The sequence below is a fragment of the Mytilus trossulus genome, unplaced genomic scaffold, assembly GCF_036588685.1.
Source record: "Mytilus trossulus isolate FHL-02 unplaced genomic scaffold, PNRI_Mtr1.1.1.hap1 h1tg000024l__unscaffolded, whole genome shotgun sequence".
Taxonomy (NCBI): domain Eukaryota; kingdom Metazoa; phylum Mollusca; class Bivalvia; order Mytilida; family Mytilidae; genus Mytilus; species Mytilus trossulus.
This window is the reverse complement of record NW_026963290.1, coordinates 4507279-4570184: the sequence shown is the minus strand read 5'-3', so window position 1 is coordinate 4570184 and position 62906 is coordinate 4507279. Positions and strand designations below refer to the sequence as shown.

The 62906-nt window shown below is 31.7% G+C and overlaps 4 protein-coding genes across 6 annotated transcripts; 2 read left to right on the top strand and 2 right to left on the bottom strand.

The window, feature by feature from the left end:
- The first annotated feature begins 2251 nt into the window (after window positions 1–2251).
- Window positions 2252–17348, top strand: LOC134698896 (UDP-N-acetylglucosamine--dolichyl-phosphate N-acetylglucosaminephosphotransferase-like). Of its 2 annotated transcripts, XM_063560575.1 has the most exons (9): window positions 2252–2470; window positions 5983–6106; window positions 7498–7711; window positions 8226–8372; window positions 11929–11955; window positions 12804–12888; window positions 15016–15204; window positions 15953–16196; window positions 17217–17348. In XM_063560575.1, the coding sequence occupies exons 1-9, from the start codon at window positions 2313–2315 to the stop codon at window positions 17277–17279; spliced, it is 1251 nt and encodes a 416-aa protein (XP_063416645.1). In that variant the 5' UTR covers window positions 2252–2312; the 3' UTR covers window positions 17280–17348. The 2 variants fall into 2 exon arrangements, with proteins under 2 accessions (XP_063416645.1, XP_063416646.1); XM_063560576.1 differs by lacking the exon at window positions 11929–11955.
- A 5082-nt stretch (window positions 17349–22430) lies between these two features.
- Window positions 22431–46441, bottom strand: LOC134698906 (activating signal cointegrator 1 complex subunit 2-like). 2 transcript variants are annotated; one of them, XM_063560584.1, is made up of 17 exons: window positions 46327–46441; window positions 43672–43827; window positions 42341–42399; window positions 36546–36657; window positions 35539–35736; window positions 34781–35013; window positions 33891–33965; window positions 32433–32540; window positions 31588–31653; window positions 30644–30718; window positions 29481–29679; window positions 28195–28302; window positions 27269–27372; window positions 26735–26848; window positions 25612–25812; window positions 23877–23952; window positions 22431–22820 (listed from the first exon to the last, which is right to left on the bottom strand). In XM_063560584.1, exons 1-17 carry the CDS (start codon window positions 46402–46404, stop codon window positions 22530–22532), a joined length of 2253 nt encoding a protein of 750 aa, XP_063416654.1. In that variant the 5' UTR covers window positions 46405–46441; the 3' UTR covers window positions 22431–22529. The 2 variants fall into 2 exon arrangements, with proteins under 2 accessions (XP_063416654.1, XP_063416655.1); XM_063560585.1 differs by lacking the exons at window positions 36546–36657; window positions 42341–42399; window positions 43672–43827; window positions 46327–46441 and adding an exon at window positions 36493–36518.
- LOC134698968 (uncharacterized) lies at window positions 38483–41687 on the bottom strand. Its single transcript, XM_063560653.1, has 3 exons — window positions 41203–41687; window positions 40458–41002; window positions 38483–38760 (listed from the first exon to the last, which is right to left on the bottom strand). The coding sequence occupies exons 1-2, from the start codon at window positions 41659–41661 to the stop codon at window positions 40466–40468; spliced, it is 996 nt and encodes a 331-aa protein (XP_063416723.1). The 5' UTR covers window positions 41662–41687; the 3' UTR covers window positions 38483–38760; window positions 40458–40465.
- Window positions 46442–46661: 220 nt separating the features above from the next.
- LOC134699111 (BUD13 homolog) lies at window positions 46662–59302 on the top strand. The gene is made up of 6 exons (XM_063560802.1): window positions 46662–46785; window positions 49259–49446; window positions 50770–51392; window positions 52363–52517; window positions 55818–55999; window positions 57560–59302. Exons 1-6 carry the CDS (start codon window positions 46673–46675, stop codon window positions 57733–57735), a joined length of 1437 nt encoding a protein of 478 aa, XP_063416872.1. The 5' UTR covers window positions 46662–46672; the 3' UTR covers window positions 57736–59302.
- The last annotated feature ends 3604 nt before the right edge of the window (window positions 59303–62906 follow it).

Below are 62906 nucleotides of genomic sequence, written 5' to 3'. Positions count from 1 at the left end.
GACATATAATAGAACAATAACATAATGACATATAATAGAACAATAACATAATGCCGGGATCTTTAAAAGTACAGAAACACGTTATAAGAAACAAGGAAACCTAAAAAGTCGCATGTTCACACCAACAAAAATGAAAGATATCACATAAAATAGACTAAACAATAAAATCATTATTTATAATTGAACAAAGGCAAATAAAAGAGCAATTTAACACGTTGCTAAGATTATAAAAAACGTCAGTACGCAGAATCTATACATCAAGACCATCATGTAAGGCTTAGCTGACACAGCTAAGTCAAAATGACTAATTTGAGTGACACTGATGAATCCTAAATAAATTAGGACGACAGCAGTGTATCGATGTTCAAAGCAGTGAGACTGGCTGTTCGGCGTCGAAACGGTTAGTGTCACATCTTGTAATCTATGTACAACAACCTAACTATACACCGTACATAAGGATTAAGGAGTTGTGTGGTCAGCTAAACACAGTACACAACGCTTCTTTATGGATAAAATATCGAAAAATAACATATGTATGAAAGATTTCAATGCCAATTGTTGAAACAGCTACACCTATTACACACACATTGACCTTATATCAGAAAAAGAGTTGCAATGAATATAGAATTATATCAGATGAGACGAGGACCAACTTCTTTGACAAGTATTTGCACATGCTTTTACAATGTTTAAGTAATCACTCTTGTTTTGGGAAAATAATGAGACATCTCTAATCATCAACCTACGACCAAATCGACTATTTGATTGTTAAGAATAATCTTAAACTGCACAAGAATCCGTCAATGTTTGTCTGGAATATGACTGGTCAAAAAGGACATCTTTATAGTCATCCATTTTTTTTTTAAACCAAATCATTTCTTAAAACAGCAATTATATTTAGATTTAAGAACACATTGATATTATGTGAACAAAACAAAGATTTTCGTTACCGTGTAAGATCAAAATCACTCACGACCGCTTGGTTAGTACCTTTATCCGCTGTACGATGATACACAGTGAGGTTGTAACGTTCTTATATAATTGTACTGCTACACTACTGTTTCCACCGTGTATCATTGTACAGCGGATATAGGTACTACCAAGTGGTAGTGAGTTATTTTGATCTAACACGGTAATGAAAATCTTTGTTTTGTTCACATAATATCAATGTGTACTTTAATCTAAATATAATTGCTGTTTTAAGAAATGATTTGGTTTTAAAAAAAAAATTGGATGACTATAAAGATGTCCTTTTTGACCAGTCATATTCCAGACAAACATTGACGGATTCTTGTGCAGTTTATAAAGATTATTCTTAACAATCAAATAGTTGGGGTTAAGCCTGATTTGTTTAAAAAAATTGAGATAAAGGAAAGTATAAAAAAACCTGTAACGAACAGAGCGCCCTTTTACAGTCATACCTACTGGGCGTACTAGTATCTTAATTTTCTTTAAAATCAAAAACTTGGCTTATTTATAAATGTCACCCAACATAACAAAAACCTGCTATATTCGACGGCAAATTGAATTTTTATTTTTTTGATCTCTTGTAAGATATCTCCAGAAGAGGTATAGATTCATTTTTTGAACTTTTCACTAGCAGAAGACATTCAGGGGATGTTCAGAAGAGACCAATAAAACGCCCCTAGTCCGTACATTTCACTCCGCCAATGTTGGTTAAATTCATTTTAATGATAAACGTTGCATTACTTCAACAAAAATAGTGGAAAAACATCGTTACAACACAATGATACATTTAACATTGAAAAGGGAGAATGATCAATTCCATAAGAGAGATTCTTGGCTAAAAGTACCTTTTACTAACCGTTGCAAAACAAACCCACTATTAAAAGGGGAATAACTAATTTAAACAACCGATGTCTGTTAGGGTAAGATATAGCAGGAATTGAGATTTACAGAATGTTTTTTATTCGTTAAAAGAGTCAACTATTTATTAAACATGTTTAAACAAATGTAAGGTTGAATATTGCAAACATGATGTACGGTCTTCTCGATTTGTCACGTACATCAAAAGTAGTTTAATTAAAAAGTTATTTTCTTTTTGCAATTTTATATTAGAGTGTAAAAGCTTTGACAGAAGCACATTTTTATGTACATATATCTCTGAGTGTACTAAATTTAAAATTTACGAAAATCGATAATTTGTTACCAAAAGTTTTCCCCGCATTGGTTTGATTTTTATAAAAATTTCGGAAATAATCCGTTTTTGATCTAGATATTAGAAAAACTGTCATGGTGGACACGTAATTCGCCGGCAAGGTTTCATCAGAAATATTAGCGAATTTACCAAGATGGACACAACAGACTTTCATTTTAATCTCCTTGTCAATGCAGCACTGTCTGTTCTTGGATTCCTGATATGTTACAAAGTGATTCCACCGTTTGGGGAAATGTTTATACAAGCACATCTGTTTGGTATAGACCAGAGTAAAACAACCAAAGCAAAAGTGTATGTTATAGTTTAATAGTCCCTTGGTTGATAAATTAATCAACTTAAAATTACGAAAGCACATACTTTACTCCAGTCCTCAAACAAATAAAAGGAATGAGTGCAAGAAAAAGTCGCTGATCTTCCTGTGGGCATGGTGCCATTGGTGGGAATCTGGGTCCATTTGCCCAAAAACACTCTTCCATTCAGATTCTCTGCCTTTCACTTTCACATCCTATATGTTCGGAGTTCCCACTCATAGTCTGATGCAGCCTGTCTATTGATTTACTGTAAGTGCAGTGGTCTCGTTAGCCCAAAATAGAAGGGTGCCCTCATCTGCGCCCTTCTGCCCTGAGGCCGTTTTCCGAAAAACCCTTGTGCCGTTTTGGTAAAATTGCCTTTTGTTTCATCGATTTTTTATCAGAAGTTAAAAAAAAAATTACATATATATATATATGACACCTGGTGATTGCCCCCAGGTAACCAGGTTAATCATGTCATTACAATCGAATATTGTGGATAAGACTTCAAAGGTGTTTATTACTATAGGTAATTTAATTAAGACAATATACTTTTTTGTCATAAATATGATGAATGTGTCCGCTTTTTATTTTTTGATCTCCAAGTCATTATTGAAGAGTGTATGCATGAAGACTTTCATGAATTTAGAATTGAATTGAAGTAATCAAAATAAAACTATGCCTTCACAGAAACATTGTCCATCTCAACTTGTGAGCGACAAGCAGTCGTAACCATGCTGGAAATTAATTATGCAGTGACTTCCCCTGAAAAAGCTTAATACTAAATTGTGCTCCTAAAATATTATCTAGCACTAAAAATAGGAAAAAATAACCAAATGAATACAAAATTATATAAGAATGAAACCTTAATGATATTAACTGTCTTTGAACATACAAAAAAATTAAATTGCATTTTATTTTTGATATTAAATCATACCTTTGGCAATCCATGTTTTATAATTATTCAAGAAAGAAATATGATAATGTTATATGGTTGGATGGTGCCATGCTATCAACTTACACTAGTGGAAGTGTACAGTTAAACTCTCATCACAAACCAACTTGATGAAGCTACACTAAATAATATATTGCTAAACACAATGAAAAAAGGTTTAGAGGGCCAAGCTATAGATGAAAATTTTGAAATACAACTACTCTGTCATGTACATGTGTGGTAAACTATGAGATGTTTAGTTTATGTTCTTTTTTTTGAAAGGAGAGGGGGTGGGGGAGAATAGTAAGTTTATTTTGCCTCTTTTGGTTAATAGTATGAATGTGTATTGCCATGTTTTATGAACATGTCGTATGAATGACTTTTCTTATGCAAATTTTATAGAATAAATAATCAAAACAACAACTTATGCATCTTTATTAACAATATATACAGTAGAAAAATATGTGAACTCGTGATACACGCAGGGATGTAGACAAAAGAAATGAGCATGCCTTCTCCTATCATAAAAAAAGTGCCCTGCCCTCCACTAGCACCCTGCCCCTTTTGAATTCTAGCTAGACATACAATGTAGCTACACATATTTTTTCAATGTAAATGTTTCAAAGATCAAAGCTCTTCCATGTCTTCCTTGGCCAATCTTCAATGTTTTTAAGCTAAATACATGCAGAATTTGCATTAAAGCATAAAATAAAGTGCTCCAACTTAGACCAACTTATATTATTTACTTGAGTGCCTATCTTTATACCTTGGTCTCTATCAATACGACAATAGACCACTTTCAAGTTTGTCCTTCAACTAAAAAATACCTCGGCAATTATGTGTGCCTTTATGACGACATTTACCAGATAGAGAGGATCGACTGTATCCCTGCACTATCAACATTTATCAAGCGTCTTAGTGATCATAATTGTGCAGGATAAACTAGAAATATTTTTTGTTTTGTAAGTACTTAATCACAATTCCCTAATGATAGCAGTGCTGATTATCAGTTATGAGAATTTAGTTTGCCGAATAAATTGTGCAGGTTAAATTAGAAATAATGTTTCTTCTGTAGGTACTTGCAATTGAATCACAATTCCCTAATGACAGCAGTACTGATCATTGCTGATTGTCAATTTATTATGATAATTCAATTTGCTGAATAATGCGTGTAATATAGTATCATAAAGTTTTCTGTCCACTAGCTCAACATGGGAACAGAATTGACGAGGCCCCTAAATGCACAAATGATTTTCACTAAAACCAATGTTTTTGACAGAATTCATCAAACTCAAAAGTTATCTATTCTTCCTAAACTATCTCACAATGTGATCTGAAAATATTTAATACACCTGTAGCATGTTTAATACATCTGTAGTTTGAGGTTAAAACAGATTGAAGAGTATGTTAATTGACACATTTTGCATGCTATAAAAATAAGAAACTTGGTATGATTGCCAATGAGACATAATCATAATAACATTTGGAACAGCGACCAAATACATGTACATGTAATGTAGATGTTAACAAATATAGATCAGCACGAATCGATCACTTGACAGACTTCAACAATAAGCAAATAGCATACCACATACATACATTGTTTGTCAGTTTGTAGTACAACTGTATTGAGTTTTAAAAGCCCCAGAAATTACACCCTTAAAAAAATTACATGTTACAACTGTTAATCATGGTAAAAAGGAATCGATATATATTTCATTTACATTTTACATTTTTAGTAAATAAGCTTTTAAATTTTAGAGAAATATTCAATCCTTCATTAGTTTTAATATAAATACAGCAATCATTTTGCAAGAAAGATTCTACATTTATACAACACAAAATGTACCAATTTTACATACCTTTGGACAATGTTTTTGTTTATTTCTCAGCACTTGAGAGTGAAACGATAAGTGTTAATTTATTAGATTTGACCATCATGGTCATAATTCTTTAATTTAATGTTTCATAATTTTGTTTATCAAGATAATTATTTTTATGATAAATGTAAGTTTACCATTTTATTTTAGGGTATAGAATTTACAGACTTTTTTTTTATGATTGAGTTAAGTCGTTAAGTCTGCTAATTGATATTTTATCGTATGTTTTTATATGTTGTGATGTTATGCTATTGTTTCAGAAAAAGGGAGAAGGTTTGGGCCCATTAAAACGTTTAATCCCGCTGCAAATGTTTGCACCTGTCCTAAGTCAGGAATCTGATGTACAGTAGTTGTCGTTTGTTTATGTAATATATACGTGTTTCTCGTTTCTCGTTTTGTTTATATAGATTAGACCGTTGGTTTTCCCGTTTGAATGGTTTTACACTAGTAATTTTGGGGCCCTTTATAGCTTGTTGTTCGGTGTGAGCCAAGGCTCCGTGTTGAAGGCCGTACTTTGACCTATAATGGTTTAATTTTTAAATTGTTATTTGGATGGAGAGTTGTCTCATTGGCACTCACACCACATCTTCCTATATCTATTTATAACCATGATTTATATAACATGTACATGTGATAAACTACTTTTCACTGTCTTAATGAATATATCTGAATTTCATGATTGTCACATTTATTTTTCAGCCCTGAAGCTTTAGGTGTAATTTGTGGAGCCATTTTCCTGATAATTATGTTCCTTTTTATACCAGTTCCCTTCTACAAACATCTTTACTACACAGAAAATTACAAGAGTTTTCCTCATAATGAGGTAAGATTGATATAGTTTTCAGGTTTTAATGAAAAATTAAAGATACTTTTTTTACGAATGTATTATCAGAAAACATGCATGTAGAATGTCAGACATTTCTATAAAATGACTGGTCAAATACATGTACATAAATTAACGTCTAAAGAAACTAATGTAATGGTACAATTTGTCTACAAGAACAAATAACAAACAGTAAAATGAAGTTAGTTCAATGGCCTTTTTTTTTTATCAATTGTTTATTTATTTATTACTTTTTAAGTTTATAAACCAAAATTTATATGAAAACAAGAATGTGTCCATAGTACACGGATGCCCCACTCGCACTATCATTTTCTATGTTCACTAGACCCAGAAATTGGGGTCAAAACTTTAATTTTGATAAGATTAGAAAGATCATATCATAGGAAACATGTGTACTAAGTTTCAAGTTGATTGGACTTTAACTTCATCAAAAACTACCTTGACCAAAAACTTTAACCTGAACTTCACACTATCATTTTCTATGTTCAGTGGACCAAAAAATTGGGGTCAAAACTAAAATTTGGCATTAAAATTAGAAAGATCATATCATGGGGAACATGTGTACTAAGTTTCAAGTTGATTGGACTTCAACTTCTTTAAAAACTACCTTGACCAAAAACTTTAACCTGAAGCGAAAGGACGCATGGACGCACAGACAGATGAACGGAGGCACAGACCAGAAAACATAATACCCCTCTACTATCGTAGGTGGGGCATAAAAACTGAAGTTTACAAAGCCATGTTATAAATTTTGAATTTATATTAGGGTCATGTTTAGTGATCATATGGTCAGTTATTGTACAGAGAAATAAGTTAATCTAGTAACAGTATCCTAAAATTTATAAACCACATTCATTTCAGTCTAAGTGAAGAGAAAAACAACTGTATTGAAATAAGTCTTTCATTGATTGCTATTTTCTCTATGTATATTTAGTCAAACTGTCTGTGTCACAGTGGTATATACATATGTATACATGACAACAAATGGAAGTTTTTAACGACCTTGACTGGCTATATATACAGCCCTTGCACGGTCGGTGTATACATGTAGTATACACCCTCTCTATATATACCAAAAATTTAAAGAAACAAAACATGTGTTATATCAATGGTAGAAGTGAATGGCATGATCCCTTGTTTCTTTAATTGTGAAAGGAAATCAAGGGAGACAAACTGTATTTCTAATAGAATTACTGATGTGTGTGATATTTATTTACATGTAACACCATATTATAGTTCAATTATCATTGATGATTCTGACAGTTGTAAATATAACTAATTTGTATCTTGACTTTTTAATTCCGGCATACATTGTTCATTAACATTTTACATATGTTTTATGTAAATCATCTATATTTTTTTTGTTTCAGTATATAGAATACATAGCAGCACTATTATCAATATGCTGTATGATATTCCTGGGTTTTGCTGATGATGTGTTAAACCTGAAGTGGCGACATAAAGTCATGTTACCAACCATTGCTTCACTACCTTTATTGATGGTCTACTTTGTCAACGTTGGATCTACTACAATTGTGGTACCAAAACCTTTCAGGATGTACCTAGGACATGATGTTGATTTGAGTAAGAGCTTATCAATAGGAAAATATCTTTAGAGGCAGGAATTAGGACATTACATTATTACACTAATAAGGGTAGAGGTTAATTACACAAAGATAAGTTAACACATTTGCTTTTCTTTACATATCTTAATTATGAAATTATTAGATATTTGAAAATATACTTTGAAATATAGCAACTTTACAACATGATAAAATGAGAGTATTTTTTTTAAAATTAGGTGATGTGGTATAATCGCCTCATGATGAGGCACAAGACTGCAAATGAAATTAAATTAATGATGTGGATTTAAGCTGCAATAGATAAATCAACAGCCTTCGTTCAACAAAAAATCAAAACCCATACCAGTAAAGTTTTAGCTTTCAAATTTAATTACAAGAAGCAAAACCCATCCTACTAAATGTTAAGCTTTCAATTTTTTTTTGCATTGTTTACCATATTGTCAATTTATATTCTATATGTAAAGGACTCAACACCAAAAGAAAATGTACATATATATGTTGTGTTTATTTTTCAGGTATCTTGTATTATGTTTATATGGGTATGTTAGCTGTATTCTGTACCAATGCTATAAATATACTGGCTGGAGTGAATGGTCTGGAAGCTGGACAATCATTTGTTATTGCTGTTTCTGTTGTTATATTCAACATCCTAGAATTGTCAGGTAAAGTATTATGTAAGATGGCAGTGATTGTAGCAGTAACATTCCTTTCAGTTTTATTTTTAAAAGGTGGTACCTAACACTACAGGGAGATAACTCTGTAAAATCAGCTAATCATTTTAATTACATTGTGTTGTTAAAGGGATATTAAGCTTCTCAATGATCAAAATGAGTGTTTGTTAAACTAATATATAACCAGTGTAATTTTTCTGATAAAACGGTTGGTTAAAAAAAAAAAAAATTGTCAAAGGGTCAAAGTAAATACTTTGTCAAAATTTTAAGAAAATTAAATGAGCCAAATTAATTTTAGTTCAAGTGTTGGGTACCACCTTAAATATTTTTTTTATTGTAAAATTGTCTGTGAAGAGTGATTACACGAAATAGGACTGTAGGTTCCTTTAATTTTTTGAGAATTTGAGAAAAATTAAATATTCAGTATCATTTTCATGTTTAAAAATGTAAAAATAGGCTTAACTTGCTAATTTTTATAATATCCGTTTTTATACCTTTCAAGAAATGGAAAAAATGCTTAATTTCACTTTGTAATTGTTTTCTGCAATATGACACAAAGCTTGGGATAAATGGTCAAAAATTTTGGGGCTTGAACGACATCCAAAAGTTAAACGGACATAAAAATAATACATTTTTTCCCATTTTATGCAGAAAAGAGGCCACTGACTTGGTACAATTGGACAATTTTTGAACGCGTCAGATATGTCGAACTTGCAAAGCCAGGAATTTCTTCCAAATTTCAAAATAACATCAATAGCGTCATCTATTCTAACATAAGACATTGAGCAATCCTGTTTGTCAATAAGATCATTAATACTTAGATGTTTATCATCATTATGTGGTGAAGATAAGTCCAATATTAAACGCTTTTTACCAGAATATTTCCCTTCTGCAATACCAATTGGGCTTACCCTATATTTTTGAAAAGGGGGATCCTTAAAAGGCCCATACAAGAAACCTTTAAAAACTTCTTTCTCTATCAAATCAGAAACCACATCTGGTTGTGTCCTAGCAGATAAACTATTCCTACATTCTTTTGTAGGTAAATCTGTTGTAGATACCATAGTATCAAATCCTATCTCTAAGCCATTGCATAAATAGTTAACAAATTTTTTGTCAGGATGAGAAATTAATTCTTTTGCAAGTTTAATAACATAATTGGAGTAGTAGCCAGATATGGGAAATCATGTAGTCATTGACCTTGCTTATTTGTTGTTATTTTCTCAAACTTTTGTGAAGAGTTTACTGTATGTGGCTTAGATTGTACTTCAGTCCTACCTTGAGAGGGGAAAACTTTTTGACAAGATAATAGGGTATGACCAGCGACTTTACATCTGCTACAGATATGTGAAAAATGACAAAAACTCCTAGTACAACCCCTACTGGTATTAAAATTATTGCAAACCTCCCGCCCAGAATGATAAATTTTCTTTCTACCTAACTTATCAGTAGTGTCTACCTGCCTTGATACTTTATCTGGGTAGTCTTGATATGTCATGGAGGTTTGCATAGGACAAAAAGCAGTAGTGTGATCAACCAAATTACAAATTTTGCAAACATTTACATTCCCACCAGCAACTATTAATGAAAGAAGATCCCTATCTCTTTTGCTCCAGTCAACCTTAATCCTTCTCTCCCTTAAAAGAGCTGCTGATTTTGCAGAAAACAATTTATGGTAATCATAAAATCTGTCACCATAAAAATTACTAATATCTATAATCTCATCTTCATAAGCATCTAGCTCTGCTCTACGGTCAGGGTAAACGGATGACATGACCCTCTTAAACTTGCCAAATGCCTTAATGAATTCTTGAATTGTGAGTTTTCTATTAAGACGGGGATCTGGCTTCCCAGAAATATTTAACTCTAACCCATTAGCTGCAACAGAGTGAATTTGGGGAGTTTCATAGTTTGGGATAAGAAGAGATGCCAAATTAACATCCTTACCGTCAATGATTTGCTTTTGAATAGAAGGAGATATAATGTCCACATTAGAATATTCATCCGAACGCACTCCACATGAAACATTTCCAACTTGTGGTCCTGAGATGAAAGATGCATGCTCTTGTGTATTTCCATTTAAAACGGTATTATTTCCTCTGTTAGACGTTTCACTCCTATTCCCAATCCCTGCATGGTTGTACCACTGTTGAAGGTTGAATTCGCGATCTCTACCTGTGTCATGAGTACAATTGTCTCTGTAAATTAGCTGTTTGAAGGTCTCTTGAAGTCCTTCAAAACACTGAGCTATGTTCCTGTCTGTTCCACCATTCTCATTTTCACCATTTGTAACACTGCTTCTGTGTTGAGGCACTGATTCTGCTAAGTTAATTGGAAGAGTGCTCTCTGGTGAGGAATCTGCGTTAATCTCATCACTAATGGTGTCTGTCTGTTGTGTCTCTAAAGATGTTACTCCATCAAAACAATTCTCTAAATAAAGTTGTTTTAACACTTGTTTTGACATACCAGAAGGTGTTCTTATTCCCTTTTTGTTAAGTTCTTCTTTTAGTTTGTTTATTGTCCAGTTAGAAGGGTTATTAGAATCCCATTGGGTCTCATACGGAGAACTCCTAGTTTTCCTTCGAACACCTTTTCCTCTGCCAGACATTTTGTTGTCAGTTATTCCAAAATAATGTTTTATTTTTTCAGGTTATATAGTTTGAATTATATTTAGTTGTTTAAAAACTGTAATATAGCTTTTGTAAAGTAATCCAAACACTGAAAGTTCAAGTTTTTAGCTAAAACACTATTAGCACTATTAGCTAAGATTATTCTATAACTACTTAATCTGCATTTAGATAAATGAATACTCAAGGCAGCATACACAGGTTTTTAATACACAACTTGTTAATGGGATACTCCTTAGTGGGAGGAGTTAAAACTGCACCCAGATTAATGTATCAAGAAACAAAGGACAAAGGAAGCCAAATGCCACAAGTGGTCACTAATTAACAAGACATGTATATTTGTATTGGAACTGATGAAATTAGACCTCCTGCTAAGAACATGTGATAAACTTCATATCTAACTGATTGACATATGATAATAAATCTGTTTCATCTCAACAGCAAAGAAAATACACATCCTGGGAAAATCCTAAAATAATGACTACTGAGTAATTAAAATCAAATTATGTATAAACATAACTTATATAACATATAAGCACCTATTTCTGCACTGTAACTGTACTTTGACTAAACCAAATGTATTAAACTTGTAAACAATGTTTTATTACTACCAAACACAAATCAAGTTTAAATTTAGGTGGTGTCACTTTCACTGTTAAAGTGTTCTGTAAATTTAGAATTTATCAGAAGTTTTTATTAATGTGAATAATGCTACCCTTTGAGTATCGTAATAAGAACTTGCATTCTTATATATGATACATATATTATCTCATTATCTGTATGAAACTATTCCAAAAAATTTAATAACTAAATTTACATTTGTTTACTCTTTGAAAATTTCTACAATAAATGCATGCTGATTTTTTTGAATTTACAGTTATTAAATTGAATAATTCTAAAAAATTACTTGTTCTTTACAGTTGATAATAAAAATGAATTAGTAAAAAGTAAGATGGTGTAATTTTTATATGGTATTATAATATGGTTTTGGGCTTTGCTAGAATAGTACATTGTACCTTGTAATTTAATACCTTGGTTTAGACTAGCCTATTTATAAAAAAATGTCAAATTTACAGATGCAAAGAATTTTGATTGATATTTTGTCACTCTATTGCTTTTAGTCGCAAAAGAGGGATCTAGAATTCTAGACATTTGCAATTATCTAAAAATTACAAATCAGATTAAATATGATACTTGTGCTCCAATGGAGGAGAAGGGTGTAGGTGGGTTGTATACTTATTAACCTCTGTCTGTCCATCCTTAATTGCATTTACAAATACTAGTTTCCTGAAAAATCCAAGATTCATGCAAGCTATTTGTTGTATTTTTATATGCATTGCTCATCAACTTCCTGTTTACCATATTCTTACACCTAAATTAAAATCCATCCATAACTCTCAGTCACAATGTACGCAGAAACTTAAAAAGTGGGAGCTTCTTAAAATATGGTACATGTGTAATGCTTCATGTGAACATGCTACTGTATGACACTTATTCACATCCATTGCTCATCATACCTACAATGTTTAGTAGAAGTATCATTGGTGAATAAAAATTAAAGAACATCTTGTTTTTTTACAGGAATGTCTAAGTATACGTAATCAGCTAAAATGCTTTCAATTTGACTACAGAAAACATGTTTTTGTAGGTCCATGTATATTCAAAAGAATCCTCGGTGTTGCATAGTTTCACAAAATGCAAAATAATCACATACCTGTATGTATAATATTAAAATTTAATATTACTGTACTACATTATAATGCTTATTCCAACATTTACAATGATGTAATTTCAGGATGTTGTACAGAGGCACATGTTTTTAGTTTATATTTTATGATGCCATTTATAGGAGTGTGTTTAGCTTTGCTCATTCATAACTGGTAGGTAATTTCTTAATATGTAAAACTAGTTATCTACCTTCCTTAATGATACTGATTTTTAAATGACTGCAAAAATTAACTGCTGTATAATGGTGTTGTGACTTCATCATTGTTGTCCTCATATAAAATTGAGAATGGAAATGGGGAATGTGTCAAAGAGACAACAACCCGACCAAATAAAAAAACAACAGCAGAAGGTCACCAACAGGTCTTCAATGTAGCGAGAAATTCCAGCACCTGGAGGCGTCCTTCAGCTGGCCCCTAAAAAAATATATACTAGTTCAGTGATAATGAACGCCATACTAATTTCCAAATTGTACACAAGAAACTAAAATTAAAATAATACAAGACTGACAAAGGCCAGAAGCTCCTGACTTGGGACAGGCGCAAAAAACGGCAGGGGTTAAACATGTTTGTGAGATCTCAACCCTTCCCCTATACCTCTAACCAATGTAGAAAAGTAAATGCATAACAATACGCACATTTAAATTCAGTTCAAGAGAATTCCGAGTCTGATGTCAGAAGATGTAACAAAAAAAAACAAAAAAAATGACAATAATACATAAATAACAACAGACTACTAGCAGTTAACTGACATGCCAGCTCCAGACTTCAATTAAAATGACTGAAAGATTATGATTTCATATTTGGTTCCAGACAATAACTTGAGTATAAGTGTATGGATCTCTATGAAATTGTACAACAAAGTACTCCCCAGATATTTCATAAAGCATCCTGGTAAAAAAGCAAATTTGAAATACCATCCTGCTTCAAAAAATTATAGCATCACATCAATAACACCATCTATAGGAAAATCAATTCTTTTAGCATCACGTTCAGAAATATAGCATCACATTATCATGATGCTAAAAGGTCCAGGGGAGAACACTGAGTTCCATACCAATTTTATACCAAAAAGGGTGGTTTGGAACAGTTTGCTTTTGGTTCTGTTTTGGTATAAAATTCAAACATGTTTCTGGTTTGCAGACAATAGCTTAAGTATTAGTGAATGAATTTGTATGAAATTGTACCACAAGAATCCATACCACAAATGGAAGATTGGATAGAATTTGGGGGATATGGGCATACTGGCTTATAAATACAGGGTAAAACAAGCAGTTTTAAAACTTTGTTTTATTATTTGGTATGTTGCTATAGTAGAAACATTTAGGCATTGCCGTGTTAATCAGAGTATGTTTCATGCTTCAGAAATATATTTCAGAAGAAGATAGTAAATAACAAAAACTCGTCAAAGATGTTCACCAGGCTCACGTTAAGTCATTAGTTTAAAAAAGGAAAAAGGAAAAAAGTATAAAGTTGAAAAGCATTGAGAACCAACAATTCTGAAAGGTTTTGCCAAACATTAATATTTGTCAGAATTGTGAGACAAGTGAATTCTCATTAGTAATGACAGCACAACCTTAGAATGGGCAGTCAATTAAGACAGAAGACTTGAAAAAAATAATTCATGGGGGCTTGAATTTTATCGTGATTTTACCACAGTTGGGCCCTTTATGACAAATATTTTACCGTTAGCAATAGCGAGGGGTAAAATATTGGCATAAAGGGACAACCCTTGGTAAAATCGTGATATATTCAAGCCCCCATGAATTATTTTGATTCTTATAGGACAAATACAGCAGTTATTTTGGATCCAGTGCTTTAGGTGGAGGCAAATATTTAACGTTCCAATACATAAAGGTATTATCAAATTGGCGTAAAACAACGGAGCAAACTGAATTAGTGACATTTTACCATAACATATTTAGATAGTTTTGGATGAATTTAAATGATACATGTACTTTACCATTTGTCTTGCATGTATAAAAAAAATGGCATATATCACATTTATACCACATTTAAGCATCGTTTGTTTAAGTTTCCTTGTTGTGATGATTTTTGGTACACAAGCATGTATTTTCCCATAAAATGTATTCTTACGTCATCGTTCTATGAAGTCAAGCACCTCATTCATAAAAAAGCATATGACATTAATTAATTCATATTTTACCACGGGTGTGTACTCAAACATTTGAAGGACGTCATGTTAGAATCTAATTTTAATCTCCCTTGTGATTATTTTTCCAATTGAATTATTTACATTTATAACATTTTATTTTATCACAGGTATCCATCTCGTGTGTTTGTTGGAGATACATTCTGTTATTTCTCAGGGATGACATTTGCTGTTGTAGCTATACTAGGACATTTTAGTAAAACTATGTTACTGTTTTTTATACCACAAGTTGTCAACTTTGTGTATTCAGTTCCACAATTATTTAAATTTGTTCCATGTCCACGTCATAGATTACCAAGGTAGGTTTATTTACCAAATACCAATATAAAGAATTGAAAAAATTCTGATACTTTGTTTGAAAGTACTGTGAATTTTAGTGAGGTTAAATTCAAGATACAATGTAGTATGCAAAAATGGAATGCGAAACTAAGGTGCAATCAAAATTCATAAGCTGAAGAAATACAAATAAAATCAAACAAACAAACAAACAAACAAACTATCAATTAAAAATACCACAAAACACTTCACAGAAATCATAAGAGAAAAATTAACTCCATCAGGAACCAGGGGTCCCTGTTTGAAGTCCATGCTCCTGACGGCTAAGCATTTTGTGTTCAACCAATGACACTCCTTGTATTGTTCAATGCAAATAATGCTCAATAAAAGGATGATAGTTCACATTCAATAAAGAAGAAAATGGTGCAGTTCAATGGATACATTTAAAGATATTCATCTGGTTTATATTTATTTAAAATATCATACTTATTTTCCTTATCTCCGAAATGTTCAAGATTCATTTCATTATGACATTAAGAATTTTGATCAAGATTTTAAAAACTCTTAAGGTTGAAAGTTTGAGCCTTGGGTTGGTGTGTTTGACTTTGATCTTAAATTAACCAAGATTTTCCTGCCTAAGTTACTACTAAAAAGTTGCCCATTGTTCTGAGATTCATAATTTTGTATTGATCGTTACATTATATTATATACTAGATATCATTTTGTATGATAAAAATATAAGAATGAAAAAATTCTTCTTTTTCATTTCAGATATAATAGTAAAACAGACAAAGTGGAAATGAGTTGCACAAAATACAAATATAGTCAATTAAACATTATTGGAAAGTTATGTGTGACAATATTTCGATTATTACGAGTGTTAGATGTAAAGGATAATGTAGGGGAAGATGGACAATACACAGAGTGTAACAATATGACATTAATAAATCTTATATTGAAGTTTACTGGTCCATTACATGAGAGAACTCTAGTTATCATACTTATGGCAATACAGGTAAAAAACATTCTTTTAGAATTTTCTTGTCACTTAAAATTGAGAATGCAAATGGGGAATATTTCAAAGAGACAACAACATCACCGAAGAGCCCCTAAATAAAATTGTGTAATAGTTCAATGAAAATGAACATCACTCTAAACTCCAAAACATATAAATGAACTAAAATTAAAAAAACATACCAAGACTTTAAACAAATATTTGCTTATTTTCAATTTTTTCATTTTTTTTTTCCTTTGATCATTTCATATACCAATTCCTATTAAGAAAAAGCTGTTGATAGATCAATTCAAGGTTGTACAAAACACCTTGACTAAAATTACCTTCTATAAGAAAACTGACAATCCTAGTCAATTAAGAATGGAGTGGAGTGCACCCCCACGAGCAGGGTCAAACTCAAAACCTCAGTGTTGACTGGCTAGTGATTACAGTAGTAACTACTTAGATCACTCGGCCACCCCTTCCTTAACAATAGGATATGATCAAAATGTGCAGCTAATTATTAAACCCCCGCTTTAAAAAAGGGGGGGGGGTATACTGTTTTACCTCTGTCTGTCAGTCCGTCAGTCAGTCAGTCCGTCCCATGAATATTTTTCGTCGCATTTTTCTCAGGAACTACAATACAAGGATTTCTGAAATTTGGTTTTAGGATTTATATAAGTCAGCTATACCGTGTGATGCATTTTCAGATTCATCACTCGACAACTTCCTGTTTACCGCATACTTGCATATTTTTACACTATTAATATTATCCACGGGGTATCATCAGTGAGCAGTAGCTCGCAGTTTCACTTGTTTTTACAGATTTTTCTCCCTGTAATGTTATATTCTTCATTTAACTATACAAGAACCAAACAAACCAATAAAGGAATAAAGATGTGATTTTTAAGACATTTAAATTATTTTCCTTGGTGTAAATTGTTTAAAATTGGATTAGAATGGTTAAAACTTCCACAACCAAAAATGTCCTCCAAATTGCCTTTCTTGTTTGAATATAACAATTATATTTTATACTTGCAGGTCTTATGTAGTGGAGTAGCATTTTTCATCAGATATCATCTAGCCAAGTTATTCTATGATTAACAGAGAAAACTATAAACACAACATATGTACAGCTGAGGATTGCTTGGTCAAAACTTTCCATTATTTTTTTAGCTGTTTAAGGTGGTACCCAACACTTTCACTAAAATTAATTTGGCACGTTAAATTTTCATAAAATTTTGTCAAAGTACTTACTTCGATCCTTGTACAAAAATATAAAAGTTTCAAAAACCGTTTTGTCAGAAAAATTACACTGGTTATATAGCAGTTTGACAAACACCAATTTTGATCATTGAGAAGCTTGATATCCTTTTTACAACACAAAGTAATTAAAACGTTTAGCTGACTTTACAGAGTTATCTCCCTGTAGTGTTAGGTACCACCTTAAATATGATTTAATAATACTTTATATTAATTCAACTTGGGTAAATGAGAAATTTCATGAATTTTACTTTCTATAGTCTTTGCTATACTATACTATGAAAATTTTGTGTTCTATTTTTTTAATTAATCATGTAAATTATTTAAGTTCTGATGAAATGTTTGATGTATATCTGTATATTTTTGCCAGGAATATGGAAAAATGTGAAAATGAATGTTTGAATTTTAACTTGTTGAATTGTTATATAAACTACTGTATATTAAGAAAATGGGGATTATTAGATATTCGACTTAAATGTGAGTTTGGTCGTTGCATTTTAGAAAATACTACAAACAAATAATGTTATCTTAAATTTAAATGCAATCTTTAATTTTTTATGACACCTATATCTCGTTTCAACTTTTGCAAAAATGAATAGAATATTTCTGAATTAACTAATTTTTTGCATTTATTCTGACAGTTTTATATGCATACAGCCATTTACAAATTAGGTTGCTTTTAAAATTAGTTAGATGACTATCAGATTAACCCTTAAGTCCATCTGAAAACTAACCCAACTTTGAATAATACATACAAACTGACTTATAAAGCCTTCAACCTATACCAATTGGCAGTGTTCTCCCAGGAAATTTTGGATAGCATCATATTTGGCATAAAAAAAAAATTAAAAAATTTCAATGTAATTTGTCGCGTCATGGCAATGCTCTATTTCCATTATGAGATATGGGTATATTGTTTATTACAAAATTGAATTGGTATTCAGGAACTGGAATTTGTTCTATATGGGATACAATACTTACTCTTCATAAAATGTTGAGTATGTTTGATTTCTTGTCTTGAAGTTATTTGCTCTTGTTTTTGTTTTTTTGTAAGTTGACCTGGAACGATCCTGTGATACAAATCCATTTTATATATCCAAGAAATAGACATTTTGGAGATTTTTTTTTTTTTACTGATCACAAACTACCTTTGACTAATAATTATTCATATTATGTAACATATTATAGAAATATGGAAATTGCATTTATTTTCAAATTTTAATATTTTATTTGTGAAAACTGTATTATATGTTATATAATACACTGAAATCAAGTCACAATTATTCAAATTATTTAAACACCTTTAAACTTTATTATCATAATGATATTTAAGCTATTAATATAAAAAAAAAATCAATCTTGTGTGGGTAAATTATTTCAATGTTTTTCTTTGCTTGAATTTTTCTGTTAACAAGGTTCATGTTTCAAAAAAACTCTGATGAATTTGCACAGAAGTGACCTGCTCAAAGCATATAATAAATCAAATATCTTTTAAAATCAAATATTTTTTTCTATGCTCAAATTTCTGTTATATGTTATTTTGTTATAGGTTCCCCGAAAATACTATAACAATTGATCTTTTGCAATATGTATATATTCTATACAGTTAGGGAGGACAACAAAAGTTCAACGAAGGATAAAAAACTTAATTCACATAGTTTTTTCAATGACCCTCCCACCCCCCTCTTAACTTAATTTGGGAAAAATTGATTGACCCATATAGATATATGTAAAAATCAATGCCCTATAACCACATTTTGCAGCAGTTCCCCCCCCCCCCCCCCCCATACTATTTGAATTAAGTTTTTTATCTTACATTGATCTTTTGATGTTGTCCTTAATAGCTCAACTAAGATTTGTATGGTTTGAGTTTAAACATTGTTAATAAGCCTAGTCATCTTTTCTGTATCCATCCTTCGAGGGATCAGACAAGGCTGTTATTGGTGCATTTCGTCTAAATTGATTGGTTATGAATGTTTATTTTGTGTATCATTTTGACAAAATGTGTTAAGTTTTCATTGGTGCACTTCTACTTTTATATGATAACAAGCTTTAAGTTATATATAACTTTTATTTTATATACTGTGTAAGGGACCACATCAAAAGTTTTTATGCCCCCACCTACGATAGTAGAGGGGCATTATGTTTTCAGGTCTGTGGCTCCATTCGTCCGTCCGTTTGTCCTGCTTCAGGATAAAGTTTTTGGTCAAGTTAGTTTTTGATGAAGCTGAAGTCCAATCAATTTGACACTCAGTACACTTGTTGCTGATGATATAATCTTTATAATTTTAAAGCCAAATTAGATTTTTGACCCCACCCAATTTCACAGTCCACTACACATACAAAGTGAAAGTGGGAGTTACAGATTTCAGTTTTTGGTCAAGGTAGTTTTTGATGAAATTGAAGTTCATCAACTTGAAACTTAGTACATATGTTCCCTATAGTATAATCTTTCTAATTTAAATTCCAAATTAGATTTTTTATCTAATTTTATGGGCAATTGAACATAGTGTGAGTGGGGCATCCGTTTACTTTGGACACATTCTTGTTTTATCTTACATTGATCTTTTGATGTCGTCCCTTAGTTTTTCTTCTTATAAAACCAATCAATCAAGAATTATTGAACCTGTATAAACTATTTTATGAGGTGCAAATTATATGCCTTTTGTACACAAGATTCATTAAGGTTTTATTATGTTTTTAATGAATGCAGGAAATACTTCAGGTCAAGGCAAACGTTTACAAGAAAGGGCTATTACTAGAGTTGTGATTTAAGTTTATTGTATAAGGCCTCTGTATTATATATTAAGATTGAAATCCAGATTTTGTAAAATGTTTCGTCACAAAGAGGGGGTAACTCATTTAGGAATTCTTATCTTTTCTACAGATGTTTATTACATATTTTGTTATAAATAGCTTTGTTATGTTTTACTTCAATAAAGATAAACATGAATGTATAATGTTTTATTTGTGTGTTAAATTAGTTATCACATTGGTAGGTCATGTATTTAGTTTTGCCTTAAGAGGTTGAAGATTCCATACATTTGTGGTGAAAACCAAGGAGTTGGAATTTTGTATTTGCTGCTTCTCACCAAAAAAATGGAACTTGGAAATTTGAGGAACTACGGCTGCTTTACATTCATTTAGAATAATGTGTCAAGTCAAGGGGCAAGTTGTCTTAATGAATTGTTAAATTGTAAACTGCATGTATACATGATGTTAGAAATTCCTCAGTGCACCAGTCTAGTACAAGGCAGGGTTATTATCTTATCATGACTACATTAAGTGTCCTCATATGGATGGATTTAGGATTTGAAACTGGGCATTAAACACCAATTCATCCATACAGTTAAAAATTGTATGTCACTTTGACTTATTCTAGACTGAACAAATCTATGTTAAATGCCCCACTCAAACACCAAATATCAATTTTATATGCCCTCAGAACCCTACTCTCAAGCATTTGCTCTAATTGCTCTTGTATTAATTTAGATGTTGGATGATGTGTAGTTGTTTAAATATGTTTGCAAATCCTGTCAGTTTGAAGCAGATACAGCCTGTAGATTGAAGTATCCGCTATATGCAATAAATTTGAATGAGGAAGGTCATGTCTTCAAACCCTGGCTGGTTCAAACCAAAGACTTACAATTAAATATTTGCTGCTCACCCACTAAGATCACAAAGTCTTGGGTAGGGTATCAGGTCTTTCTGGGAATTGTAACTTTGTGAACTAACACATTAAACTGCCTCCTCAGCTTGTCAGTCTACTACAAAGCATGTTTATATATTCATATCACAATAATTTAATTTTGGATGTAACGGATCTTCTGATTGGCTGACATTATTTTGTTATGAGCCCATAGACATAATTTAGTCTTGTGGCTGTGACGTCATCAACGTTTTTTCATGGTTTTCTACGGTTTTAAATGGAATTTAGAAAATTAAATTATAAGAAATGACTGTAATATTTTTTCTGTCTATTCGAAATAACATAAAAAATGTGGTGCACACTGTTAAATAACACGCTACGCGGTTATTCAGTGTGCACCAAATTTTTTATGTTATTTCTTCATAGACAGAAAAAATATTACAGTCATTCCTTAATTATTATGTTCTCTTCCTAAATATGCCTTTAGTTTGTCCTGTATGTTACACTCAACAAGAATACATCAATCAATCCTAAAAAGTGTGTGCTAAATTTAGCAGCAGCAAATAATTATTTTCAAGAGTGGCTTGACTAGGGTTCAAACTCATGACCTCAAGCTCTGAAGACCAGCATGCTACCATATATATGCACGAGAGAGATGTTAAAATAAAAAGATGTGGTATTATTGCTGATGAAACAACTCTCCACAAGAGACCAAATGATGCAGAAATTAACAACCATAGGTCACTGTATGACCTTCAACAATAAGTAAAACACATAATGCATAGTCAGCTATAAAAAGCCTTATAATAACAAACTTCAAACAAGAGAACTAACTACTGGTATTATATTAGTTTATCAATGAGATAATTAGAGAATTGTTAGTGTTAGAGGTCGATAGTCAAGTCAACCTGTGAAACTATCATGTACACAAAATGAACCTGAAACCATGAAATTAGGTCAAGGCCACCTGTCTTATGGAAATGTGCACCTTAAAAGTACTCTACAGAGCAGATATTAATCCAGAATGGATTAAAAGGTTAAGACCCCTGTTAGTAAAATGATAATTAATTTAAAAAAAAAACACTTTTCTATGCAATCATTGAACCATGAAAATAAGTTCAAGGGAAATGGAAATTTCAGATGATAAGGCATCTGGAATATAAGCTTTACTACCTTCTGAAATGTAAAGCTCTATACAAATAGTTTACAAGGCCTCAACTGGATAAGCATACTTTTGTCTCTTATACTAGATATGCTGCATTCACGGTAGACAAAGACAAGATTTTCTTTTCACTTTTTTTTAAATCAAACAAAACAAAACAAAGGTTTGAAGACATGCTTTTATAATGCTTGATTTTTTAATAAGTTAAAATTTCCTTGACACTTTTGTCAAATAAATGTATATTTATATTGCACAAAAAAATAAATAAACAAAGACAAGTTCATGCCATCCGTTTTCTATCTGCTTGCTGACGTCTGTTTCCTCCCTTGTGCTGCTCTTTCCATCTCCTATTTTGTGAAACTTTAGCATCCTGACCTTGACCTTTTGGTTTTCCAACTACATCACGTTTTCTTTCAGCACCATCTGGATTTGAAGGTCTATTTTGACCACGGTGATGACCTCGACCTCCTCTTCTCTGTGCCTGCCATCGAGCACGCTCCTCAGCTCTTTGTCTCAAGAGAGCTGGATTCTGACAAAACTCATCTCTAATTGGTTTATCACTGTCTGACTCCTATAAAGAGAAATACTATCTTCACTAAAAATGCTCTTTGGGTAAATTTAAGTTATATATAGAAGAGAAAAAAACATGAACAGACTTTCATTACAAAACATTTCTTTCCATTAAAGTTTTTTCTGATACATTTTGTATAAATTATACTGCAAGCAAGGACTATAACTTCTAACGAGATAATAAAGTTATTCCCAGCAAGTAGGTTGTTTATTATGCTCATGATGAAATGTAACTTGCACTTTGTTTGTTATATTTCTCAAAATAAAGATTTTATTTGGTTTTTTTTTGCAATCATGAGTTGCAGTGTTTTTTATGAATACCTTGTTAAGTCAGAAATGAAATTTCAAATGAATGACAGTAGTTTTACAATAACAATGCATGTGTAACATACTGTTACATAGTCTGTGTTTTCATAGACAAAGAATCTAAAAGAACGATTCCATGGGGGTTGCATTAATCCCCAAGTAGCTGTAATTTCTATAGTGAAAGGATTAACATGTACTAGACCACTTTCAAGTTCATCCTTCACAGGAAAAAAAATGTCAATTATGAGCGCCTTTATGAAGTCATTTACCAGATAGAGGGGATTGTATCCCTGCACTATTAACGTTCATCAAGTGTCTTAGTGATCATCATTGTGAAGGATAAACTAGAAATAATTTTTGTTTTGTAAGTACTTATTAATCACAATTGCCTAATGACACTATTGCCGATTGTCAATCATTAGACTTTAATTTGTATTCCTGCAATACAGCACTATAGCTTTCCAACCCCTCTCTCAACATTGGAACAGAAGTGATGATGCCCTTATATGTACGAATGATGTTCACTAAAGAGTTTTTGACAGAAATGCATCGAACTTGAAAGTTGTCTTTTGAACCATCATTTTGTTTTATACTGATGTAGAAGGGTAATACATTTTGCTAACAATGACTTATTTTACCCTATTGGTCTTTACATAAGAGCAATTTTCTTTGTCCTGGGGCAACAACTTCAGTTAAAAAATCCTTGATTAATGTTTTTTTTAAATGGTAAGAAGAAACACTATATATTTACCTCTGAATCCGACTCAGAATTATTGTTTCCATCATCTTCTCTTTTGCCTCCAAGTATTCTAGGTGTTGTAAAAGGTCTGAAACATAAACCAAACTAGTCAATCAAATAAAAACTATAAGATATTTTCAAATCAAGTTTTAAAGTTGTAAGAATCAAAATTATATAACTAAAATTCATTGACCATGCTGAAATTTTCCTTTTTAAGGTTTTCTGGCAGTTATCAAAACAAACAAATAAATGGGGAATGTTTAAGGGACACAGATGATACCCCTGCTTGCATATTTAATTAAGTTATTACAATGGTTGCAATTAATTACATTGATTTCCCAGTTAAATACAAAACGATAATTTCACACATGAAATAAACCTGGTTATTTCACTCTTTGACATCATACAACAATAGGCGTTGTCAAGACATAGATAACAGCAGATCAAAACATAGTGTGACTGTGTAGAAAAAAGATATAGTTCCTTACATGTTTTACATTAATTTCTTTAAAAAAAAGCCATTTGCCAATGTAATAAAAAGAAATATACTGCAGCTATGCTATTTGAGCAGTCACGTTGCATTGACCATATATTCATATGTGATATACAGTCACTGATCGTATATTGCCTTGTTTATGAAGTTGACAATGCGTTTCCGTAGAGTTTTATTTTTGACGTCAATAAAACATAAAGGTTTGCGGAAGTTTTCTTCTTAGGCTCAAAATTAAGAAATGATGGTTTTTACCCTAAATACTTTATTAAGAACGGTTATAAGAGTTGCAGTACATAAAGAAAAACCATACATTGTCTCAAAATATGAATGTTATTTGTACTGGGCTCAAAAGAGGTAAAAATGCTTGGCACAGCCTCACTTTCTACCTGTTTCCAAGCGTTGTACAAATAATATTGATATTTTGAGACAATGTATGGTTACTCTATCTTAACTAATCAAAGAATTAAAAAATTCAACTCGTGACCGAACAACACTGATAATTAACTCAAGTGCCATGTGCATTCTTGAATTAATGTGTTGTTCGGTCACTCCTTGAATATTTTTCTCTATTTGATTTCTTCGATTAGATATTCTATAATTATAAAAGAACATAACTGAAGAACTGTGAAAGTGATCCTACCCAAAAGTGTACTTGATCTGAGTTTTGTGGTAATAAGCATTGTGTATAAGTTTAATACATCGGTTGAGGCAAACTTAAGTTAGAGAATGGAAATGAAAAATTTAGCAAATGTAGAGGAGCATAACTCTAGAACAGTTAGAGTGACGCCACCAAAATTAACTGGATATGTATTTAATGGTAATAAAAATGTGTATAAATTTTGTAATATTTGGTTGAGGCAAACTAAAGTTAAAGAACGAAAAAAAAAACTTTTTGGGGACGGACAAGGGTAAAACTTAATGCTCCCTCCGCTACAGCAAGGGCATAAAAACAGAAATGAGCTTGTAAAGTTGTCAATGACCTTGGGCACTTTTCAAAGCATGAAATATTAAACTCTGTCATCATGCAAAACATATATATACATTAAGGGCTATTCCATTAAAATGAATGTGGGAGGGTAGGAAGGAACTATCAAAATATTTTACATCTAAAACCCGTTTTTTAGATAATTTTGTATAATTGTAATATGTAGTTGCATACTGAAAAAAGACCCATGACCCACATTCAATAATTAAACTTCCCTTCCTACCCAACCCCTTACATTTTAATGGAATAGCCCTAACCAAATAACCAACCTTCTAGCTGTGAGTTCATCCGCAGAGTCAGCATCAAATGCTCCGACATTATTGGTATCATAGGTGTCATCATATTCATCATCATACATATCATTCTCATCCCTGTTCACTTCCTCTATCTGGTACCCATACATCTCATTCAGCTGATTCTTCATGTCTTCTGATGGTTTGGTATCCAGATCTACCTTGTCTGATTTGCTACTGTTAATTTGAATAACTTATAAGATATGTGTGTTCTGTATTTTTTTTTATTTAGAATCGTATATTTTCTCTGTTCATTAAGGTGTCATTTCAAAAATAAATCTTGGAAAAATTTTATTCAAATAAAAAATAAAACTATGAATGAATGAAGTCAATTCTTGAAATATTTTTTCCCTAGTTTATCCTCTAATGTTTCATTTACTTCAAAAACAATTCTGATTTCAACAAAGTCAACTGAACTGCCCATTTGCGAAAAAAAAAAAAATTGGCAAAGGAGTAGGTTCAGTAAGACCCCTTTTTGGCCCCAAAATATAGCAGTTTTACAAAATTGTGAAAATGTAATCTGTTAGCTATTTACTGGAAAGTAAAATGCTTCAGCTTCATAAATATGGGCTGTTTTTGACAATACAATGCAAAAATATCGGGTACTAGCATCATAAAGTCATGCTAAATTACTGAAATCTTCACAATTTCAGTATTTTAGGTAAATTTTAGACGGTTTCTGCCTTCAATGAAAGTGCCCGCATTCGTGTTCATTCATGATATTGAAATGCAAGTTGTATTTGATGATAATACATAACACATATAAAGGTTGAGGATGAACACGGATGCAGCGCAGCCACTTTCATTTTAGACAAAAAGCACCTGAAAAGTGACATTTTTTGGCATATTTGGTAGATTTTTCATATTTAAGCTTCAATCGGAATGTTTTCAATGACTAAATCAGTCAAAATCTTGCACATACACGAATTGAATTAATTGAAATAGACACTTAAGTGTTTAAAAATTGTCCAAAATCTTTCTTTAGATGAACCTGATATTTGAGGTCAAAATCGACCCTTACCGTACTTACTCCTTTCCTTGAAAGCATTTTAAAAGGTGCCCTTAATGACATACTGTATATTTTTGTTAGACAACTTACCTTTTTCCTTTGTGTATTTTACTTGTGTCAATATCATCTTTTCTGAATACATCAAATTCATCATCATCAAAAACATTGTGTCGCTTTGTCAGAATTGTCTCTTCTGGTTTGCTCCTGTTATACATAAACATTATATATTTTTTTGATTTGAACTTGAAGTGAATTGAAGTTAAAAGTTCAGGCGCGGATCCAGAGGGGGGGGGGGGGGGGGGGACCCTCCCTTTTTTTTGGATGATCAATGCATTTGAATGGGGACATGTAGTTGGAACACACACACCCTTTTTTTCCTGGGTTAGGAATCCCTCCTTTTCAAAATGACTGGATCCGCCCCTGAAGTTTAATGTTAGATTTGACTATGTTTAACCATTCACCAGATTTCTTTTCATGTAGTAGATTTTGGAAAAATAATCTGTCAATGTCATTATAAAATTAATGGTAAGAGAATACAACATTTTAAAGTAATGTTTTCAAAACAGATTCATCTTAAAATTCCAATTTCATTAAATTTATAAAACAATAGATTAAGGGACCTACTTGGGAAGAGTTCTATCAATTTCTATTAAAGAAGGAGGTAATCTTTCTTCTAACACAGCATTAATAACTGTCTCCATACTGTATCCCATCTCATCAAAACACAACTGAAAATTGATAAATTTCAAAACTTATACACTTTTTATTCCAACTTTTGCTATGAAAAACCCATAGAAATAAAGTTTAGCTATTATTGAGTGTATGCACTTAGAACATGTGTATCTGTTTTAGCTTATTCTTTATATTTTGATATTTGTCTTTTTTTATTGTTGTTATGTTGCAGTGTTATTGATGTATTTCCAACATATGCTTTTAATCTAAATTATCTAGAAAATATTTTTTTTTTTTATACAAAATGGCTTATATTTTATTTTTTTTAGAAAATTATAATAATTCCTTGTGTACAAATCAAAATATTGTAAAAAAATTAATCACAATAGAAAAACATTTTTATCTATGAATCACATAACATTTCTGCTAATGAAACTAAAAAAATTGTAAGGGTTCCGTCGAACCCAGTGTCTCGCCTACTTTTGCCGTAACTCCCAGGTTTAACAAAAATGAGGAAAACAATCAATAAAATATTCATCTTGATAGATGAAGATGAAGAAAAACTAAGTCCATTTATAAATAAAAAACAGAAAAAATGGAATTTTATTTTTACAAAATTTACTTCTGGATACTATCTTATGATCATAAACAAGCTTCTGTCCAAGTTTGGTAGAAATCGAGTATAGTTTAAGATAGTTATTAAATTTTCAAAAACTTTAACCACAGAGTGAATATTTGTGGACGCCGCCGACGGAATGTAGGATTGCTTGGTCTCGCTTTTTCGACTAAAGTCGAAGTCTCGACAAAAAAACATGACCTACATGAAAACAAGTCAAACTAAAATAACACAATTTTTCTTGCATAATTTTGTGCTATACCTCTATAAAGCCTTCTCCAAGATCTGGTAACAAATCTTTAACTGAAGAAATTAAAGAATCCAGTTCTATTCCTGTTTTCCTTGGCTCACTACAGGCTCCTTCATATTCCTACAAAAGGTGGTTTGTAAAAATATAATATACTGTGGATTCATTTATTTTCATGGATATCAATATTTCGTGGATTGAGCAGAACTTGCCTTTTCAAGGGTATTTGATTTTGAGGTTTTACTAATATTTTCATACCAGGCCTATAGAAAATATGTTATTCATAAGACATCTGAATTTGTGGTTCACCTTTACCCACGAAAAGCATGAAAATTAGTATCCAAGAAATAATAATGAATTGACCGTAGATCATTCTATGAGTTAGATTCACCTTCTTTATTTAATGGTAGGAAGGATTTTAAGAAGTGAAAGAATAAACAACTAAAACAAATAAGATTTTTATTTCATGTTTTAAATTTGCATATTTTTTTATATTTTACTGTGTAAAGGATTAACTTGTTTTATTGAAAGCAGTTATACATTTAAAGAAAAATTTCTCTCAAACTAAAGAAATATAAATTGTATTAGCTGTTCTGTGCCAATTGGACAGCATTTTGGAATAAAAACAAATTGGTCAGCTCACATTTTTAACCAACTAAAACCTTGTGCAAGATGATTCTAATATGACATTCTTCTTTAGCTTTGTCATGTCCTAATTTGAATAGAACATGGGCTGCACGTGATTGAGGTCACAATTGAAATTCCAACGTCAGATGAATTTTGCACAATGCCAGAGATCAAAATGGACATTTTTGTTGGTGTTGCTCGCTAGGAAATTAAATCAAAACATTCTAAAAGAAAGTTTAAATGTTTCTGTTCTTTTTTTAAAGATAAACTGCTGATTTTCATTTAGAGCGTCTACTATATAGGTCTGCTTCAAAGTACAAAAGTTCAAAATATTCCTATTAGAATCAAAATAATTCTATCATGCCATGCTCTATGCTCATTTTAACATGGGTAGGCATTACATTTTTAAACATTTGATACCTCGATAACGCTCGGTATTAAGATATATAAAAAAATATGATGCCTACCCATGTTAAAATGAGCATGGAGCATGGCATGAAAGAATTATTTCTTAATTATAAAATTGGCTTATCATTTCAATCAATTACAAAAGAAGGTTGATATTGATCTATTGGTATGTGATTATGAAATAATGCAGTTACTCAATAAAAGTAACCAAATGCACTCAGTTTTCCTTATCAGTTAACGCCCTTGCAATGAATTTATTTACTTACACTGTACGATGCAGCATAATCATCTTTTGTGTTCTGGTTCCCAGCAGGTGCCCCTCCTGCTGCTACTAAAGGTTCTGGTGATCCATCAGGACTGGTTCTTCCTCCTCTATTCATTCCTCCTGTTGGTTTCCTCCTCTTACCATAGGTGGCAAAGGCTGAATGAACAGCTTCTTGAATATACTGGATCCTTGTTTCATCACTATTACAAGAGATAAGGAAAAGCAAATTTCCAACCATGTAAAATCAAAGTGCATTTTTTATTCATTTCATTAAGTTTCTAGTGTAAACTAATTTACATATAATTTGAATGAACAAATTCAATCATGTAAACACTTTAATAATCAAAATTATTGAATAAACAAATGTGACATTGATATATTGCTATTTTGTTACTCTGATCTTTCATTTAATTTGAAATTTATAAAATATTAGAACACATGCATCACTGATATCGCGGGGCCCTGACTAAATTAAAGTATATAACTATGCGTTAGCCTTATTTTAGTATTGGTATTGTCATCTGATTACGTCATTAAGATGCACTGGAACTTATCAATTATTGGTAATATTAATTATTTGGAAAACAAAAGGGCCTGGAATGAAGTATTTTTTAATCAACAGCATTGTCCTATATTAGTTATAAATAAAGTTGGATCCTTTAATTCACTGTTTTATGTCCTGCAGGCTAACAAATTGAACTTACTGTATCTATACGACTTATTTTAAGTCCACATTTTTAGTATTCTTATTGTCATCTTAGAAAGTGATACTGATTGAAATACTACAATAGGGAACAATGTGACAATGATTGAATTTAGTAGTGTCAACTCTGTGATTATGACCAGTGTATATAGCAAAATCCAAAATACACCATTTGGTGGTGCGCCTGTCAGATGGGGAACGTAGGCTGGAACGTACAGATATGGAAATAGGTAATAGGTGAATATAACATTGGTGTAGGTATTGAATTCAACTTAAAACTTGTTAATTATTGGCACTATTAATTATGTGGAAAAAAGGGTCTGGAGTGGTGTAAGTTTTAATCAACACCATTGTCCCATATTAGCTATTATAAACTTGAATTCATTGATTTGGTGTTTTTATCCCATGATGGCTGACAATTTGGACCTCATTATTTTAGTATTATAGATTATAAAGGATACACATCACATGTAGACTGTGTAATGATATCTAAATATACTTGTACTTGGTAAGAACCATCAAAGTCAGCAAGAAATCTGAAATTTAACAAAAGATTCATTAAAAATAAAATCTTGAAAAAACAAAACAAGTACTTGTATAGAGATTGTATAGCCCTCCTAGATTTAAGCTTCAATTGCTGTATGTCTTTGTTATCTCATGACTGTATGTATGTTCATTGGAAATTCCTTTTATATCCTTTACTTTGGTTAAAGCTTTGCTTAAAACAAAAAAGTTCATTTGTATGTTTGTGTGTGTTATGTTATTTCATAAGTAACTAGATCATATAATTCAAAAGGTAACTAATAATGGATTTAGGTACATATACTGGTATGTATCACCTTTTCTGTTATAACACGAGTATAAGGCAACCTATTTTGGGCTAATAGATGATTTAAATATAATATAATTTACCTCCCTTATATGCAATTCCAGAGAGAAAATATATCTACGAGTTAATTATACTTAGAGTAAAAATGCCAGCTTAATTCAGAATGAGTATCCATGATAGAATTTAGACACTCCAATATAATTAAATTGTTATTTGCCTATATACCCTTTGCCAAATGGTTCAAGGGATGTGAAACACTAACAAACAATTTGAGCTTGTATCTCCTGACCTTGGAATAACCTATTTATATATATCCCAATTTAAAACCAATGGACACATGTGTTTGTACATTATCATTGCTTATGATGGTTAACAAAAAAAATCACATCCTCAAAGTTTATGTATGTTATCATTTAAAGTTATTGAACACATGTGCTTGTAAATTATCATTGATTATGAAGTTTAACAAAACATTTACATACTCAAAATGTTCAAGCTTTTAATACAACACTGCACTACAACATGTAGTTCATACAAAGTATTGTAAGTTCAATGATACCTTGATGTCATACAAACCTTCTATCTCCAAGTAAGCTAGAAAAAGTTTCTATAAATCCTTCTATACAGTCAGTATTCTTTGCACTACAGAAAAAATAGAATACATGTATCATTGAATGTCAGATTGTTCTGTTAAATGTTTTCACAATGCTCCAAATATTGTTAGACATTCACTCAATCTTTATGAATAGTTTTATCTGGTGTCTGTTTAATAAATTGAGAAATAAACAAGAATGTGTCCATAGTACACGGATGCCCCACTCGCACTATCATATTCTGTGTTCAGTGGACCGTGAAAATTGGGGTCAGAACTTTAATTTGGAATTAAAATCAGAAATATCATGTCATAGGGAACATGTGAACTAAGTTTCAAGTTGATGTAACTTTAACTTCATCAAAAACTACCTTGACCAAAAACTTTAACCTGAACTTCGCACTATCATTTTCTATGTTCAGTGGACCATGTAATTGGAGTCAAAACTATAATTTGGCATTCAAATTAGAAAGATCATATCATGGGGAACATGTGTACTAAGTTTCAAATTTATTGGACTTCAACTTCATCAAAAACTACCTCGACCAAAAACTTTAACCTGAAGCAGGACGAACGGACCCACAGATGGACGCACAGACGAACGAACAAACGAACAGAGGCACAGACCAGAAAACATAATGCCCCTCTACTATCGTAGGTGGGGCATAAAAATGAAGTAATACATAATTAATTTAAAAGAATTTCTATTAAATTTCATTTTTTTATTGTGAAATTGTTGGTTTGATTTCACTGGTAAATCATGATAATTCATTACCAACAATGTAATAAACCAGGTTTAAATGCAGAAACAGGTTTAAACAAAACATACCTTTGATCCAAAACAGGCTGTATAAAACAATGAGTTACAATAGCATTTACAACCTTCATAAATGAAACAGAGGCTTGCTTTAATTTTCTCTTTAGTAACTTCTGATGGCTGTGAAAATAAGAGATATGGCATTAAAAGAGGAAACAACAAATTTACTATATATATAAATTTTCTCAGGCAATAAGCAACACAACCAATTCCATTATTAATGAAATTTTATGTTAAAAGGTATATTTTTGGCGACGTTTGCACCTTTTTATTTCACTTCTTTTTATGTTTTGACATATTTTTTCTTGTTTTTTCGTGTTTGGTTTGTTCTGAGGACTTCATGTTTCCCCTTATCTATTTTCCAAGATTTGTGTCGGTATCTGAATTTCTTGTGTTTGTCCTGCATTTGATTAAACAGTCAGTCTGGTGATGATTATGAAATAAGTGTTCCCAAGATATTAATTGCATTCAAATAACTATGAATAATATTGTTTTCAAATTAGATGTAACAAATAGACTGCATGGTCTTCATGTCCATTTATAATGACTGCATTATCTCTAAGAACGACTAAGTAATAACTTCATGATCTTTATTCCTTAATATTTACAATTTTATTTCTTGTGCTTCGCTTTTCCAGATATTTATTTTATGTACAACAATTTTGATATTTTAATTTCACATGTTTTCATGTTCAGACTGCCCCTTTATCACCCTCTTTGAATATTTCCAGGTTTCATAATCATACAAATATCTGGTACTTCAATTTCAGAAAACCTCTGCCTGTGTCATCTTTATTTTTGTAAAAGGGTCTCTAAACACAATGTACCTGATAACCTCTCTTTAATTTGGCTAGACTATAATCTGTAACATGTCGAAAATAAGTGTTTTTCAATGTCTTCAGGTAATCATTCACCCAAAAATACACCCTTCAAATCAGACAAAACAAGAGAAACGGTGAGCTACTGCTCACTGATGATACCCCCGACGCAAGTGGATAATATAGTGTAAAAATATGCAAGTGTTCAGTAAACAGGAAGTTTTCAAGTGATGAATCTGAAAACGCATCACACGGTATAGCAGACTAATATAAATCCTGAAACCAAATTTCAGTAATCCTTGTATTGTAGTTGCTGAGAAAAATGTGACAAAAATTTTCAACTTGGCTATCATGCGTAAAATCATACAAGTGTTCGGTAAACAGGAAGTTGTCAAGTGATCAATTTGAAAACGCATCACACAGTATAGCTGACTTAGATAAACCCTGAAACCAAATTTCACAAATCCTTGTATTGTAGTTCCTGAGAAAAATGCGATGAAAAATATTCATGGGACAGACGGACTGAGGAAGGACAGACAGAGGTAAAACAGTATACCCCCCCTTTTTTAAAGCGGGGGTATAATAAAAGTTTTCCAGTTGAATTTGAATAAATGGAGAATAAAGAAAAATATTTCAGTAGTCTTAAACTTACTCCTTATTTTCAAACATTCTCATCTTCAGCGCTTGAGAGATTTCAGGAAACACAACATCATAGAACTCGGCTAACCTGGTAATTATTAGAAGTATAAACTGTTATTTTTCTTTTAATTGTATAAATATGTAGGTAGATAAATAAAGGCAACAGTAGTATTTAGCAGTTCAAATTTCATAAATCGATTGTGATAGATAACTTTATTAAGCTCTAATCTCAAGCAATAAGTGATCATCTGTTATATTATTATTTTACTAAATAGCAAGTAAATGCATTTACAATATTGAAAAATAAAAAAAAATAATTCAAAATGTCATTAATATTTTGCTAAAACAAAGAAGTTTCTAGCTAAGAAAAGGTTGGGAAGCAGCTGTTAAGTTGGCGCATTATAATTTGCCAAAGTTTGTCTTCAATTAGAGAATTTTAAATACCTCAAAGGTCATTTCTATCCCCTTCCATCCAACTAAAGTGCTAACATATTTCTATCCCCTTCCATCCAACTCAAGTGCTAACATATTACAACTTATTATTGTTAAGATGCTGACCAAATGTGAATTCATTCAGCTTAGTAGTTTCTAAGAAATGTGTGACAAAAATAATTGTTGGACAAATCAATGTGTGGATGCTTAAGATGATTGCAATAAACGTATTTACACTTTTAATATTTAGCTGAATTTTGTCTCCAAATGACCTAAGATCGCCTCCGAATAACCTTTTGACGTCAAGCAACAATCACTTTTTTATTGTCACGTCAACTGTTTTGAATTGTTATGTCAAAGTTTACGGGAACCTGAGTGATTCTACGTAATGGCGGACAAATTTGCATACAAGTGTAAATACATCTATTTTGCCCCCACTTTTAGAGTGGACTTTAAGTACTACTGTTGTACCTTGGTATAAAGTGTTCTTCAAGGAACAGTTCACATGACTGAGGATGGATCTCCAGAAAATTTGCCAAGGTCAAGGCTATGTCTGCTAAATATAGAACAATATCCTGGAAATCTGAGATAAGCATGGTAACTAATGGAGAGTTATCTGTTCTTGAACTGCTTAATTTCTGGGGTGACAAACTGCCATGTTTGTCTATTGAAATTCCACATTTTTCTGCAATATCATGAAAGACCTACAAAAAAGTTAATACCAAATAACAATAACTTCATAACTGCATATACACTGTATAAATTCATCAGAGTTTTAAAACATTCAATTAAAAACAATGAGAAACACATCATAAATGATTGATTGATGGCTTGGTGTTTATCTACACTTTCAGCACTTTTGTCTATTTCATGCTCACCTGTCATGTGCGAGTATATATGACTTCAATAATTATTATCATGATTATCATTCATGGCTTCCAAGTTTGGATGTTTGTGGAAAAACAAATTTTCAATTATTTTTAAATTGTTGTGTTTAAGTGTTGCGTATAACCATGATAAACAATGTAGATATTAAACATGCTAAACAAATTTATCATGTTTTGCTTACAACTATGATTACTTGAAATCTCTAGAAATTGACAAATTAGAGTACTGCAATTGGATCATTTCACGAATAATTACAAACTTTTACAATCAACTGTTTTATATATCTATTTCTTGTTCTATACTTTTGCCAATCAAATAATAAATAAATCTGACAAAATTACCTGTATGACTGTAGGAATAGCACAGCGTAAATCATCATTATATTTTGGTTGCTGTGTGAAAATGTTATCTACCATCTTAGTCAGCAGTGGGCCATTTCCCTCACCATACAGTACACAAAGGTCAAATATCTTAGGGATGTCAAATAAAAAGTTTTCATACACGATCTCGCCAAACACACTAGGTGTTATATGATGTTCCTGTTATGATAAAAAAATCAGAATCATGTTTAAATACAACGTAGAATCAGAATCATGTTTAAATACAATGTAGAATCAGAATCATGTTTAAATACAATGTAGAATCAGAATCATGTTTAAATAAAATGTAGTATCAGAATCAAGTTTAGATACAATGTAGAATCATGTTTAAATACAATTTAGTATTCAATTTTGTCCCAACACTGGCCAACAGACTGCAATTGTTAAAAGAGACTATAGTAAGATATTTCTTGAAAAATAAACAATGAATATCTCCATGAACTTTTAAAGAATTTACCAAATTAATGTGGTAAAGGTATATTTTGGGAATAAATATATATCAACCTCTTATCAACTATTTGCATAATTAATGTCATCAAAAAGAGTCAGTAGATAATGATAGATCCTTTAAAACTTATAAATTGAAGGTCAACTGACAATTACAAAGTAATAACCAGAAAATGACAAAAAGACATACAAATGCTTTAGAAGGGTAAGGCTCATCTGGAAAAAACAAATTACGAGAATAACATTCATCAATAAAAGGTATCTTATTTACATTCTGATCTTACTTTGAGGTTCAGAAACTACTTACATGCATACATAAATAGTTAAAAAAAAAAATTCTCAGAAATGTTGGTTTAAAAAAAAAAAAAATTAATGTTAGTAATACAGATTAATCAATAAAATTTAGAATTTGTTGACAAAACCAATCAAATTGTGTCACATTTAAATCTGACATTATTTTCTTTATACCTGTGATTCTTTAAATGTTGTCATTCTTAAACCTTACATTATTTTCTTTATACCTGTGATTCTTTAAATGTTGCCATTCTTAGACATGTCATAAACACCAGTCTATGGACCTCATTATGTATGGACTGTATATCATCTGTCAACTGGTATATCACATCATAGGACCTTTTTACATGAAAAATAGACTCACAAATTATTTTGAATGTTAAGATGTTCACTTTTTCTTGCTATCAAATAGTATCATAAGACAGACATATTTTTTTTATTTTGGCATGTTTATAAAAGTCAACTGATAATTACATCAACTCATTGTAAATATAAAAAAGAAATGTTTAAAGCCATTTTTTTCTCTTCGAAAGTTACAATGTAGGTCAGTAGCTAATTATACTTGGTAATGTATAAAAGATAAATTTGAAGTATGTGCACAGATTCACAAAGGCTTTAAGCACTTGTAAAACTTGCAATGAGTCCTGACTCCAAAATTGACATTAACTGATTTAAATAGTTAAATTTGAACATAAATAATATACCTTATGGTTGTACAATGATAACAAAAGAAACCCTTTCAAATGTATATAAGTACTTTTAATTTATTCACATGGTTTTCTTATGTCATGAAGGTTAGAGTAAACTGTTTAAATTAATCGAAACATTTGAAGATTAATTATAATTTTATTAAACTGGTGATATAGATTTCACATGAGAGAACAGCCAGGTGGCGCTGTCCAAGGTCATACTTCAGAGCTTTGAGGATCTAGTTGTATTTTAGGGTGGGTACAATTTCACAAGAAATTCCCAAGTGGTGGGCATGTGAAATCTATATCACCAGTTTAATAAAATTATAATTAATCTTCAAATGTTTCGATTAATTTAAACATTTTATTAAACTGGTGATATAGACGATTTCCCATGAGATTTTAGAGCACAACTAGATCATCAATCCACGTTGAATTGAAAAAACCTTCTTTAGGCTATGTTAATACCAATATTTCAAGTAATATATCTTTTAATAAACATATATACATTTGAACATTAATGCATAATGATCATAACATAATATCATAAAACACCATATTACATTTAGTTACTTGATGGTAAAATCTTCTGAGCAAAATTATTTTCAGTTTCAATAACTATTGTTTTATTATAAAATTTTTGAAATGTTTTTGCAGATTTCCACCCTGCACTTTTCAATATAGTGTCTATTTTAAGTCCTTGGCCCAATGCTGCTGATGTTGATGCTGAACGACAGCTATGTGGGCCAAAACATTCAATGTTTATTCCAGAACTTTTCATAACAGTTTTTACCCATCTAGCAATTGTACTTTTAGTAACAGATTTGTATGGTTTGACTGTAGAAATAAATACTTTTTGTTCATTATTTCTGAGAGTTTCTGTTTTCCTTACATACTCCTCATAAGTTCTCAAAATACACAATTTTTCATTAATAATATATCTATCAAATACTAAAGGTTTCATATGTACACCAGGTTTAGTTTGTTTTAACAATTCACTAACATAAGCAACCATTGTGTCTCCTTCAATTTGAACATTATGTAATTCTAATTTATATATAGTTTGACATCTTTGTCCACTCAATAACATAAACAACATAGCTAGTTTTTGTGATAACTCTAATAAAGACAACTGTTCATTGTCCGATATTTTATCAAAATATGTTAATACTTTGTTAACATCCCAAATTTTACTATATTTTGGTAAACTAGGTTTTTTAGTGAAAACACCTTTCATAAACCTTTTAACTAAAGTTTCTTTACCAATATTTCTATTACTAACTAAACTACACAATGCTGAAATAGCCGATTTAGCAGTATTTATACCACTGTAACCTACATTTTGTTCAAATAAGGAATTTAAAAACTCAAGTATCACTTTGGTAGGGGGATCAAACAAATTAATTTCCCTTTCACTTGAAAATAGTTTCCATTTCTTGAGATATGATTTATATTGTTGTGATGTACTAGATCTCCATGATTGTAGAATGATGTCGGCAACATTGTTTGAAACTCCTTTACTTTGGAGATGTTCCCTGACACACAAAAAATCCCAAGTTGAAGATTTTTCACTGGATGTAGTTTTTGTAGATTTCCTGGAAATATTAAACTTTTTTGTGGTAGTAAGTATGGTTGTTGACAAGTCTGCTGTAGAAGAATTGGAAACCATACTTGAGTTGTCCAAATTGGTGCTACAATCAATGCTTTGTTGACTTTGTCTGTAATTAACTTCTGCAGCACTTTTCCCAGAAGACTGAAAGGAGGAAAAATATAATAAACATCAGAACTTGTCCATGAAAAAGTAAAAGCATCAATAGCCATTGCATTTACATCTGGCAAAAAAGACACATACCGTTGTTTTTGTTTATTAAAGCCAGATGCAAACAAATCAACTGTTATTTTGCCAAACACTTGTTCAATTATCTCAAAAACCTCTGGTTTTAACATCCACTCCATATCCTCATTAAGTTTTCTAGACAATTTGTCAGCTGTAACATTGTCTTTCCCTGGAATATGTGCAACACTTAGCCAAATATTCCTATCAACACACCAGTACCAAATCTTTTTAGTAAGATTATGTAAAGAAGGTATACGTCCCCCAAAATTGTGTATATAAGATAATGCCACTGTGTTATCAACATACAAACGTATATGTGTATCATGAAGCATATGTCCTAAAGATTGCAATGTTAATAAAGCTGCTTTCAATTCTAAAAAATTGATATGTTCAAAAATTTCATCATGAGTCCAAAACCCATTATCAGTCAATTGGTTGGTTTTATTAAAACCACCCCAACCAGTCTTACTAGCGTCACTATAAAAAATAACTGATGGTTGTGAAATAGTCATCGACTTGCAGCTGGACATAATATTATCAATCCACCAATGAAGTAATTCTTTACTTTTAATATCCAACTGAATAATCGCATCAAAATTGCCTTGATTACCTTTCAAGGACTTATCTTTAAAATGTTCTAAATCCTTGAAATACAAAGGAGCATATTTCACCCCTGGTTCACTAGCTACCATTTTTCCTATTACTCGTGCTAAATCTCTAATTGTTACTTTCTTTTGATAGAGAAGCAGTTTACATTGTTCTATTAAATTCTTTTTCCTTTCAAGAGTTAACTGTAAAGTCATATTTAATGTGTTTATAATGAACCCTAGGAAAACAATTTCTTGAGTGGGTAAAAATACTGATTTTTCAGGATGAATTGTAAATCCTAATCCATCTAATAAAGTAACAGTATCTTCAATATTTTTCAAACACTCATGATATGTATCACCCAATAACAAACTGTCATCAATATAAGGCACATTGACGTGTCCCATTTCACGTAATTTTCCATAAACAGGTTTTAACAATTTGGTAAAAACCCTTGGGCTACTCGATAACCCTTGTGGAAGTACTTTGAATTGGTAGTGATCATTTTTCCATCTAAATCTTAGATATTTTTTATCACTTTCTTGTATTGGTACACTATAATACGCATCTTTCAAGTCAACTGAAGCCATAAATTGGTTTAATTTAATGTTGTTAATAGCAGTATGCAGAGTTTCCATTTTAAAATGTTTTTTGACAACATTATCATTGAAAGATTTGAGATTTAAAATTACTCTAACACTACCATCCTTTTTAGGTCTAATGAAAATGTTAGAATAATATCCATGAGTATCATTACATGTATTTGACACTTTTTCAATAATTTGTTTCCTTAAAAACTTTTCAATCTCTTTCTGAATTAAATCACTTTCGTGTTCATTAAATTCAATTGTTTTTGGAATAGTATTTTGAAATGGTATATTGTCTAGTTCAATTGTATAACCAGTTAAAACATTTCTTATCCACTTATCCAAAGTTAGTAAATCCCAGTTTTGAATGAATACTGAAATCTGTCCTCCAATAAAATTATCTGGAGTATTGTAAAACTTGAACATACAAGTACTTACAGATACATTTAATGTATTGTCTTTGGTTTCTTCAGTTTCTTTTTGTTTTTTGCCCAGAATTTGTCCTTTGGCCAGAATTTGTCTTTTGGCCAGTTTTTGTCTTTTGCTGGACCCCAATGACTGTCCTTTGACCAATTGTGCTTTCTTTTCCCTAAAAAAACACCTCCTGATTCCATAGATAACTTGTCTGACCTTTTGTCATCTTTGTCCAATTTGTCCACCTTTTCATCCAGATTGTCACCGAACAAAAATTCTGTAACAGGTGTGTCTACTTCACACAATTTCCTGTATTTCCCTGGGACTATAGGCCTTATCATCTGCTTTCTTTTCCTGTTTGCCATACATATCCCATGCGTTAAAACTTTAAACAAGTCTTTGAATATGGGTTTGGTTTCACTCATGTCCCCTTTTGTCTTAATAATATTCAAAGCCTTGAGTACCATGACCAATGCTGAACTACATGTCTGAGTCACCTTTTGCATCGCCACATCTCCTTCTCGTTTGGTTTTTAGCACCTTCCATAATTCTCTGTTTACCAGAGGTACCTAAAAAATCAATTGAGCATTCATAAATGCTTGACCATTTTATCATGATAATAGAATTAATAGTACCGTTGAATAAAAACGAACTTCAATCACAAAAACATTATCGTTCAATTATAAATATACGTTTTTGCTTTATTTTGCTTAATCTTAACTATACTTTATATATCTAAAGCAATATAATATATAACCTGAAAATATACCTTTATCTTTTTGCAATTTTCAGGCACCAAATACTTGTCTGCTAACTTTTGATACTCCTCGTCTTTCAAGGGTTTCTCTATAGCTGTTTCAGCAAGTTTTGCCATAGCACTATCTATCTCAGGACCAAACTTTTTGTCCTCTTGGTACTCTTTCTCTAACTCTAGAAAAAAGTCTTCGTCTACCTCATCCAACATTTGATCAAGAGAACAACCAACATCTTGGTCATCTTGTTCCTCCTCAGACTCCATATCATCATCTGATATGTCTGACAATTCAGGAATGTCACTGACACTAACAGTTCTTGTCCTATCGGACTCTTTTTGTGAATGAGTTTTAGTTTTATTCAACTCTTTTCCACTAACTTTGTCTTGCAATTGCAAAATGTTCACGGCTAAATTAGCCATTATTTCTGTTTGGGACTTTTCCATACTGGAAAATTTGTTCATCATGTCCTTCATTGTAGGACTGTTATTGTTTTCATGATCGTTAGTTTCACTTTCGCTTTCCAGGTTGCCGGACATGCGTAGAATTGTACTTCCCTCGGACATGCGCATTGCATCCGAACTTCTATTTATACTTCTAGTGTTCATATCGGTATCGTGGTTTCCCACTGTTTCAGAAACCTTTCCTGATTTTATTTTATATATCTCTTTTGTACGACGTTTTACCATTTCGGCAAAATTGTTCCTTTCGGACGTCGAATCACCAATATTACTATCCGCCATTTTGATGACCACTTTGGTCAATATAGCAGTGTTAATCTATTAAATCCACACGGTTTTTTAAACCATCACACAAAAATTATAGAATATCCATCAATCAAAATTGTTAATAAATAAAGAGAAAAATCCAGTAAGTCCAACAAATATATATAACGGATGAAAATGTCAAAAACTAATCAAGCTCATAAATTTGCACGTACGACCTCGGACAACAACGTGACCGCAATGACCTTGGACAGCGCCACCTGGCTGTTCTCTCATGGGAAATCGTCTATATCACCAGTTTAATAAAATTGAAAATTACTGTAACTAAGTCTTAAAGATGGATATATATGCATCACAAAGTAAATAACACAATCCAATTAAAAAGGTTTTCATCTATTTTTAATGAAACCTAAAGAATATTAATACTAACCTAGGTGAAAATCTCAGGTATGTATCCAACAAATTCTGTAAGGTGCTATCATGTATCACCTAAAACAAATAAAATATATATAGCTTGTTAAATCAATTTTTCATTTATATAAGGGGTAAATATCACTTGTAAGTCTGATTTTGAAGAAGGTTAACCAGCATAAAGACATGAAAGACATGTGTACCTAATAAAACTCTGAGGCAAAACGTCTTTGATCTTACTCTTAATCCTAAATGTTGATATGTAAGGTCAGTGACATACAGTTACTATCATAATTACTCTCGACTTCTTTAATAATGAATATTGGACATTTAAAAAAGAGATGAATAAGAATAAATCTATATGTTTCATCTCCATTTGGTACAAAATATGGCATGCATAAGAAATTAATTTAATTAACAAACAATCTGTTTAGACTGCACAATTCATGACATGTAAAAGTATATGCATTAACCATACATGTACAAAATGTAGTTCCATAAGGAGGAGCCCCGGATATATATAACAAGTTTTGCTGCCAATGAGACAACTTTCCATCTATGTCTGGATAATCTTTATACATGTAATAGATAGTTTATTCTCATAAAACCATGCAAGTACAAAGGTTACAGAGAAGTTAAAAAAATAATATACATGATAATAAAAATAAAAATGCATTAAAAAGCATAAAATTTCAGATGAGATAACATATAAAAGAATATATATAAATACTTATACTGTCAAATGTGAAAACTAAAATTGTATAAAGAAATACTTTTTGTGTAAAAGTATGATAAATAAATTATGGTTGTGAAGAAGGAGTAAGCTTAGCATGCTTAGTATTAATACATCGTATAAAATTGCAGAGGTTTCTTAGTGTCTTTGGTTGTTTTGAATTAAACAGTGTGGTTAAATTTAATAATGTTGTGTCTGAGTATTAGTTCATTTGGAATAAATCTTTTTCTTTCATCTTGTAAAGCTGGGCAAACAAAAATATAGTGATATTTGTCTCCTATATTTCTTTTGGTACATATTGAGCATTTTCTATCACTTCTCTCAATGTAATGCCATCTCCCCTTTTCTATTGTCACTGAATGATTTGATGTTCGGAATTTACAAAGTATATATATATTTTGGTCATGACATTAATGATGTTGAAATAATTCTCAAATTCAAAATTTTCCTTAAAGAGCCTATTCATATATATATTAAGTAATGCATTTTGATGTGTTTTGAATAACTGAATTCCAAATTTGTTTAAACTAGTCAATTAATCTAAGTTTGATACTTTTTGGTACAAGTAAGTACAATGTATAAAACATCTAACTTCAAAATCTAATGAAACAGCCTACCTGACACCAAAACTTATCATGTGGCTGTTGTAATAGCCAATGTAGATCCTCAGATATAAAGTTCAATCTATCTTTCCATTCTTCCATGGTTGCTCCATTATTTACTGGTGGTGCTTGATAGGAAACAAACTTTAAATCTTCTTTCCACCGTGGATCCTGTAAAAAAAATATACTCAACATGAAATTAAATACAATTCATATTGCAATAAAATGCTAAAGCTATTCAAAGTGCATAATTGATACGACTGCAGAGGTCAAACTCTCAACAGTTGGGACAAGTATGGAGACAACATTCAAGCTTGATACAGGTCTGAATTTGGATTGTGATTAAATATTCAGAGCATAAGTTTCTGACAAAGAATGAATGTGTGTGGTCCAAGAACTTTAAAATTTAAATTGAACATTTAACTTTATAACATTGTAAAATGTTGTATTATGGCATGTATGGTCCAACATGCAAATTGTAAACACATCCATGGCTCGATTCAGAAGATTCAGAAGATTGATTGGTTGATTTATAATTGCTTAAAGCCTCATCAGCACAAACAGGCTATATTGTGCCGCGAGTGGGGGTCAAACTCCAAGAATTAAATTTTTAAAGAAATCAAATGAAGTTGTTTGTTTGGATTGTTTGAACCTCAATTTTGAACCAATGTCATATGATCAACATGATCAAGGCCCAATATCTAAAATTTTGTAATGCCATATAATTTGTAAGATTTAAAATTAATTGATGGTTTAATTATAATAATTTACTGTAGTTTAAAAAAAAATGAATAATCAATTACATCAATCAGGTAATGATGTACATGGGATTAGTTTTTTTCCCCAGTTATCACCTTCCATACATCATGTACATATTAGGCATATATATATTTCTAATCTTTCATGTCTGTGGGTAGTCAGAGATTACTCTGATGTCCAACGGCCCCAGATTGTCTGGCAAAACAGCCTTTTGACATCAGAGTAATCTTGGACTAGTCTGTGGGCATATATTTTTACAATGAATATGTTTTTTTTTTTTTTTTTAAAGTTTGTTTCCACTGTCAGTCAGGGGTACTACTTGTACAAGTGTATTTTATTTACTTGAAGAAGTAAAAAAAAATATACACATATAAGTAAATTTTTAGGATACTTAAACAAGTGAATTTTATTTACTTGTATAGGTAAAAAAAAAATTGGCTTAGTTATGTTCCTTAAGCATTCAGAATTTTTTACTTGTACAAGTAAAAAAATCATCCTTTCTTCTTTTCTTGAATTCTTCAGATTTCTTTGCTCTAATAGAATTTTAAATTGTGTACCCTTTACAGATGTCTTTACTAATCATTTAAGTGTAATTTCATGGACAATGAAAGTCCCATTTGTTTGTTATCTTCTTAACACTGCTCATTTACAAGCCCCAAAGGAGCAATTTTTGAAGGCCTTGCGCAAATATACAAGATCTTTGCTCAATCAGTTTCTTTAATGAATTAATGAGATGAAACATTGAACTTTAATGAAAAAATTTGAGCAAACCTGGGAAAAAATTTGAAAGGCATGATTTTACATCTTGAAACTTGAGGATTTTTGTTGGATTGTAAGAAAAATTTACTTATACAAGTAAATTTTTTAGAAAATTAAGGGGAGATTATTCAAACATTATTTATTTACTTATATGTGTATATTTTTTTTCACTTCTTTAAGTAAATAAAATACACTTGTACAAGTAGTACCCCTGACTGACTGTATGGAGAAAAAAATAATTTGTTTTTGATCCTGAGAAAAAAAAAATGTTTGTATCGCCCTCAGCTGCCACTTTATGTAATGCTAAAATTGAAAGAAAAAAATTGTTTTCGACTTGTCGCGAAAAAATTAGAAAAAAAAAGTTTGTCCAAAAAAAATCCATAGCCCCCATGGTTGCTACCTTATATAGGTACATTTTATCTTACTTCTTCAAGTAATTAAAGAACCTTTGTGAGCACGCTCACATACCCCACGTCTTCATATTGTCACTGGAGAAACAAAATCTCACTTCCCAAGTAAAATGAACACAATCAAAGGTTTAACTTCTGTTTAGTATTTTTGGGGAATTTAAATTCCAAGCGAGAGGACTAACAGTCATGACAGTATAGTGAGGCAAATAAGTTCAAAGGGGCGTAACTCCTAGAAAAAAAATTGAATCGCAATTTCCCGTCGATATGCACAACAACATAGTATGTCCTTATTATCTGAAAAGGTTTTGTGAAATTCTGTTGTGTGGTTTCAGAGGAGATGCGATGACAAACTGTTGCAGTAGTACATTAAAGTAAATAAGTTCAAAGGGGCGTAACTCCTAGAAAAAAAATTAAATCGCAATTTCCCGTCGATATGCACAACTACATAGTATGTCCTTATTATCTGAAAAGGTTTCATAAAATTCTGTTGTGTGGTTTGAGAGGAGTTGCGATGACAAGAAACAGGACTGACTGACTGATGGACGGACAGGTCAAAAACATTATACCCCCCCCCCCCCCCCAACCCTTTGCTCATTGTTGAAGGTCATATGGCGACCTGTAGTTGTTAATTTCTGTATCATTTGGTCTCTTGTGGAGAGTTTAATGTCTCATTTGCCATACCACATCTTCTTTTCTATATCAAGCTGAAAAAGGTTCTATAAAGATATAATCGATACATTACCAACAGTGATACGTTTTCTTTTCGTCCTTTATTTTCAACAATGACATTCTGCTTGTCTAATGGAATATTAAAATCCATCTTGCACTACAGACTGCAACTTTCACTTTAATGCAGGACAGTAAAGTTAAGATTTGATATTATTTTAGGGCAACCTAAATAAAAGAGTATTGTAATTATAAAATAAAACTAGCATCTTTTGAACTTTATTTGAAATATGATATTAATTTGGTTATATTTTTTTTTAATTAAAATCCTCTTTATGAAAGCATCTGGGTGAAATAAAAGAATAGTGTTTCTAAAATGAACACTTTACCATTCTAAAAGGAGATTGAAGAGCGCAAAACGTATGGCTGAAATTAGCAAAGCGGAGTATTTGAAACGTTATTTATCTGGTCCAGAGGAAAATGAAAAGAAAAAGAAAAGGAGAAAAGTTGTAAAATCGAATTCAAAACATATAAGGTGCATTTCACGAATATGAGGCTTGTTTTATCTTGATAAGGAAGCAAGACAAGTCGCCCCATTGCGAAAATCACCCGACACTCGTCCCACATTAATTTCCTAGCTCGCCCCACTTATGTAAAGGGAAAATTATGTTTAAACCTACCATCAGAGAATAAATTACCATAAACTGATCGATCTGGCCCTATGTCATGTATGTCGATATGGCCCCATAATAGAAGGCAGTGTCTGCGCACACACATGCGGGTACGAATAGTCAAATTGCCGTTCTAGGCTGCGGGTACCCACATCCGGTTTTCTAAAAAAATGCCCTCGAATTCGGAATGAAACTTGAAATATATACGAAAATTATCGATAATGTGGGGATTTCATGTAGAACCAGGGAAGAATATGAAAAAATAATATTTTCAAATTGTATTTATTAAATAATGATACATAATAAACATTGCAAAATTTCCGAAATGCACAATGATGGCAAATGAAACTGTACAGTCACTGAAAAGAAAAAAGTAAAATAAAACTACTAAAATTAAAGTTTATAAAAATTAAAGATGCGGGTTATACTATCAATTTAAACCAATTATAAAAGATTCATGTAATTAAGATTTGGAACAAATTTTACATATCAAATACAATGAAATATGATTGTTTTAGCACAGATTTCAACACGGCTGCACATTTCAAATGTTTCCAGTCTACGTTCATGTTTCATTATTCATTATTACTTGCTTCTTTGAATTTTAATTTTTATAAACTCAAGCTTTAGTTTTAGTAGTTTTACATTGTTTTATATATTTTAAAATTTCAGTTTCTGTTTTACATTTTACTAAAAAATTATTTCAAAATATCATATGGGTATAACTGTATAATATTTTTAATTTATAAAAATTGTATTCTTTAAATTTGCATTAAAATTTTATAATAGTATTAATTTCTATCATGTTTTTCTTTTCAGGGACTGTTCAGATTTATTTTCCATCATTGCGCATTTAATTTTGCAATGTTTATTATGTATCATTATTTAATAAATACAATTTGAAAATAAATTTTTTCATACTCTACACGATATCCCCATATTATCGATAATTTCTGTAGATATTTCACGTTTTATACCTGATTGGATGGTACAAAATGTATTTTATTAGAAAACCGGATGTGGGTACGTGCAGCCTAGAACGGCAATTTGACTATTCGTACCCGCATGCAGATAAGCGCAGACACTGCCATCATAGAATAATAAATGTTGTTGGGCCCGATCAAAGTTGGAAGGATGGACTTGGGCTAGATCGACATCAAAGCATAATTAACAGGGTTTTCACTAAGGGTTTAAGACGAGGCCATGACCTATTAGTGCAATGAAATGACATTAAATTCCGATTTTTGTGAAACTTTTGCTATAAAATGATGATAATGATATGTGTGTTCAGCATGTTCAGTTTATACAAAAAATTTCATTTTAATCTTAAAGACTTAAATCTCTGCTCCACTGAAACTGAAACCCCACCCTCACTTCAAAACTATTATTAGTCAAGGGTACTACAGTCTTTTCAAAATTCACTAAAACAATTTAGTAATATGAGAAGTTAAAATGTAATCACTTCAATAAGTGTTTATAACTTTTTGGGGATATTTTTCCACTATAAGTCGCCGTCACGTAAAATTGGCACCATGATTTTTGTCAAAATTTTCTTAAATATCAACCACGTTTACTCAAGATCATGTTTTCCAATTAGCGGAATAAAAATCCAATCCAAATATATACTACTGTCCTACCTTTAATTGTGTTTGCAATCAGGTCACCTTATTTTGTTGACCTTTGTCTGATAGTAAGAGTAGTTAATGAATATTTGATTACAGAACAATTCCCAAGGGTACTTTTAAAAGCTTTAGCGCACTAACTTACTGCCCAATCGCACTGGTGAAATTGATATCCAAAGATAAAGGGATGATTGATTTATGTCATGTACATGTATGTAGGGAATTATAGAAAAGTTTGTGAAAATATGGAAAATCAATGAAATTAGCATTTGAAGATCAAAGAAAACACCAAAATCACTAAAAATAGGTGATTACTGAATTCATGGAATTTAAAAAATCACTGAAAAAGGTTAAAAAGGAAACCACTTGTTTAAGTAACACCCCTTACTGATTATTTCTATCAAAGTTGTAAAAAAAAATCCACCTCTGACTTTTTTTGAGTTTTAGAAATATGTCAAGTATTTTACTCACTGTACACAGTATTATAGACAACATACACTGTCAATGTACACTCTCACTGAATTGTGGTTGGGCATATCATATCCTACAGCAGTTATTAATGGTTTTTCTTTCACAAATTGTGTCTTAGATAAAGGGTTACATTGTCTAAATGGCACTCTTACCACATCTTATATTTACATTTTTTTGTACATATATATTTTAAATTTGTTGCTTGTTTACCAAAATTTTGTAAATTGTTATTTTTCTTCTTCAGATCAACAATTATTGATGATGATGTTGATTTAAAGTCACTACTCCCAGAGAACTTGGAGAATACACTAGATGAAGATATTGGAGAGGATGATCCAACCATTGTAGCTATCATTGATGAACGTCCAGATACTATACAACAGCTAGAGACTTACAGACATAGTGATGGTCGATGGAAAACACTTGGGACAGGTGACATACTAAAGTTGTTATATATTGTATATAATAGGAGATGTGAACTTATCCAGCTCTTTATATTCACTATTTATCTTCTTTTTATTCTTTTGCTTGCAGAAGGATCTGGCAGTGATGGATACATTGTACATGTATTTTTGAAATGTAAGCGTAAAATCAAAGCGCCAGATTTTTAACCCGTATCAAAACACCAAAACATATAAAATATTGTTTCCATTTAATTACAGCACTGATTGTCTAAAATGTTAAATTAAATGATAAAATTTATAATAGAAGATGGGGTATGAATGCCAATGAGACAACTCTTCACAAGCATCCATAATCATGATAATAGCCTATTTTTTTTATCCAAGATCATGTACATTTAATGCATTATGGGAATATGATCATCATCATGATATTCCTAATATTCAACTTTAAAAAAAAATGGAGAACTATTGCTTCTCTTTATCTTTTCTAGAATACTTATGGGGTTCCAATTCATCAGCATTTCTTATTTTACTTTTTGAGCTATGCAAAAAAGAAATTAACTTTTGCCTCCATTATCAAATGAATATTATAACATCTGTTATCCTATTTCAATGTACTTCAGGTAAAAAAACCAACTTTATATTCATTTTTTTTTACATAAATAAGGCCATTAGTTTTCTCGTTTGAATTGTTTTACATTGTCTTATCGGGGTTTATAGCTGACTATGCGGTATGGGCTTTGCTCATTGTTGAAGGCTGTTCGGTGACCTATAGTTGTTAATGTTTGTGTCATTTTGGTCTTTTGTGGATAGATGTCTCTTTGGCAATCATACCACATCTTCTTTTTTATAAAGTCGGTTACTGTTTGAAAAATTTAATGTTGTTGCAATGTATAAATGGTCTACAAAACAGACAAAAAATTCACCTTTTATTTTGTATTTGAATGTTCAATTATCAATCAGTCTTTTACCTGCACTTGCATTATGTTGATTTCTATCTGATGCAAGTCATAGATTGTTGTTAATATCTGATAATAGTATCCTTAAAAAAATTACATTATTGCACTTTTATCCTATTTTTTTTAACAATATTTAATCCATGCTTAACCAAATTGTAAACAACTTTTACACTTAGCCAGCATACATTACTGTTTACAGTTATATTATATATGTTGAATTTCATTTTACAAGCTAAGTTTTCTTGAAATGGGATAAAAAAAAAAAAAAATGCATGGTCTATTCAAGTAAACTATACTGATGTTGGTTTTCATGCAATACTCAACAAATATACATGTTATTTGAAATTGACAGTATAAGACAAGATTTTAATTATGTTATTTGATTTTCACAGATGACGATTTTGACCCATCATTGTTGAAGAGTATGAAAGATGAAGACATTTTAAAAAATACAAAATCATTTTTCAAGAATAAAAGGGAAAGTGAATATAACAAAAAAAGTGTTTCAAGACAATCTGATCTTCCCAGAAGAAAAAGACATGATTCAGATTCAGATAATTCATTACCAAGAAAACATAGACATGATTCAGATTCTGACCAATCATTGCCAAGGAATCAAAGACATGATTCAGATTCTGACCAATCATTACCAAGGAGAGGGAGGCATGATTCTGGTTCTGATTCATCACCAGCAAGAAAACCCAAAACCTCAATCCGTAAATCTCGTTTTGAACCAAGAAAAAGATTAGATTCAGATGAATCACCTCCAAGAAGACAAAGACATGATTCAGGATCTGACAAATCACCACCTAGGAGGAAAAGACATGAATCTGGTTCTGACCAATCACCACCCAGAAGAAAAAAAAATGATTCAGATTCTGACCAATCACCACCAAGAAAAAAAGATAAGATGAGTAAAACATTATCTGGTAAAAAAGCTGGATTACAAAGTGCTAAAGATATGAAAATGGAGGCAGAAAAGATGAAAAAGAAAGAAGATGATGCCTTTAAAAAGGTTATGTCTGCTACATGAATTTTACCAACAAGAAAAACAAATGTATTCTGAAATCTTCAATATTGAATTACACAAATGGGGAACTAGAACTGTCTACCCTTTTGTACACCTGAATTTAACACTGTTTTTTTTTGGATATACAAAATAAAAAGATGTGGAATGATTGATAATGCAACAACTCTCCAAGAGACAAAATTACTTAAAATTATGCAATTATAAGTCACTGTGCAACCTTCTACAATGAGCAAAACTCGTATTCATACCTGTTACCGGGGAGATCGGACCCCCCCCTTTTGAAAACAAATAAGCACTGTTAAAGTCAAAGTCCTGTTTGAATTGTGACTGTTAAATTCAAGTTTGTGAGTCCAAATACCGCCCCCCCCCCCCCCCCCCCCCCCCCCCCCCCCCTGGAAATTCCTGGCTACGGGCCAGATATTGTATAGTAAGCTACTAAAGGTCCCGAAGTGACAATTGCAAATTTAGAATTTGACCTTGACCTTTGACCTTGACTCCATTTTCTTTTTGGTGAATTAAGGACCTCAATTCAAAATACCCTAGGTCTTTATGACTGATGGCTTACCAGTTAAAATTAAATTTTACTTATTTTAAAAACAAAGTTTAAAGGGAAAATAACTCACATATGAAGTCCCTAGACTGATTCAGTAAACAACTAAATACAAAATAATATGTATATAAATTCTGTCATATGCTAGATTGGGACATAGATTTATATACATAAAATTTGAGGATAAAACGAACAAATTTAAGAAATAATTTTGTTGTAATCTTTAACAGTTGCAAAGAAGATGTGCCATTAAACAGCTTTATAACACATTTCAGGGTTATGCTATAGTATAACATTAATTAAATACATAGGGTTGACAATATAGAATGCAGTATAAATTTTGGAATGATAAGAATGAAATTTGATGCAAACTTGTAAAGTCATATATCATGTACATAATTTCAGATTAGCAATGATGCTTTAGGAAGAAATGCAGTGACAGTTTTCAGAGACAGAAAAACAGGAAAGAGAAGAAACATGGAGGATGAAGCAGAAAAAAATGCTGAACAACTTGAGAAAGAAAGACAAATGAAAGAAAAATATGAAAAATGGGGAAAAGGGTGAGTTATAAGGTATTTAAAACACTCTGAATGGCTGAAATGTATAGCAACATCAACAAAGAGGACAGAAAATTACTTTGAAATACAATAAAATTAAGGTACACAATCCAAAGGAAAACAGATTCTGTAATTTATAAAATTTTTGGTGCATTTATTATTGTGATTTCAACATTGCGACCAAAATTTAGAACTAATTATAGCAATTACAGGAAAAGCTTCATACAAACATAGGTGTCAGATTTTAGAATGCAAGTTCTTAGTATTGCCATTGTACTGTATATAAATGAATATATTTAAGGTATTTCATGTTGTGGTATACTGTCTGGATTTGTGGTGTTACTGTGTTCTCCAACACTTTACATACAAAGAGTTCATCTTGCACTGATATTTAACAGTAAATTACAACTGGAACTTGCAATGCGTTTAAGGAATGACTGTAATATTTTTTCTGTCTATGAAGAAATAACATAAAAAGTTTGGTGCACACTGAATACTAGCTTAACAGGTTATTTAACAGTGTGCACCACTTTTTAGCTCACCTGGCCCGAAGGGCCAAGTGAGCTTTTCTCATCACTTGGCGTCCGTCGTCCGGCGTCGTCCGTCGTCGTCCGTCGTCGTTAACTTTTACAAAAATCTTCTCCTCTGAAACTACTGGGCCAAATCAAACCAAACTTGGCCACAATCATCATTGGGGTATCTAGTTTAAAAAATGTGTGGCGTGACCTGGTCAACCAACCAAGATGGCCGCCACGGCTAAAAATAGAACATAGGGGTAAAATGCAGTTTTTGGCTTATAACTCAAAAACCAAAGCATTTAGAGCAAATCTGACATGGGGTAAAAATGTTTATCAGGTCAAGATCTATCTGCCCTGAAATTTTCAGATGAATCGGTCAATCGGTTGTTGGGTTGCTGCCCCTGAATTGGTAATTCTGAAGAAATTTTGCTGTTTTTGGTTATTATCTTGAATATTATTATAGTTAGAGATAAACTGTAAACAGCAATAATGTTCAGCAAAGTAAGATCTACAAATAAGTCAACATGACCAAAATGGTCAGTTGACCCGTTTAGGAGTTATTGCCCTTTATAGTAAATTTTTAACCATTTTTCGTTAATTAAAGTAATCTTTTACAAAAATCTTCTCCTCTGAAACTACTTGGCCAAATTAATCCAAACTTGGCCACAATCATCTTTGGGGTATCTAGTTTAAAAAATGTGTGGCGTGACCTGGTCAACCAACCAAGATGGCCGCCACGGCTAAAAATAGAACAAAGGGGTAAAATGCAGTTTTTGGCTTATAACTCAAAAACCAAAGCATTTTGAGGAAATCTGACATGGGATAAATATGTTTATCAGGTCAAGATCTATCTGCCCTAAAATTTTCAGATGAATCGGTCAATCGGTTGTTGGGTTGCTGCCCCTGAATTGGTAATTTTGAGGAAATTTTGCTGTTTTTGGTTATTATCTTTAATATTATTATAGATAGAGATAAACTGTAAACAGCAATAATGTTCAGCAAAGTAAGATCTACAAATAAGTCTACATGACCAAAATGGTCAGTTGACCCGTTTAGGAGTTATTGCCCTTTATAGTCAATTTTTAACCATTTTTCGTAAATTAAAGTAATCTTTTACAAAAATCTTCTCCTCTGAAACTACTTGTCCAAATTAATCCAAACTTGGCCACAATCATCTTTGGGGTATCTAGTTTTAAAAATGTGTGGCGTGACCTGGTCAACAAACCAAGATGGCCGCCACCGCTAAAAAAAGAACATAGGGGTAAAATGCAGTTTTTGGCTTATAACTCAAAAACCAAAGCATTTTGAGGAAATCTGACATGGGATAAAAATGTTGATCAGGTCAAGAACTATCTGCCCTGAAATTTTCAGATGAATCGGTCAATCGGTTGTTGGATTGCTGCCCCTGAATTGGTAATTTTGAGGAAATTTTGCTGTTTTGGTTATTATCTTGAATATTATTATAGATAGAGATAAATTGTAAACAGCAATAATGTTCAGCAAAGTAAGATCTACAAATAAGTCAACATGACCTAAATGGTCAGTTGACCCCTTTAGGAGTTATTGCCCTTTATAGTCAATCTTTAACCATTTTTCATAAATCTAAGTAATCTTTTACAAAATCTCCACTGAAACTACTAGGCCACAATCATCTTGGGGTATCTAGTTTGAAAAATGTGTCCGATGACCTGGCCATTCAACCAAGATGGCCGCCACGGCTAAAAATAGAACATAGGGGTAAAATGCAGTTTTTTGCTTATAACTATGAAACCAAAGCATCTAGAGCAAATCTGACAAGAAGTTAAATTGTTAATCAAGTCAATATCTATCTGCCCTGAATTTTTCAGATGAATTGGACAACTGGTTGTTGGGTTGCTGCCCTCCAATTGGTAATTTTTAAAGAAATTTTGCCGTTTTTGGTTATCTTGAATACTATTATAGATAGCAATAAACTGTAAACAGCAATAATGTTCAGCAAAGTAAGATCTACAAATAAGTCAACATGACCTAAATGGTCAATTGACCCCTAAAGGAGTTATTGCCCTTTATAGTCAATTTTTAACAATTTTCATTAATTTGGTAAATTTATGTAAATTTTTACCAAATATAGTTCTCTGTTACTAATGGGCAAAGTTCATGATAGATATAATTGTAAGAAGCAAAATCGTTCAGTAAAGTAAGAACTTCAAACACATCACCATCACCAAAATACAATTTTGTCATGAATCCATTTGTGTCCTTTGTTTAATATGCACATAGACCAAGGTGAGCGACACAGGCTCTTTAGAGCCTCTAGTTTCATGTTATTTCTAATAGACAGAAAAAATATTAGTAATTTCTTATAATTTAATTATAAATTCAATTTTAAACCGTGGAAGACCATGAAAAACATTGATGATGTCATGGTCACATGACTAATTATGCCTATGGGCCGATAACAAAATAACGCCAGCCAATCAGAAGACGTGTTACATCCAACTCCAACTTCATACAAATTTATCATTGTAAATAATATTTTTTTCTTATTTGAAAAGATATAGTCAGTGTTTGAATCATGCTTAGCTGAAATAATGAATGGAAAATCCTGTGCTTTTGGAGGTTTGAAGAGAGTGAAGGTTGTCATCTTGACCTAATTCTGCATACACTGTTTATTTTCTTTTTATTAATGATTTATTCTTTACTACAAAGTATTTGGCAAATCTTCTAATTCGGGTCAAATGTTAGCCATGTATTCTTATATCATTGTCTATACCAATTTGTCTTATATGAATATATTTAAAAACAGAATGAAACAACAAGAACAACAACAAAGAAATGTAGAAGAACATTTACATGAGGCGTCTAAACCTATGGCTAGATTTAAAGATGATGATGATTTAGATAAACACTTAAAGGAGATAACCAGGGCAGATGATCCTATGCTTAAATTCTTAAAGAAAAAGAAACCAAAAGATTCAAAGAAAAAAGGTTTGATATATCTATTATGTTCATTTATATTTATAAAAAGAAGCTTTGGTATGATTGCCAACTAGACAACTGTCCACAAGAGACCAAATGATACAGTTCTTAATTAACAGCTACGTTCAGCCATCAACAATGAGCAAAGCCCATACCACATAGTCAGTTATAAAAGACCATGAAGTCATAAATTTAAAACAATTCAAAAGAGAAAACTAACAGCTTAATTAATGTACAAAAAAATGAATGAAAAACAAATACATGTATGTAACACAACAACAAATGACTACCACTAAATTATAGGCTCCTTGCTTGGGACAGGCACATACATACAAAATGCGTTCATTATAGACTCAAATGAGCTGTATGATGTCACATTGATGTGTTAATGGTGTCAATTGTAACATTTGACCACTTTGATAATCTTGTGTTTGAGGACTCTTAGGTTAAGTTCCAGGGGCAAATTTCACAAAACATCGTAAGTCTAAGATTACACTAAAAGTCAAGTCTTAAGTCAAAAACCAATTTCACAAAAGAGCTTATGTCAAAACTTAGGACCAACTTTGATTGTAAACGTAAGAGTGCCTCTACCCACACTTACGTCTCCACAAAAAACTAACGACCACTCTTACGATTATCTTAAAACTGGTTTATCCCAAACTTTTAAACATTATTTTTATTGCTTGGAATTTGAGCTTGTAGATATTCATGATTATGCACCTATTAAAATTTAGAATAATGTGTCCAGTCTTCTTGAACACTTTTATCTTGTGTGTAAGCATGTGAAAGTCATATGATACATCAAATTCAACAAAAAATGAATATGTTTTATATACATGTCCTTGAAAGGGTAAGCTATTGAATATTTGTGCACAAAGACTTTCTTTTAAAAGAAAATCATTCATTTTATCAAAATTGTCAGAAACATACCATTTGAATAATTGTTGCCCAGTACTCTAATTTGCCTACAGCTTTTCTGTATGCAGTGATCATGACCTAGCCACGACACCTCTCACTAGAACTATTGCACAATGCATGTGAAAGGGAATAGCCTTGATGAAAAAAGTACTATATTTAGCCATTTTAAAATGCAGTTGTGTATATTATACGCACCCTCTTTTCATCTCTCCATTGTCGTGAAAATAAGATTGTAGTACCATTAAGAACAGTCAATTGGAGAACAGTCATCCAAGAATGTTTATGCACAAATTGATTTGATTTCATTCCTTTTCTTCTTACCACCTGAGAAATAAATATACAGATATTACTTTCCTTACCAGGTCAGACTTCACAATTAAAATAAAACATCTAGATGATGGAGATACTTCCAACCATAACTACGTCACCTACATGCTTTACTTTACCTGTACCCCAGATTTATTTTTTGCGCTGAAGAGTTCAGACGTTAAAATATATTTCTTCGCGTAGTAAGAAAGACAATTTGTCAGACTTAGAAAGGAGTATGATGGTAAGAAGAAAACTTCATTCACAAATTTAGAATTTTTCAAACAGTATACATGTGTTAAAGACAGGAAGAGATTTAACAAAAATAAATTTAAACTATTTCAGAGTTACCAAAGTACAAAGGAGCCCCACCACCTCCAAACAGATTTAATATGATGCCAGGCTATAGATGGGATGGTGTTGATAGATCTAATGGCTTTGAGGCTAAATACTTTGCCAGCATATCCAATAAGAAAGCTATAACAGAGGATGCTTATAAATGGAGTGTTGAGGATATGTAAGGGAATGAAGTGCTGATTTATATTGTAAGAGGCAGCTTGAAACACAGTTATGTGTTTGTAATTTCAATGGCAGCTGTGTAGTGAAAACTAATGATGGTTACAAGGTGTAATGACAGAGAGCTAGTCAAGTGTTAATGGATTGTACCAGTCAAGGTGAAACTCTAGAAGTGTGGAGAAGACCATTTACCTTTCAAGAATAGTCTTCCTGTATGTCAGATGATTCTGGCAGTATCAGGATAATGATTTGAATTATATTTTTATACCAATCACAATATAGATGCTTACATATTATTTGCAATTATGAGGACACCACATAAAATATACTCATTTAATGACTGTTTACAAACCTTTATGTAATCACTTTTCAAAATGCTTGCAAAATATCTTATGCAAATCACTTATGTATATTTTGAATGATTTATGTTACTATCCAATGGTGTTTTAAGTTCACCAAAACGAAAGTTGAAATTAAATACATGTATGCCAAATGACTAAATAAATAACTTACAATACCTTTGATATCAAGGCTGTACCCAAGATGAGATTTGATGTGCTAGTATATGACCTACAGTAAAAACCATCTAACTTACATATTTTCATAAAAATTTTAAAGCTGTTATTTTTAGCTCACCTGGCCCAAAGGGCCAAGTGAGCTTTTCTCATCACTTGGCGTCCGGCGTCGTTAACTTTTACAAAAATCTTCTCCTCTGAAACTACTGGGCCAAATTTCACCAAACTTTGCCACAATCATCATTGGGTTATCTAGTTTAAAAAATGTGTCCAGTGACCCTGCCAACCAACCAAGATGGCCGCCATGGCTAAAAATAGAACATAGGGGTAAAATGTAGATTTTGGCTTATAACTCTGAAACCAAAGCATTTAGAGCAAATCTGACAAGGGAATAAATTGTTAATCAAGTGAAGATCTATCTGCTCTGAAATTTTCAGATTAATTGGACAAAGGGTTGTTGGGTTGCTGCCCCTGAATTGGTAATTTTAAAGAAATTTTGTTGTTTTCAGTTATTATCTTGAATGCTATTATAAATAGAGATAAACTGTAAACGGCAATAATGTTTTCAGCAAAGAAAGATCTACAAATAAGTCAACATGACCAAAATGGTCAGTTGACCCCTTAAGGAGTTATTGCCCTTTATTTTAAACAATTTTCATTAATTTGGTAAATTTTTACCAAATAATTTTCTCTGTTACTAATGGGCATAGTTCATTATTAATATCATTGTAAGTAGCGAGAACTTCAGTAAAGTAGAAACTTCAAACACATCACCAAAACACAATTTTGTCATGAATCCATCTGTGTCCTTTGTTTAATATACACATAGACCAAGGTGAGCGACACAGGTTCTTTAGAGCCTCTAGTTTTGTTTGTTAAATTTAAATCTGGAATTGAATATTGATTTCTATGTGCAATCAAAGCAATATACATATGTATATGTACATAGTTAATAAATTGATTTTGAAAGTAACATTTTGTAACCACAACATATGTTTTGTCAGCAATGTACAAGTATTTCTATTAAATAATATTTGTTCAAATACTATTTTACAAATGTGTGTTGAATGTTTTGATAAGACAATGAAATTAACATGAATTAAGATACATATTATTTAGTTTTAATTGAATGATATTAGCATTATGTCCGACTTAAACTGTGTTTGAAAACAACTTTGGCATGTATAATTTTACATTACAATGAAATAAAATAGCCTATTTAATTTTTTTACTTAAAATTTATAAAAGGTTGTTCCTTTAGAGTTGATCTGATGCCATTCTTCTGATTATGTTTTTGGAATGATTGGAACTTGTTATAAATCTTTGCTAATGCACCAGCCTCCCTAACTACAGGTTAGCTATTAAATCTACAAAATGTATACACACTGAAATATAGTTCTTTATAACTCTCATGTAATAACAATACTCCACCTTCTTAAATGCACTCTCACTGGCACAATACTTGCCAGATATTTGTCTCGTCTTGACAGAGCCTAAAGGCAAGACATATGTATGCTGTTTGAAACATTTGCTTAGTTTATATGTACAAAATGTATTAGTTTGTGATTTGATCAGTGTAAGATGAACTGCAAATGTTAAGCCTATTATATTTGGTATGCAAATTAATGAGTATTTTCATGTCTTATTTCAATGGATAATTGCCTTGTATAATTCGAGCCAGATTTTTATAAAACTTATACTATATAGGTTGATATCAGCAATATCAAGGACAAATTTTATTATGGTGCATTTATCTTTTTTGATTAAGAGTTATGCCCCTTGGAAATATTAAATTTATAGAAAATTGCCATTTAACCCCGCCACATTATTTATGTCCAAAGTCAGGAGCCTGTAACTCAGTGGTTGTTGTTTGTTTATGTGCTACATATTTGTTTTTCGTTCAATTTTTTTACATAAATAAGCCGTTTGTTTTCTCGTTTGAATTGTTTTACATTGTCTCATCAGGGCCTTTTATAGCTGACTATGCGGTATGAGCTTTGCTCATTGTTGAAAGCCGAACGGTGACCTATTGTTGTTAATGTTTGTGTCATTTTGGTCTTTTGTGGATAGACTAGTTGTCTCATTGGCAATCATACCACATCTTATTTTTTAAAGGCAGTGCTTTAAGGCCTGACTTTTAAGTCATGAGGTTCATCTTTTCATACGCAATCCATGCTGGGGGTCTTTTGGCCAGAAATAGATCCGGAAATATTCGAATTTCTCCTCTTCTTTTTATGGTATGATATGGTTTTTGTTTCTTTCATTTACATTGGGGACGAAAGAAACGATCAGTGTGTATTATTCGTTTTATAGAACTTGTTATAAGTGTGTATTTTGCATTATAAGCAGTCAACCTGACTACAAACTATCAATAGTTGTATATTCCGTGTGGAAAGAGGTCGGGTCAATTTCAAGTGTTATCTGACATCTAAAGATTCTTTAATTATAGTTCATACGTTGATATAACAATGAAAAGTCGACTGAACATGATTAATATTGCATCTTCTATAATTCAAAGCGGAATTCGGTTTATGAACGAGAAACCGTAAAGCGTTTTCAATTTCGGTATTAGTTATGTATGTTATCTACGTATTATCCTGGTTCCCGGTACTACATTCCGGGTATTAGCTATTTGATATATTTGATGTGTAACATTACAATCGGGTACCAGCCAATCTACGTGTGTATGTGTACATGATTTACCGCCAAAATGACCGACTTAAAAAATAGTCCATAAACGTTCCGTATAATGATATGCAAATTCATAATTAATCGTAACTTTTTTTATCTTTGTATAATTAATATAACAAAATGGATTCCACAAAATTGAAAATAGCATTATTTTACGAGGATTTCTCATATTTTTTTCACTTCTGGGCGCAGTAATACGTATGTTTTGAAGAAGCTCGAAGAATTTGACAAAGTGAATTGAGAAGGAAACGGATAGATATACGTTCTTGCTATCAGGTAAAACAATTTAAATGTACAGAACAAACACATTTACTTCACACAAATAGTACAGGCTTAAGCTTTTTATTGTCTAGCTTATACACGACTGTAGTCAAGTGTTTAAACGCCGGCGGTGACCTACAAGGTAAGGGTCATACTGGGTCAAGTCTAAATATGTAAACACATATCCACGTGCTATTAGGTAGAACGCATCGTAATGCAATATCTACAATTTTTCCTCCTTTATACATCGTTTAACCAGATATATTTCTCCTTTTTACATCGTTTAACCAGATTTATTTCTCTTTCAAATACACTTAAACACGGGTGGTATGTACGTATCTTTTCTAGTGTTTTCTTGTTGTTATTAAAGTTCATTTGTTGATGTTTAGAAATTTTTGAACGACTGAACACAGGAGTGAATGAATGCAACAATTATATATACTGAAGACTTGGGCTGTACAATGATAGTGTACGTATATCATACTGATAATCATTCTAGCAGTAATTATGTTAATTTAGGATGTAATGTCTAATGACAGGAATTCATGAGCTATGCCTCAGGCTATCTGAAAAAATATCAATGACAATGTAAACAGGAACAAAACATTGACACGAATGATGCTCTCTTCTATGTTATATAGTTACATGTATTTAGGTATATGTGTTGCACAAGTTTCAATTAAACTTAAGTTATAAAACTTTTTTTCAGGGCACAAACCCACTTTAAAGAGACTTGTCTACTGCCATACCCATCCTATTTTCATGCACCATTTGCAAGCAAGAGACTGAATGGTTTGCAAAATTAAAAATCAGGACGGTGTCCAATTAAAACAAAAGAACTAAACTGGATGAATATTGTAGGAGAAATCTAGACATGCTAGAGGAAAGTTTTGATTTGTGAAATTGGTTTTCCTGAAAAGTCATTCATCCTAGCCTGCAGAAAGGAACTATAACTGTCCACCACCAACTGACGAGCTAATGTTGAGCTTCACATATGGAATTACTCAAATACCATCAATGTCTATGTTTTCAGCACAAATTTCACAATTTATGACACAGCTGTGCTTTTTTTTATACCGTTAAAGAGTTGTATACATTCATTTCTTAATTTGGCGTATAAATATTCGCATACGCTTATACCCGCAGTAATTCGGTTTTCACACATATATATCTGGATTTCGCGCCTTTTCTCTTGTCGAGAAAAACTTACTGATCAGATCGACACGTATACTGACCTTGGTAATATGAGTGAACCTGAACCGGAATCGCCTATACGAATTCAACGCAGTGAAGAACGTGACGGGTCTACTCGATTGTCACCTGAGGATGCCTTATCGCTGTTTACCCAGAGCCTTGATTTGACATTGAAAAAGCACAAAGAAGAGCTATTCAAGGAGATTGACACGAGAATTGGTGCTAAAGAAGTTGATAGTGTGCCTCCGGTAAAACAGACTCCTAAATTCAGGTACGACGGTAATGAAAAGCAATTCAGTTTTAACGGAGAACGTTTAACAGAACTTGAAAAGACCCTAAAATTCATAGAGAAAGATTCCCCGGCTTTAGCCATTCAGTACCTAGAAAAGAGCATAAAGGCCCTAAAGGAAAGAAACAAGCTTCTTCGAATAGCCGACAAGTACGGGTGGGACGTAGTGGACGAATATATAGACGACCCTATTACAGAGGGGACCGACGACGCAACAAAGTTAAGA

Bases quoted from the DNA above. Each gene is read 5' to 3' on its own strand.
- LOC134699111 (XM_063560802.1), top strand. From the start codon at position 46,673: ATGGCTGAAATTAGCAAAGCGGAGTATTTGAAACGTTATTTATCTGGT. The intron at 49,447-50,769 runs GTGACATACTAA...TGATTTTCACAG, and splicing joins ATGGAAAACACTTGGGACAG to ATGACGATTTTGACCCATCA. The intron at 52,518-55,817 runs GTGAGTTATAAG...ATTTAAAAACAG, and splicing joins TATGAAAAATGGGGAAAAGG to AATGAAACAACAAGAACAAC.
- LOC134698968 (XM_063560653.1), bottom strand. From the start codon at position 41,661: ATGAAGGACATGATGAACAAATTTTCCAGTATGGAAAAGTCCCAAACA. The intron at 41,003-41,202 runs GTATATTTTCAG...TTGATTTTTTAG, and splicing joins AAAATTGCAAAAAGATAAAG to GTACCTCTGGTAAACAGAGA.
- LOC134698896 (XM_063560575.1), top strand. From the start codon at position 2,313: ATGGACACAACAGACTTTCATTTTAATCTCCTTGTCAATGCAGCACTG. The intron at 6,107-7,497 runs GTAAGATTGATA...TTTTTGTTTCAG, and splicing joins AGAGTTTTCCTCATAATGAG to TATATAGAATACATAGCAGC. The intron at 12,889-15,015 runs GTAGGTAATTTC...ATTTTATCACAG, and splicing joins GCTTTGCTCATTCATAACTG to GTATCCATCTCGTGTGTTTG.
- LOC134698906 (XM_063560584.1), bottom strand. From the start codon at position 46,404: ATGGATTTTAATATTCCATTAGACAAGCAGAATGTCATTGTTGAAAAT. The intron at 42,400-43,671 runs GTAGGCTGTTTC...TATTTGTTTTAG, and splicing joins ATGATAAGTTTTGGTGTCAG to GTGATACATGATAGCACCTT. The intron at 22,821-23,876 runs GTAAATATATAG...TTCTCTTTATAG, and splicing joins ATTCTGAGTCGGATTCAGAG to GAGTCAGACAGTGATAAACC.